Here is a 72,089-nt window from a genome sequence, read left to right as displayed (position 1 = left end):
TTGAATAAACTACAAGCCGGATGAAAAACTTCAACCGCATTCGGAATCTGTTTATAAAACCGATTCGATGTTTCTATCACAATGCGATAAACTTTTTTCTAATCGATCTCGAGAACTTGATTTTCTTAGATGTTGCCTCAAGTCAACATACCGCAGAAGTGACGAAGTCGTACTAAGACGCGAGACTGCGCAGGTGCATGCAAAGTGAGTTTGTGCTTGCCTGTTAAGTCAAAGCTTTGCCAAGACGGAGGGGGGGTCCATAGCTGCTGGCGTCATCGATTGAAAGGTTTCAGAGTTATTCGTCCGATCTTTGGCTATTGCATCAGAGTCACGTAAAATGTCTTCTGGCCGGCTTTTCTGCTACTATTGAGTAAACACTCTTGATTTTATAACTCATTATGAGAGGACAACCAGCAGAATCCCTGCTGGAAAGGACTTGTGTGGCCTGGGGAAAAGATTGGGATGAGATCATGGGGTTTGGGGGAGGGGAAGCTATTTGCAGGAAGGTTGGGAAGGCTGATCATACAGACCGCTTCAAACAATACTAAATTTTAAGTTGATCATAAAGTATTTTTACACCGTACTCAAGAGTATTTCACTGATACGACGGCAGCCAGCATGATGGTGGGAGGAAAGCGGGGAGAGCTCGGGGAAAACCCACGCCCATCCGCAGGTTGCCAGTTCATGTAAGAATGTACTTGAAATAACGGAATAGGATGTTCCATATAAGCCTGGGAATAACTGTGGCGAAATAGGATGTTTTATGTAAGGCAAGGCCTAGGATATTCTAGATGAAATAGGATGTTTTATGTAAGGCAAGGCCTAGGATATTCTAGATGAAATAGGATGTTTTATGCGGTAAGACTACATGTAGTCCTGACATTGACGAAATATTATGTTTAACGATTGATGATATACATGTGTCGACCCAAGGTTGATGATAAACATGTATAGATCTAAGGTCGGTGATATACACGTGTCGACCCAAGGTTGATGATATACATGTGTCGACCCAAGGTTGATGATAAACATGTATAGATCTAAGGTCGGTGATATACACGTGTCGACCCAAGGTTGATGATATACATGTGTCGACCTAAGGTTGATGATATACATGTGTCGACCTAAGGTTGATAATATACATGTATAGACCTAAGGCTGGTGATCTACATGTGTCGACCTAAGGTTGCTGATATACATGTATAGACCTAAGGTTGATGATAAACATGTATAGACCTAAGGTTCATGATATACATGTATAGACCTAAGGTTGATAATGTACATGTATAGATCTAAGGTTCATGATATACATGTATAGATCTAAGGTTCATGATATACATGTATAGATCTAAGGTTGATGATATAAATGTGTCGACCTGGGTTGATGATATACATGTATAGACCTAAGGTTGATGATAAACATGTATAGATCTAAGGTTGATGATATAAATGTGTCGACCTAGGTTAATGATATACATGTGTCGACTTAAGGTTGATGATATATATGTGTCGACCTAAGGTTGATGACATACATGTGTCGACCTAAGGTCGGTGATATACATGTATAGACCTAAGACTGGTGATCTACATGTGTCGACCTAAGGTTGATAATATACATGTATAGACCTAAGGTTGATGATATACATGTATAGACCTAAGGTTGATGATATACATGTATAGATCTAAGGTTGATGATATAAATGCGTCGACCTAAGGTTGATGATATACATGTATTCTGTTTCATGTAAGAATAGACCTTACTTTAAACCTATAGGTTATTTCACACAAGATTAGATAGTTTCTATCAGATAAATCTCCACATTATGATCATACATGCCTTTTGTTCTGTACCCAACAGTTCTTTTATTATTTTTAGCGCTATGGTAAAGGATTTTCGGAAGGCCTGGCCGCAAACTTGCCGTCGTATAAGTGAAATATTCTTGAGTACGGCATAAAACATCAATCAAATAAATAAGAAATTGACGATTTTCACTCGCTCGATGGTGGTCATTTTTATGGGTGAAGGGAACCCGAGAGTCCTGTGTAAACAAGTGTTCGTATCCAATAATTATAACTGGGCCTAATACTCACATATAATGCAGTTGCATAGATTGGTAGATTGGACATAGTGCTTGGGCCATGATATTAGCATGGCTGGGGAATATCAGTTGTGTAGTGTAATGACATTGCCGGGACTGGATAATGATATCATTATGACCGTGTAGCTATGTCAGCATGGCTAGGTTATGGGTTAACCAGGGTTATATAATGATACCAGCAGATCTGGGTATTGATATTAATAAAACTATGTCATGATATTAGTAGGACTACGTACTGATATCTGTAAATTCCAGAAAACAGATGGAAGTAACCATGTATAAAAGTTAATATTTTTAAACTTTTAAAAAATCGACAAATTTAAAGAAGACATGTATATTTTCATCTTATTTCTATGCAGGTAAATATTCTTAAAATTACGAAATGACCCTAGAAAACAGTGTGAGTTTTGTGCAGGCAGGAAAGGATCTGTGATCATGCCACGCTTCATATCTCCTTCTTTTGTTCTAAGTTTAATGAACACAGGATATCTTTGTGACTACCACATCCCAATGCCGTTATTTTTTTCCTCTTGTTTGCCTGTTAAGAAAGCTTAAATGCATTCATAGGAAACTAGCCGTCACTTTTAAAAGCCAAATGCACATAATGGCGTAATAAGCCGCATTTTCGCCATGACACTCCATACATCAGCGATAGGCGGTGTTTAGAGAAGCAGTTGAAGACAAGCGTCCATCACAGTCGTTAGCCGTAATGCTGTTCCAGGCTGAATAAACCCAATATATGTCGTCAAAACAGGCGGCTGTCTTAATAAGCTGTCAACCTAATAGGATGTCGTTAAAGTATAAGCATGATTGACGATCATAATGTACAGGAATAGAACAAAAGAAAGGCAAAACATTTCTGAAAATTGCTAATGAGATTTCATCTTTTTTTTCTAGCCGAAAAGATGACGATAGCCGTGGGGATATGCGGCCATATGCCTGGTGCCACCACGATTTGATAACATAATAATAGATTATAAACATCGTCTTTTCAATCAAAATTTGCCCTGGTATTTGAGCCCGCTTTCTTAGCCGCAACCCCAAAACAATATTTCCCGGAGTGAGTCATCCAGAAAGATAAATTTCCTTTCCAGAGCTGTTTGAGAGTTGTATCTCTCGTCCACGGCAATCCCGTGTAGAAGATTATGTTTGCTTTGCAATCTATGTCTATTAAAGACGTAAATTCAATTTGCAGAGACATTGAAACATGATAGGTTTGTGTTGACATCAAAAGGTGAATCCCGTGCGAAATAATGAATTGTGGGTTACCGGGTATGCCTCCAATTATAGACGTCTTTGGCAATTTCCTACGCTGTAGGCACGTGTAAATCTCTTTTTGGGAATATATTATAATTGATTAACTAGGCAATGTCTTCTAGATAGATGATTGATGGCAATGATTGTTTTCACTTGTCAGCAAAATGATGATCACGTTGATTTATTTCGATTTTGGTGCCATGAATCAAGATTTTGTCATAAATCGTTTTTTTTTTGTTGTTTTCCTCATGCATGCACATTTGTGTAGGTATACATATACTTTTTATAATTTACCACATGTAAACTGATCATATGAAAAAGTCGTTAATTACATCATTAGTTGTAGGTGTTGGTCTACCTTTTAATTTTTCGTACAACGTGCAATGTCTAAAATGAATGAAATGAAATGTTGTTTTCCTCATGCATGCACATTTGTGTAGGTATACATATACTTTTTATAATTTACCACATGTAAACTGATCATATGAAAAAGCCGTTAATTACATCATTAGTTGTAGGTGTTGGTCTACCTTTTAATTTTTCGTACAACGTGCAATGTCTAAAATGAATCTGGTTATATACTGTGAGAGGGATTTCTTTCTTACCTCGACCATTACCAGTGAATAATGCTTTTAAAAACACATACATGTGGATTATTCAAATGATGTCACGTTTCGTTTTTTGTTTTCTCCCTCTTTTAAATAAATTTACTTAAAACCAACCGTTGACGGCTTCGGGCGACCAATACAGAGACTTGGAGTCGTGATGGTAAAGATTTCATAGGCTATTACAGAAACAGTTCAGTAGACTGTATTCTACCCGGATAAACTAAATTGTGTGAAAGTGGACAATTGGACTGATTAGATGCCAGCGGCTTAGCGATTACTTCTACCTAAAAATACACATGGTCGTTTACTTCTTACCGATAAGTGTATACTGTAGATTCCAGACAGACGTTCACTCAGGGAATTTGCTCAAAACGCCTTTGCTGTGAGAGTAATATGAGAGAGGTTTTTTTATTTTAACGCAATCCTCCTGTTTGGCCAACAGTCCAGGATCCAGTGTCCTGGAAAGATATCAAGACAAATGCGCGGTCGAATTAGCGACGGCAAGTAAACCGACATTGCGCTAAAATGTGGAAGGATCTCAAGTCATATGAATGCCCACCACAAAATGAAGAATTGGTCTCCGAGCAATCCGAGAGGAAAGACAGGCCCGAGAATTCAGTCGGCTGTGCTAACGCCGGGTGTTTATTATTCCTGTTCACGATTTAAGCTAACAAAGTGGAAAACTTTGGATCGAACCAAGATTCTTCAAATGGAAAAATCGCAAACGTATATACCCCGCCTGCCATACCTCAGATGGAACAGAAGAAATGTCGTTTTACGCAACTGGAAATAAAAGCGGTAGGAAAGCGCCGTTCTGACTCCAGCAAACACAACATCCTTCATTATCTGGTCTTTACAACGCTAAAATATCAAGGCAACGTTATAAATCGCCATCGATCTTTATTACAGCAAACGTAGCTAATATTTGCCACGGCATGTTTTGTCAATAGAGACATCATTACTGTCATATGAAGGGGAATTTTGTTAAGTACAAAGAAATTTTCCATAATGGAACAATCCACTTTGTGAGAAATCCTTGTCGACAGAGCCCGCCCGCTCCCCGCTGTGTGCATTGGGACGATTAGCAATATGGACGCGGTCTCTGGGGCATGTATTAAACCTCTTATACCCAAGAAAACATATCGCCGGTCGACTTGCTAATTTAATTGTCTCACCTCGAGCCGATGGAATCCATACAACTTGAGAAAACTGGTCGCTGAGTCGACACGACACTCACATTACTTATGGTCGGTGCTAGCCGCATTTATATACCGCCCCGTGTTCCGGCAGGACAGCATACTATGAAACATGTCAATGTACCAACGTGGTTTATAACCATCTTTACACAGTATTGTCGCTGACTATGTTCCACTATCCTAAAACATTTGTAAACATTAATGTCCGATGTAAGAGAGGCTGTAATGGCGGGGTCAGTTAAGATAGTGAACTCACATCGGCGGTAACAAATACCCGGAACTCTCCGGGGATTCGGCCAGTTGTCACACTTTCCCAAGCGGTCTGCAATTTGCAGATTGCAAAGCTACTAATTGGATCGACTTCCCCGCTGTGTTGTCAAGACGTAGGCCGACAACAATATAATTACCCTTTGCGAGTAGCTTGTCTGTCGAATTCTCCCCCCTTGCGAATTGCGACGTGTACATTTTCTAATGGCTCCCACTGTCTACCGTTGAAATCTGGACGCGTTTAACTTAAGTTTATGGATCAGGTTATTGCGACATAATATCCTATTATGGACAACACAATGCTCCGTTACATCAACTAAGTAAAACTCTTGTCATGTATAGCACAATAGGATGAAGCAATGATATAATCTAGTCTGCCCTCGCTCTGAAAATATAGTATTCTATCAATTTCATGTATTAAATATAAAGTGTAAAACAACAGCTTCACATCAACAAATCAGATAAACATCATGTAGAAGACGCAGATTTTGGTCTCTTTCTCAAGTACTTTAAAGGAGTACTGTTGCCAGATTTATTTATTTATTTGATTGGTGTTTTACGCCGTACTCAAGAATACTGATACGACTGGCGGCCAGCATTATGGTGTGAGGAAACCGGGCAGAGCCTGGGGGAAACACACGACCATCTGCAGGTTGTTGCCAGACCTTCCCACCTACGGCCGCTGAGGAAGCCAGCAAGAAAACATCTTCAACCAAATGAAAATAGTTTCCCACGATCCTCATCAGTAAATGACAACACCAATAATAGCAAATAGTTAAAACCAGTTATAAAAGTTATGATCATATTTCGGAAATAACAATCTGATGTATATTCATGAGATGTATGTACAGAGTAGATGACCCCATGTCTCAGTTGATGACGTAGTTTTGGCTGACCAATCTCCAAAATTTATTCCTTTTTAAATAAGACCACAGATTCCTTTCTTAATCCCATCATATTTGCATTATTGAGTTCGATTATAACCCATTAAAGCTTGAACTTGAACTCGACCGCATTGGTGAGAGAATCCTCGGTCACTGCGCTGTGCTAGCGTGCTAGCCAACTGAGCCACGGAGCCCCATGTTGCCTGATAATTCAGAAACTAATAGGTATGTGACCATATCTTTTATGCATATAGTTCAGTACACATGTGGCAAAGAAAGAAAGCTAACTACTTCTCGCAACAAAAGCTTAGCCATGAGTTCTTCGATATGCATATGCAGATAAACCAGTCGACACTAACGTATGTATTTCCGTTACATTTATTCATTTATCATTGGTTTGCTTCAATGGTGTTTCACCCTGCATTCGAGCATGTTTTTTTACATGGAGGAAACGGGAGTGCCCAATGTAAACCTCCGCACTTCCCTATATACCTGATATACAAACCACCTTACTTCAAGCCGCAGCCGAACAAATGCAAGCTTATTATACTAATTAGAGATATAGCCTGATGGGAATTTACTCCAGTTAGGGTTAATTATAAACTTCAACGATGAGCCCCGGTTCCCTTCCATCATAATGTTGGCCGCCGTCGTATAAGTGAAATATTCTTGAGTAGGGCGTAAAAAATCAAATCAAATAAATCAATAAATAAATCAAGCAATCAATCAATTAAATAATCAAAGATGAGCACATAAACAGTTGTGTTCGACGACATGACAAAACCAGTATCCAAAATGCTTTCATTTTTAAAACCTTGAAAAAAATACGCACTTTATCTTGCACCCAGAAAGAAATGCTCAAATAGATGTTTTTTTCTAAACATTTTGCATAAAGGTGACATGTTGACCGTTTCAGCCACTTCACTTTGCCAGAAGCTAATGTGCCCTCGTCAAAGGGTGAGAAGCAAATATCTGATGAACAAAGTATGCATAATTCTCATGGAAAGTAAGTCTATCATTGTATAATAAATATACGTATATAGACGTTGTAATAAAAGCCGGCCATTAGCACAGCCTACTGCTTGTGCTTGCTACACGTGGATGGCGACTGTGTATTGTTGTTTGCTAATTGTATTGCATATCATATATCAATAAATATACTGTATAATTCAGAGAGGCTTTATAAATGATGTGGAATAAATGCCGCAGAATGACAAACGGATGTCGATTATTTATTCATGATTCCTCCCATCGGGCTCCAGGCTGTGAAAACTAGCATCGTAATAAAACAGATGACTTTGACCTCAAGCAGACATTTGCTATAAAGGGGAAACTGTTTGAACAGAAAGTCCATATTTTTTAACTGTGCTTTTCGATAAAGGCTACATCCATTGTTCAAACTTCATAACAGAGGAAACATTAGCTTCATGAATGTGGGCTTCTCTTGTCAAGCCTCAAATCCCCTGTTGTCCACACGCTTTCTGCCTGAGGACGTTCTGCTCTACGCTCTGCCAAGCAGACCTTTTAATTCCAGCTGCGGTGGTGACATTATTTTGATTGCCCATGTGTCATATCAGTGAGCTGTTTGTACTCTATCAGATATCAAGGGACAAACTACCTGAAACGTGATAAAGACAGAGGCAACCCCGTATTTAACAAGAAACGTATTTTCAATGCGAGTTCAACACCAGCTCCTGATGGCATTATCTCTGGTCGACTGTGACAAGGTCTGTTAGAAACCTGCAGGAGGCTGTGGTTTTCCTGGAGCCCGGTTTCTTCCCACTGCAATAATGGTCGCCGTTGTAAAAGTGAAGTGTTTTTAACAAATAAAATAAAATAAATATTACTAAGTTACAATAACCGGGGATCAGATGTCTAGCAAATTCATATAAATAGTTAAAACTGACCTAAAGATTGAAATAGATAAATGCATGTTTACTTGATTGATGTCTAACGCCGAACGTTGTACACCATGACAATATTTGTATATGCAGAGAGAGTCAGATGAAAAACTCCACGCCGCGCCGGGACCAAAATAAGCCTCTCACGTGAGGCAGCTTTGAACCCACGATAGCTGATTAGAGCCCGTAATCTTTCAGGAGGGTAGAGTGCATTGTTCAGACAGCAAGTAAGATTTCCTTTCCTCCATTACTTTCAACAAGATCAGATAATATAAGCTTACGTCATACAGATCACTGGGTTATTTCATCAATAAGCTTCTTACAACATTCCGGTAACTTCGTATCATATCTATACAGGTCTAACAAAAATAAATTTGTGGATGAATTTCAACCCATTTCCGTTTACTTTAGTCGTTGACTGACAGAAGAAATGAAAGAATAATCCAAACCAGAGGGGGACCAAATGAAGGTGGAAATAGTGCCTACTGCTGAGTGACAAACAAGCATTTTTAAACTAGAAAACGAGACCTAAAAGCAATCTCATCTGACACAACTGAATAAGGCTGTTAACAGTCTCACATTTTCTAACTTACCATTTTTGGACTGCTTTCTCTTACCTAAGACGTCCATGTTTGTGTCGCTGTTTGTGGGACTTAAAAACGACAACGTTTGTGTCGCTGTCTGTAGGAATTAAAACGACCATGTTTGTGCAGCTTTCTATAGGACATAAAAACGACCATAGTTATACTTGTCTCTGTAAACCCTAAAAGCGATCATGTTCCTATTGCTTTCCATAGGACATGAAAACGACCATGGTTATGCTTGTCTCTGTAAAACCTAAAAACGATCATGTTCCTACTGCTTTCTATAGGACCTGAAAACGACCATGGTTATGCTTGTCTCTGTAAAACCTAAAAACGATCATGTTTGTGCAGCTTTCTATAGGTCCTGAAAACGACCATGGTTATGCTTGTCTCTGTAAAACCTAAAACGATCATGTTCCTACTGCTTTCTATAGGACCTGAAAACGACCATGGTTATGCTTGTCTCTGTAAAACCTAAAACGATCATGTTCCTACTGCTTTCTATAGGTCCTGAAAACGACCATGGTTATGCTTGTCTCTGTAAAACCTAAAACGATCATGTTCCTACTGCTTTCTATAGGACATGAAAACGATCATGGTTATGCTTGTCTCTGTAAAACCTAAAACGATCATGTTCCTACTGCTTTCTATAGGACCTGAAAACGATCATGGTTATGCTTGTCTCTGTAAAACCTAAAAACGATCATGTTTGTGCAGCTTTCTATAGGACCTGAAAACGATCATGGTTATGCTTGTCTCTGTAAAACCTAAAAACGATCATGTTCCTATTGCTTTCCATAGGACATGAAAACGACCATAGTTATGCTTGTCTCTGTAAAACCTAAAAACGACCATGTTTGTGCAGCTTTCTATAAGACCTGAAAATGACCATGGTTATGCTTGTCACTGTAAACCCTAAAAACAATCATGTTTCTACTGCTTTCTATAGGACCTGAAAACGATCATGGTTATGCTTGTCTCTGTAAAACTTAAGAACGAATATGTTCCTACTGTTTTCTATAGGATCTGAAAACGACCATGGTTATGCTTGTCTCTGTAAAACCTAAAAACGATCATGTTTGTGCAGCTTTCTATAGGACCTGAAAACGATCATGGTTATGCTTGTCTCTGTAAAACCTAAAAACGATCATGTTCCTATTGCTTTCCATAGGACATGAAAACGACCATAGTTATGCTTGTCTCTGTAAAACCTAAAAACGACCATGTTTGTGCAGCTTTCTATAAGACCTGAAAATGACCATGGTTATGCTTGTCACTGTAAACCCTAAAAACAATCATGTTTCTACTGCTTTCTATAGGACCTGAAAACGATCATGGTTATGCTTGTCTCTGTAAAACTTAAGAACGAATATGTTCCTACTGTTTTCTATAGGATCTGAAAACGACCATGGTTATGCTTGTCTCTGTAAAACCTAAAAACGATCATGTTTGTGCAGCTTTCTATAGGACCTGAAAACGACCATGGTTATGCTTGTCTCTGTAAAACTTAAAAACGACCATGTTTGTGCAGCTTTCTATAGGTCCTGAAAACGACCATAGTTATGCTTGTCTCTGTAAAACCTAAAAATGATCATGTTCTTACTACTTTCCAAAGGACCTGAAATCGACCATGGTTATGCTTGTCTCTGTAAAACTTAAGAACGACCATGTTCCTACTGCTTTCTATAGGACCTGAAAACGACCATGGTTATGCTTGTCTCTGTAAAACCTAAAAACTACCATGTTTGTGCAGCTTTCTATAGGACCTGAAAACGATCATGATTATGCTTGTCTCAGTAAAACCTAAAAACTACCATGTTTGTGCAGCTTTCTATAGGACCTGAAAACGACCATGGTTATGCTTGTCTCTGTAAAACCTAAAAACTACCATGTTTGTGCAGCTTTCTATAGGACATGAAAACGACCATGGTTATGCTTGTATCTGTAAAACCTAAAAACGATCATGATCGTGCTGCTTTCTATAGGACATGAAAACGACCATGGTTATGCTTGTATCTGTAAAACCTAAAAACGACCATGTTTGTGCAGCTTTCTATAGGTCCTGAAAACGACCATGGTTATGCTTGTCTCTGTAAAACCTAAAAACGACCATGTTTGTGCAGCTTTCTATAGGACCTGAAAACGATCATATTATGCTTGTCTCTGTAAAACCTAAAACGATCATGTTCGTGCTGCTTTCTTTAGGACTTAAAAGCGATTAAATTTGTGCAGCTTTCTTTAGGGTCTAAGACGACGATGTTGTGAAGTTTTTGTCGGGCAAAAAATCATCATGTTTTGTGCATTTTACCCAGGGCCTAAAAACGACCATTACATCGGGTGAGAATACATCCCGCCGTTTGTATGGCATAGTTTGTGTACAGTACGCGCCAACTGGGCTGTGAACGTTTTATCTACTCACAGTAGAAATACACAATGTTTTGTCTCTATGCAAAGAACAGCCGTCCCGGCTAAAGTAGGGAGCCCATTAAGGAAATTTCAACTACGTAATGGATAGATGATGAGTCTTGGCCACAGACGCTCGTGTGATGTGAAGTGTGTTGTTGTGACATCAAAGCGAAGCATCCTTTGATTTGTCATATCAGAGACGTCCCTAGACAAGATTGAATGTTATACCATGTGTAATCATTTGCAAATATCACAGAGTAGGCATTCAGCGGTAATAAAAAGCAACCTCCATTACACGCACACCAGCGTGAGCTTGGCAACGTCACAAGCCGGAAGTCCGTTTTCCTCTTCTTTAAACGGTCGATTGAAGCGTCACACCCTTGTTCTTGATACAACCGTTTCAGCCAAACAGAAAGTTCCGTTTCAACCAATCCGCAGTTAACTAAATCGAAACTGGAATCACACGTGTCCTTTGTCACGATTTGGTCTATTGTCGATTTACAGCACCGCGCCCAGTTTAAAAGCTTCTCCCCCTCAAGTGTTCTGGAGCATTTGTCTGATCATTTTGTATGACGATTTCAACACAACGGCTATCGGTTTATAGTACTTCTGTTCTGACATATTCAACACAGGCTGTGCACATGTACCAGGCTTTTCTAATTTCCTCTGTTCCGAGAACACCACTAGACCGTGGGTTACTGACATAAAGAGAGGAATTATATGGAAGAGCTATCTATAGATGGTTTGCAATAGCAGCCATCTTTGAGGCAGGTCTGTTTATATTGCCCATTGTGTACCCTTACCAACCCAGTGGGCAATACACAAACTTACCTCAAAGATGGCTGCCATTCCAAACCATCTATAGCAGAAGTGTCGAGGTATCCCGTAATAGCCCATATGCAAACTGACACATTCTTGCTATTCGATACCGTAGTATACATATGTTAATAACGGGAGACTCACGGATGGCTATTCAAAAGGGGCTACTCCAAATAGCAGTAGGGTAATTCATTTTCGTCTGTCACGGTGCCGGGGCCTCCGTGGCTCAGTTGGTTAGCGCGCTAGCGCAGCGTAATGACCCAGGAGCCCCTTACCATTGCGGTCGCTGTGAGTTCAAGTTTCCCCCTGGCTCTGCCCGGTTTCCGCCCACCATCATGCTGGCCGCCGTCGAATAAGTGAAATATTCTTGAGTACGGGGTAAAACACCAATCAAAAAAATAAATAACTGTCACAGTGCCATGCTTGTGTCTTATCTTGTTGTTTTATGAGCACACATGCACCCATAATTGTGACGTACTAAGAGGAAAGAACAAAAGAATCTATGTCTTTCGGACCGCCTTGTCAGTGGCGGGGTGAAGTTTTACAAGATCCCCACTTAGCCAGCCCTTTGATAATTAAGTTCTTTTCATGTATGTAATTAACACCTTGCATTTGATTGTTTAACCTAACAGCATATTTTTTTATAATCTGAACGCCACACGTGAGAATGTTCCTCAGTAACTTGTCACAGATCGGTGGTTTATTCAGGGCACTCAAGTTTTATCTACAAAGAAAACATCATATGCATGTAAGTGAAAAATTATTGAGTATGATGATGAATAGTTATGCAAAATAGATAAATACATCATAGCTCAAGAAGCGATGTGCTACTGCGAGAGGAATGTTTTATACATAAGTGCCATCAAAGAACCAGGTCGGACTCAAACCAGAAATGTATGAAAATAAATACAACCGTTCATACAGATTCCGTGACATTTGAACACCATGAATATGGAAACCCTAGCATAGCGTTAAGAACAAAACAGTATTTTTAGGTAATATCCATTGATCTCAAGCAAACTGTTAAAATTATTTTTTATTAAAAAACATATGGCACTTCTGTACGACCAAATCATAATGTAGTTCAAAAATATAATAAATTCCATGTCAAAAGGCTAGATATGCATATGCTGCGTGAGGAACCTGCGAGTCGTAAACACTGGAAATTGTGGTTTTAATCTTTAGATGAGCAAAGAATCCAAGAAATCATTCTTGTTTAAACATTGTTATTCACACACGAACGATCTAAAATGAAAAGCTTTGTGAACGATTTCTTCGTGTCATAGACTTCGTGTAATTTACTATATGCACGGACATTTCGACAACACGAGGCCTGCACTGGTACACCATCGTTAGACATAACAATGCTCGCTCATCATACATGAGAAATACAAAACATATTTTCGACATGTGCATTTGTCTGTTTGTGAGAGTTTGAGATTTATGACGGAATAATTAAACTACTTATTATGACGATAATGCGTAAAAATAGCAATATTTAAACAAAATTGTGGCGCAATGACATTTAACTGACATTTAACAGAAGTCAGTAAGCTGTTTAAACGGAAACAACCGTATATTCGCAAAAATTCCTCAAAATATTGATGTTGTCTTACTCTCCGGCAGATAAATTTTGACCGACTGACCGACAGACGGGTAGGTCGGCAGGCAGACAGGCAGGCAGACAAATAAACAGACAGACAGGACGATCGACAGACCGATCGACACGCCGACAGGTAGACAGACAAACAGACAGACAGAGAGATTTTTAGAGCTGCTTGTCGCAACAATCCTTCAAAATGTTGATATTGTCTCAGATAGACAGACAACTAATGTTACCGGAGGGAGTGGGGGGGGGAGTTGGGCGCAGGGATAGCAGGAGATTTGCCCCACGTTTCACTTGTCCCACACTGTGCTTGTTTATCATTTATCTCATAATCATCATCTCTCGCAAGACCAATTGCATCGCACAAAAGCTTTTGATTTGCACCATTAGGCAAATGAACAACAACAGTTACATATTGTGCCCGAAGGCCTCTGTGTCAAAAATCAATATATAAAACGGGCCTCAGCGTATCAATAGGGCAGATATACGACGTCAGCAGCTTGCCACGTGAAATGTCAGGAGGCAGCCGTGTGACTCTCATCGGTCACATTGCTATAGTGACCATTCAAACTGGAGGTGCGTTTAAGATGTGGAATGACAGATTAGACGTGTATGATTTAACGGGCTTTGTTTGTCTTACGTGAGAACAATAAGAGAATTATTGTGATTCCCAACTGCTTTGCAATTCCTAAAGAAGAAATTAGTCAGAGTGTGATGTTCATTGTTTAATGCAGCTGCATGTCAATGAACATATGAAATTCTGATTAGTTCCCTCATATGAAATAAGGATGTATATTGTTTCCTTTATTAACACGGTCGCTGTGAGTTCAAGTCCAGCTCATGCTGGCTTTCTCTCCGGCCGTACGTGGGAAAATCAAATCAAATCAATCAATCCATTATTAACAATTTTTGATTATGAACTCACAATTTCTGAGCTACTCAACATATTTCGTTCATTTTACTTCATGCCGAAGACAGCCACAAAGTCCGATATAAATACTACCACCACACAAACCTGTACTTTAACTATCTTTTCATGGTAATACACAAACCATGGAAGAGTCATGAAGACCCGATTTTAAACATAAACGAGTACAGAATTGAGGGTAAAACCGAAGCAGTACTTGACATCAATGTGATAGTTGTTATAAAGGGCTCACGCATATAACAGGTTTTATTACAACTGTTCGTGTAAATAGTAGCGACTTAAGCGCTGTATTGCACCATGGCATAAGCAAAATAGGTAAACATGTAGTGATGTTAAATGTTAATAATTAAAATCTTAGGTATGACCCGTCTCCAGACTGAAACTCCAAAACTCCCACCTTTGAGCCCTGATACTCGGCTTAGGCGTCCTCATAGGTCATAAATATAGTTAGTTGAAGAGAGGGCCATGGACAGTAATTAAGCAAGCGATATTGCTTACGTACTACAATTGCAGATGGCAATCCTGAATTCATAAGTTCATTTCCTTGACATTTGTTAGTTAGCAACAGCCCTCTAACATAGTGGACATTTAATATAGCACAATTTTTCTGCAATAGAACGCATCGGAATGCTGGGAACTGCATGATAAAAGTTTGATTCTGAGAAGTGTTAGCTCACGAATTGTGTTTGCGATATAGTCTTCTGCGAGTAAATATCGGTTGTAATGCATATGATACCATTCGACGCCAATTTTAGTCATGCACTGACTGGATTGAATAATTCTAAAGATGGGAGTTCATAACGACAACGTGAGGTAAAGTGGCTGGAGATCTCTTATTCTGTGTAATATGCCGTTCTTTCCAGATGATGTTCTTTATCTATATTGTAAGAGACAGTCGATTGCGCTTAGTGTAGGACTCAGGCGTCCTCATTTGCAATAAAACTCCCTGAAAGCCGGAGTTTCTTCACTTCCGTTGGCACCGTCTGTGCCTCTCTTCAAATTAACGGTATTCTAGAAGCTGTTAAAATATTAACCGAGATCCGTTTAAGTAGACTGGCCTGTGAACCCCACCTACCGAGTGTCAGGACGGGGTAAACCAGGTTAAGCGGGCCCTACGCCAACACACCGCCAGGGCTCCGTGCCCACCAGACAAGCGTAATAGCCAGATACATGGCTCAAAATTACAGGGAATTGATATCTACACGTCGCTAACTGGCCAGCCCAGGCAACACCATTTGTAAGCAATTATTAGTTACCCGAGCAGCCAGAGACTGTATACTGGGATTTGCGCCTGTTATACCAGAGGTGTATCTCTTAAATTTTCAATAGATATGTAAGCAAAGAGCAAGCGTTCAGGGACATCTTTACGCAACTCGATTACCTGACAACATCCATTCACTGCATGCATTATACCGAAGGCCATGATCTTTTTTTATTATGTAACCTGTGCATCGAAAAACTTAGTCGATTGTTCATCGGCTCATTTGATCGATTTGAAAGAGATATTCACCTTGTTTTGTTTTTGTTTTTGTTACATTTATTTGGAAATACCATAATACGAATGCAAATACCAGTATTAGTCATGGATATATAGAATTTAGTTCTACACGCAAATGCTGTCTATCGATTTCTCCGACTTAGAATACAAATATTTAGGCTTTATTAAGTATATGCATGACAAAATGAGGAAATCTTAGTTCATGTACATGCTGTTATAAATACACATGCATATAAGGTTACTTGTTTCGCCAAAGTTTATACCCCACACTATAGATAATTAAACGTACGTAGACCTGTGTTTTTCCTTATCCATTTTCATTTTTATGAAGTCAACAACGTGTTATTTTGACTCGGTTAAAAGAGCATATTTAGTGCTTCAGTTATGCGCACCAAGATCGATGTAATCTATATTATTATACAAGTGTTAAAGGATAGGCGCCTTCTTTAAAGAAACGCGGTGTGGAAATTGTGCATCAGCGAATAAAAGATCGAAAAAGGTGAGATATACTAAACGCATGGAATGCCAGTTGATAGATCCCAAAATGCTCGATTGCCATCCTTTACAATACAAAGAACATTAACGATGTCTGGTGTTAGTGCAATATAACAACAACTAAGAAAGTCGCGTTGTAAATGGCAACCGACATTGCAGCTGGTCTAATATGGAATCTGACTTCAATTTAACGCCTATGTTCCTAGAATGGTTCCTCCGGGGATAGAGTCTGATTAATGCAAGGAAACCTTAGGAAGGGCGTATGCAATCATTTCAATCCAGCCGGCCACAAAGTTCCGAAATAGAATTCTCCTCTGAAAACGGACCTAGAAAGGTTTCTCCGGTAAAATGCACTTTAGAGGGAAGAGCGTCATGGTCGTTGTGGGACTGGGGCTTCATCGCGACTCTGTACACCCGAGTGCATGGAGAAACGGAGGACCGTGCGGCAGCGGGCTCTCCAGGGGGTCGTTATTCTGTTAGCAATTGGACGTTTTACAACCGGCACAAAGGTAAAAGATCGAAGGTGAGGTGAGATGCTGATACAAGCATAACATATAGGGTGACGTGTTGGAACAATAGGCGAAATCGGCACTGCGCTGTTTCAACAATGTTAGCGGTGGCTCCTTACGGCCAGATCGATGAAAAGAACGGAGTTAGGAGTTTCTCTTGGAAGAACAAAAGCCACCACCTAAAGAAGTACACAGCGGAATACAAACACGCATGGCAAGTAGTTACCATAGTTTGCCCGGACCAGCGACGCTTCGATTGCTTACTTCCTTACGCCAGGTTTCCTCTCTAAAGTTTTCCTTCTTCGCGAGCACTCCGCCGTGAGAGAAATTGATTTTTCGCGTCTGTCGCCGAGGAACTGAGTTAATGAATCTCAATGGTGTTATTGCAGAAGTGGTGGCTAGCTCTCAGCGTCATATATCAAACACACGCACGGATGAGCCCGCCATCAGCTGTATGCTTTTGAAATTCCGTGATTGATATTGCTAACAATCGGCCTGTCCCTTGTTTCCATTGGCCTAGTCGGAGCTGGAGCAGTTAGCGTGTGGGAAGAAGCGGGCAACCGTGTAACGAAACCAATAGCCAAGTCTTCAATCTATAATGATGAAGGGAACGTGTGCCTGACAGCTAGGCCCTTGTTACCACCGTCGCAGCATGGCTGTAACAATCTCTCCGGAACTTCGCAACATAACTGGCAGCACGGCCTTCGTCAGCTTTCTTCGCTGTCCTTGAAACAGCCTAATTAGACATTTTCTACAAGGATATTTATCACACGGATTTCTCAGTAGATCAGGAATTTTAGTCACCTTAATACAAAAACAACAAAAAGCGATCAAATAATTCTTACGAAGTTTTACGGGCATGGTGTGTTGTGCTGGGCTCAGGCAGGTCTGTAAGACACGTGGCTTCAAGTGCAGCCTGACACGCTGGTAAGTGAGGAAACGTTTGTGTGGAGGTGAGAAAACGCGGAGGTTTTACTCTGTACCCTTGTCGGAAAGGTGTGAGACGGAGGAAGAGTTCATGGATTACGTTGTGGATGGTGCGGAAAACTTTGTATAATGGCTAGGAGCGAATATTCGGTGGGCAAGACCTCAGAGCAGACAGTCTACACAGAACCTGACATCTCTAATATGATCGAGGATCTTAAATTTCAAATCCGTTCTCTAAAAGATGCGATTGAAGACCACGAAAAGGACGGAGACAACAGAGTGTACGAGGACATAGACAGCAGTCGGAGTCGCCGACGGCGCCGGGTGGGCACCGCTAACTACTTATTAAAGTACAGTATTGACATGGGATTTCACTGGATGAGGTTCATACTACAGTCCCACGTTGGTGTCATAAGCAGGTAAGGCTATCTTTTCTTACATTTATCCCCAACATTCATCCCTGCACAGGAGTATACAATGATGTCCTTCCGTCTCAATCATGCTAAAAGCCACCTTCGTGTGAGTTCAGCCGTCATTGTGAGCGAGCGAGCTAGTCCAGAAGTTCTCGGCCCGCTTTAATCATCTTAAAAGGCTACATCTTAGAATTATCCAGCGTCTTTATGAATATTTTATGTATTTTAAGCCCAGCAGAATACTAGGAAAGAAAATAAGATTTCGCAAAAACATGTTGTTCTAACAACACTTCTTACAATCTTTTTTTTTAAGCAAAGAAATATTTCATAAAGTTAATGAACATTAATATACCGTCCAAGGTAATTTTCAAAATAAAACTCTTCATTTGGAAAAGTAAGTGCAAATGTTTACCCATTAGGCTCCTTAGGGCGGTGGCATTTAAATTTTCTTGTGTGAAAGGTCTAAATTATGATGTCACAAAACATTGTTTCATCGGAAAACATTTCAACAACTAACGTACAAAAAATGAAATTAAATTTTATACGCATTTTACTTAAAAATTGTAATTTTGTTTCTTTCTTTCTTTGCTGGATTTTTCTTTTTGCTTTTTGTTTTATTTTCCACTCTGCTGGTTACCAAACTCATCTGGACAAAATGTTCAGTACAAGTGTTTAGGTAACGTTTATTCAGTAAAATGGGAGTTCATTTGACTTGTTTTTACATGGGTAAAGCTGTTTATTTAGTATAGCAGTATAGTTTAGTATTGTTATGTAAGTATAAGCCTCTGATGTGTAATGCCCTACGAAATGAAAGCAAACTTGGCAAATTGACTGTAGCATAAATATCTTAAATTTAATACATGTGGAAAGTATGTGGTAGGCTGCGAAGGCGAAATACACATCTGTTGTCGCCAACAGGGTGACAATTGTCGACAGAAACTAGCATTTAGGCATTCCCATCGAGAATGGAGAGCAGAAGGTGTCGCGAGAACTGAGTGGCGTCGGCCTGTTGATGATCAGCAGGCTGGTGTGTATAGTTCGGTTAAAGAGGCCAGTAATTGCTTCTGTGTGCCTACCACTCCCGAAGACAGTGTGTGTGATGGCGTCGAAGCTTAGTTGCTATTTCCCTATGTAGAGGACAATTAGCAGTGCCATTATCTATCCGTGTAACGACAGGCATTCCCCGTGAGCTGGCTGGGCAAACAGAGAACGACTATTAGTCCCTATTATTATCGGAAATCGCAAAGCCTTTGCTCATTTACAATGAAGGATTTACCTCCCGATGTTCGATACTCCTGTTTGTTTTCTCCTGCTTGGCGTAAAGTGGATTCGGCTGTTCGAGGCGTTCTTATCTGTTATACAATACCAGACCTCCTGTGGCGATGCCCACGATCTGATCGCTCCCAGCCCCCATTATTGACTTCCGAAAATACCAAAGGTGTTTCATGTTTTATGAAAGTCGAAGAAATGATAAATTCAACCTTAGCGCTTTCTCTCTTCACAAACACAGATCGTAATCATTGCAAATTAAAATAAATGCTTACTGCAAGAGTTGTGTTTGGAACAATAGAAGAACTACTGAGGATTTCAACGTTGGTATATATAGCTATTTTTTCTTTCTCAAGAAAATCAATTTTTAGAGCTCTGCTTTTATATCTGAAACAGTGTCTAAATGTTATGGTAGTTCAACTAGTTTAGATAAGTCCAGCTTGTTAGTGCTCAGTATTGAAAATGTCCAAACATGACCATATAGAATTTGTGTAGTTTACCTCTACATGGTTTTGTGGTAATTTCTAAAATTTAGAAACTGCTGAGAATTTAGTTTTCAAAATATGGCCATGGCTACAGCTGTCTCATGGAGCAATAAACATAATGGTTATGTCTTTTTATTATTATATCCCTTTATTATCTTTTTATTATATTATAATGCTAATAACACCAGAATCTCACGTTTAGTGAAAGTAAAGCATTATAACATAATAAAAAGATTTACAGCATAGAGGGTAAAATCAGATCAGAGCGTGATAGTTGGGAAAGGATCACACGTAACCATTGATTTATTTATTTATTTGATTGGTGTTTTACGTCGTACTCAAGAATGTTTCACTTATACGACGGCGGCCAGCATTATGGTGGGTGGAAACCGGGCCTAGCCCTGTGGAAACCCACGACCATCCGTCGCCTCCTGACCACGTAATACAGCTATTGAAATACAGCCTCTTGTAAATTTACCTCAGTTAGGGTTTATTCTTACTGTTCATGTAAGAGCTGAAGTAGTGACACAGTGCACGTCCAATAGCTCAGTGGTTTGAGTAGAATTAAGTAAAACTGAATAAGGTGATGTTAATTGCAGTTTATTATACAATAACTGTTGAGAATTAATGCATAATTTATCACAGTTTTTAATTTTTGTTTAGTTCTACTTCTCTAATATACAAAGGCAGTTTTAAACTTGTGGTACTTGTGGCACGTGTAAACTGAATTGTGTGGTTTCGACGTATAATAAGCCAGTGTGTATTTAGTCAGAATGAAATAGAGGAGGGCCCACTTACACGACTGATAATAGAGCAGGAACAGAAATCAGGGCAGAGTTAATAAGTAATATTGTAGACAGAGTGTTAATAGATAAATGTAACAGATTAGACAAACAGTAAAGATATTAAATATATGGGCAACAAAGTAAAATGAAGTAGACAATGGTCTAACATCGTTTGTAATGAATGTGATCCAGGCATCAGGAAGAAAAGCACTATAGATAAAAGACAAAGGTAGATGTTTCATTCATGAAGACACAGTACATGTACGTTTATAGCTAAATCTGCAGGTCACCTATAAGACGCTACAACAGGTTTGTCCATCGGGACAATTTTTTTTCTGAATTTTGTAAATTCCTCATAAAACTTTCTCATGACAGTTCGACATTTACTAAGAACCATGATTACACTAAATTGAAGGCATGACGAAGTTATATTTATGTTCTGTGTCGACATGGGAAGAAATTAATAGGTAAATTATAGCATTGGCCATGATACTGACAGGCACTGATATGTGCAACGGTGATAAACGGTAGGGTATAATTTTTTATCTATATTTTACAACAATATAAAAGTAAAACGCTTGAAAGAAACAAATGCCTTAACATTTCATCACATCAATACGCACGCAGTTTAAATGCATAAATGAAAATGCCTCGAATGGTGTCACAAAAATGACCAAAAAAAAACCCCACGTTCAATGACTATAGCGATTAATATGTATCTTATTCATAAGTTTAAAAAAATAAAAACTTTATTTATTTTACGTTTATAGCTGATCAACCAGTGTTGCAGTAATTGTGTTCAATTCGTTCTAAAGTGACAGCTATTACCTTAACGTTTAGTCTTAATATGTGACGATAAATGCTGGATGACGAAACGAAGGTGATGGTATAGAAAATTCTCATTCCAATTTTTGGGGATGGTCCAGCGTTAACTGTAGATATCCTTACCCGTTTCAGACTATGTATAGTAACACAAAAGATTACTTAGCTCAGTGTGTCGTGGCGTTAGACAAATGATATGTTATGGAGCAATATTTTCTATGCATTTATGACCGACCCTGTTTGGTAATGTTCAGGCATATATATGTAAATCCACCCACGCCATTGTACAGTCAGGGAGATCTGTCTGTTAACATTTGGAAGGCCTGTTCATTTATCAGTTTACATCAAGTTTCGGTTTTTATTGTAAAAAGATTGCCTTCTAAGAATGGAATGAGGGTTCTCCCGAAACGTAGTACCTATAAAAGCAGGGGAACGTATTGCTTTGTAAAGTCCAGCTGTAATTCAGTCTTGTTCTCCCGCGTACTGTAATATAGGGCAGTAGTTCTGTAACTTCACAGAAAATAAGCCATGCATGTGCTGCTTGATGCATTTACTTGGATGACATATTCCAAGTTACAGTGTTGTTTTTGGTTATAGTGTTTCAAGATATATAACCTTGGATTAAGTTTGCGTATGAACAAGTAGAAAGGAAACTCTGAACAAGCAATTCAGGCTGGCAAGCTAAGCTAACATCAAGAATACACAAAAAGAAACATTTTAGATACATACATTTACAGCTGAAGCATACACATGGACAGTTAGAATCAAACCATAACTGGAGAAAATTGACAAGAGGCTGGATTTCTCCGTGTCGCAGCTGTTCTGTTTTCAGTCTCTATGCTGTCGTTTTTATGTCCAACAAACTAAAATGAGAGCCAAGACCAGTGAGCTGACACTTTTAAAAATTCAACAATAGCTATTCGTTTTAAAATCGTAAGTTCATTTGAAATTATAATTGTATGGTTTAATTTGGAAATTTACGATTTAATTGCCACTGAAACACTGTAGTGAATTCAAATTGTTTCCATCGTCCATTATTTTAGCATCTGCAATTTTTCGAAATAATACATGTACACAGAAAGAACTGAAATATGATGAAATTTTAGGAAAAAAATAACATGAACTTGATTTGATTATCTGGGGTAACATAAATGAGTATATGCCTATTTACCTGGCTGCCATGTGCCTTAACAGTCTGTTTACTCCTTGACCAATCGTTTCTGAACATAGTCTATATCTCGTTAAGTACACATGTGACCAGCTTGTAGTCCTGTTCATTTTGTGATCATTTCAGTTTACATTAAATAGTTTTCGCAACAAGGGATCTCTTCGCTTTAAATTTCTGAAATTTTACATTGATCATGAGCACAACACCATTGTTGACATGTATCAGCAGAACGTTCAAACTCTCGGGTGATCTAAGTCACAGTTATGTTTAAGCTCACTTAACCGGGATCTGGATGCACTGTAACATCATCTTGAACATTGTCAAAGTATTTATGACATCTACATGGGGTTTATGGATGTATATTCGTATTGAAACCCAGATCGACACATGGGGCTTCAACTTAAACCTATCATTAATTTTAACCCGCGTGTAATATATGATGGTTCAACTGGTATGAAGGTTTAAGTCTGAGAGAATATGGAATACACTTAAACTGAAGACTTGTTCGCAGGTGTGTGTACGAAAATCGTATTATTCATGAGCTATGTGAGATTTGATTCAGAAGTTGATCTATCTATCTTTCTTTCTTTCTTTTTATTTTGTTTGAGCAAGGTATCAGTGTTCACTTGTGCTTGACGTTATTCTGTACATTAATGGATATAAGGTGTACCTGGTCTATTTGGTGTTCACCTGTGTTTGACATTATTCTGTACATAAATGGATATAAGGTGTACTTGTTTTATTTGGTGTTCCCCTATGCTTGACATTATTCAGTACATTAATGGATATAAGGTGTACCTGGTCTATTTGGTGTTCACCTGTGTTTGACATTATTCTGTACATTAATGGATATCAGGTGTACTTGTTTCATTTGGTGTTCACCTATGCTTGACATTATTCAGTGCATTAATGGATAGAAGGTGTTTTCTTTGGTGTTCACGTTATTCTGTACATTAATGGATATCAGGTGTACTTGTTTCATTTGGTGTTCACCTATGCTTACCGCTATTCTACACATTCATAAAGTGCACTGCTTGATGGCATTCCATACTTTGTAAAGTACCACTTGGCTGTAATTTAATGACTGGTATCATTGAACAAGAAGAAATGACCTACGTGTTATCACTAGTTGGTTTGAAATAACATATTGAAATTATCATTGTCAACAACACATGCGCTCGTCCTCCCATAGGGCCACTTGTTGCAGTTAAAACAGACGACTATTCTTCTCTGGCGGCAGCCATAATTGATGCTGTATATTTCAGAGCTCGTATTTACTTCTGTTCCATAAACGTGTTATGTAACAATCGTCTTGGAAAGATCGTTACTGTGTAGAAAGTTGTATTAAATCGGCAGAAATACTTACCTAAGTATCGACTACAAGTGTGAGATCTTTACTTACTTGTTGACTATGCAAAGAAACACACTGCTTAGCATTTAGACTCCTGTGGGGTTTTCCTTTTACCAGTTTAGATAGACTTTCTAACCAGCGTAATGGCATACCACGAAACAATGAATAAATACTGTTTTTAGGCCACGTTGGTAAGTTGAATGATCATGTTAATGGCATTAGTATGAAAGTCGACGTAAATGATCCAAACGTAAAGGTCTTCAATGTCTGGCTTCATATGGAAATACCTTCTAGCATGCAGGTGATTTTTTGAAGCTTATGCGAAGTCTACAGCTCATGATGCGTAAACAGGAATCAACGAAGGCCGTAAATGGACATGCCCCTAATCAGCGTACAGATGAATCATAACTTTTAACTCATACTAAAGGATTTCAAGCTACATCCGTTGCAAAGAGAATGGTTTTGCTTTGACATTAAAGCCGGAAAGAAAATGTGGAAGTATATGATCGATGTGACTGGGGATTTACTAGCGTGCTGTACCTGGTAATTAAACAGTCCTGCTTCTCAGTTTGATGGCTCCCGTTTGGAATAGCCATTACGTGAGAATATAAACAACAGACATTGGGTAATAGGCACTGTCACAGTTTCTATAATAGCTCGTAAAAGACCATGCAATCGTACAAGTCACGTGCTGAAATCCGCTGGCTGGGGCAGCACACAATTGTATCATAATTCAGCATAGCAATAAATAGCCTTCGTGTCGTTCCACTCTTTGATCACTGGAAATCGCCATTATACCGGCTTGTTTACACAGACTTTTAATTCCATATATTTTTCTATCAAATAGGGAAGGCCTCTGAAGCGAACACGGCAGCTAAGCGTAAATTATTACCAGCAGAGAAAACATTGTTACCACGGAGTCGCGCAAACATTCTCAATACTCTGCGGCAATGTGGGGAATATCCTGGAGAAAATTGCCTGGCCAAAACCATAGATCTGTCATCATGAATTCATGTCGAACACAAAGAGAGTGTGGAACAAACACCACCCCGTTACAGACAGAGGGAGTATTAGGTTTGAAGCCAATTGTCGGTGTGTTAGCGGCGGATAATCCGTCTTTGATTAACAGGTAATAAGGCTTTCGTTACTGACGCGAATTTTCTCGGCTTGCTGGGTGGTAACATCAAACACCGATAGTCTTTGTGCCACTCAAACAGATAATACTCGCAAATACCACTGTTTACTTTGAATTCTATCTCCATTGATCTTAATTTCACCAGCGTTCTTTCACAAAATATATAGTTATGTCGGTATACGATGTCTCCCGACTTCGATGCGGACACTCTAACCATTAGGCCATCGAAGCGGCCTGCAGGTTTGGAAATCTTCAGTTTTTGTGTAACGCGAATAATTTTCGTTTCCCGTTAAGATTTCGTAGCTTATTGCAATATGCTGTATTATGCGCTATATTTCTTAGATATTTTTCCTGAAAATATCAATTCCGTGAAGTGATTACCAGTAAATAAAGCCAATATTAAAGTGTCCAACCATACATAGCTATTGCAATCCCTTGTGCATCTGTATATATGCACAGCACCGTAAGGAATAACCGTTTTGTGTTCAACCAGTTAACCTAACATTAAAGCGACCCATGCAGCATGCACGATTATCGGATTCCATAATAAGTGCATTTCACTCGGGTAATTAAGCCGTGGTGCGATTGTATTGTTGACTTATGTCTGGTGTGTATTTTTATTTTCATCTTTCCACATCATCGTGATTTAATTTGCAAAGCAATATAGCCGCAAGCCATTCACATTGTACAAATCAGACACAGGAAGCTTGGCTTTGTATCCATGGAATGGTCAGTTGACAGAGCGGAACAGGAAATACTCTGATCTAACGACGGCTCAGAACATAAAAAGCACGTGAATGAATTGAAATACATAGCCGAAAGGCAAGACAGAGGTTGTCGTTTGTTTGTATATTGAGGGCAGACGGATTATATATGTTAGTTAAAACTAAATTTTTGTTCGGACTATGCTATGTTAAAGTCAACATTAAATGCGGTCTTCGTATCTTGTTGCAAAAGACGTGTATCTTGCACAAGTGTATATTTCACTCTTGGTATGCAGGACGTGTGAAATACCTATATATCCCCTTAAACACAATCTGTCGGAATTGTTTATCGAACAATGACATCCGCCAAGGTAAAATAATCCGATTCCGCGTTATGCTTGGGATAAACTCTATAATAAATCGGTTTAATTTAGATGTGTTTTATTGGTGAATTGCATGTGGCACGACTATACAGAGTAAATAATAGATGTGTCATGAAACTGAATACAACAAAGATTGCGCCATTATTTATGCATAAGCTACGTTGTGCGGATCTATTGTCCAGAAATGTCCCCGTGGGAAATCCAGCATCCACTTGTGTACAAGCTTAATATTGCATTTTTTTTTCAACACCACTCGACGGTATGTGTTGCATTACAGCTTGATTAACATCGGGAATATCTGCGTGAAATCTGACTTTCTAAACTAGCCTCTTATCTGACATGAAAACGCCATTACCAGTCTGGTACTGTCTACATATATACTGAGAATCAGAGATACACTGGTGATCTGGCACAATCCGTTAGGCAGAGATACTCTTTAACAAAGTAGCACTTTGTGACTAAGTTCCTGTAGCCGATTACTTTCTGATTTCTTTGTTAAGCACGTCTGCTGAGGCACTATGAGATTTCCACTTGTGTGCACATGATTAGTCTCGCTTAATAACTGGGGGTATAGACGAGTAAATTCTATTAGTTCACAAGAGACAAGTTCCCTTCTTAATGTTCAACCAGGCATGGGTAAAGCACTGGATAGCTCCTGGGCCCGAATTTTTAACCAGCTCACGATGGGCATGTTAACGATTACTCAGGGCGATATCTCGCTCATTAGTGTTATGATTCGCTCTAAGGGTGGGATTAATTGGTCCAGCATGAAGATGAGGAGTCATCTACACCTTACAAAAGTTGAGGGTCAATGGGAACATTGCTGTACGCGCACGATAGAAACTTGGACAACACTTGAATGAAGTGAAGCCTGAACAAGTATGACTTAGGCCTGCACGGTGTAAGGACGACATCAGCTTGACAACAGCGGGTTACTCATGTAGTATGATTTACAATGTCGTTGCAACAGGTGTTTAATAGATAGGGCAAACTTACAAAGTGCATTTTATGGAGGCTAAACTGAAATGATTGGATAAGAGCAAATCCCTCGCTGTTATAAAAACATACAAAATCTTTTCTGTTAATTCATGTGTAAAACTCTGCTGGTAATCCTGCCTGAACAGGGAGGAAAGACGAAAATAATGGCCAATAGATCATAAGGTAAAAATCATGTCGTAAGATACTTATAAAATATAAACTCTTTGAAAAAAAAGACTCGTGCAACAGCATAACATATTGCTTAGCACTAACTGTGCACGAGTGCTGATATGGAATTACTCTGCAGCTTCGTCTTACATGCAATATTCATATGGTTCAAGATTCTCATACATTCTCATATGATGTAAACTCACGCTGTACGCGTCCTGTCCTGTACCGGCCCGCATAGCACAGTTTGTAGAACGTCCGCTTCGGGAGCGGTAGATCCAGGATCAATCCTGGGTCGAGTCACACCTAAGACTTTAAAAGAGGAAGTTGTAACTTGCTGTAAAGCATGAAGGTTATTGTGCAACGACTGGTTGACCCGTATCAGCATACTGGCTCGGGCGGGGCGGTAAGTCGTCTCAGTGAAGCAGCACTAGATAAAAGAGCGGTGGAAATCCGTCCTGCGACAAGGAGGTACATTAAATACACACTAAGGATTCCTTCGTCGTCACATGACTGAACAAAAAGGTTAAGTACGACGTTAAACCCCAAGCACTCACTCACTCACTCCTGTCCTCGTCCACTGACTCGGCGTCTGAAACTGTGAGGCTATTACCATGATAAGCAGTTGTGTTCTTCCAGGTTTAGTCTGACAAACAACTTTCCCGTGTTTATATATGATGGATGGACGAATCGCTTGAAGAGAGCGTTATTTTTTTTCCACGCTGACACTTTTCTTGTTGCGTCTTTTTTATCTTTTGTGTAACGGTGCTCACACCTGATGTCAGTAACTTCGAAGTCTTCGCTCACAGACACTGACGTCGTGTGGCTGCTAAGAAGTAATACTGTACACGCTTCCAAGACTGTCAGCTGGTGATATAAAAGGCAACCATCACACAGCATATCAGTTACATTAGGGACGAATATATCGGGCATGTGATTATGGGGACACGGTGATAAGTTATGTCATGCTTCTCATATTGAACAGACACATTTCATGTTACATAATGTGTCAACCCAGGGAGTCTGTAAAAATCTGAAAATATACGAATATTAAATACCGATATGGGCTAGTAATTTGAAATCTTTTTCTACCACGTTACTGTAGCGAACAGGAAGAAAGGATTTTTTGATGGGGTTTCTCTCCAAAAGATATTGGACATGATTTAGTATAATTCAAGATGCATAATGTCGGCAATTATGGGCATAGTTCCCTCCACCGTAGTTATAAATGGCTCACATAGAACGATCTATCATAACGCTAACCTAGAATCAAGGCCTGACTTCTTAGCTGACAAAGACGATACGTCTTCCTGTTGAGATTCCAGAAGAACACCCCGAAGGCAACCGCAAATCCACAATACCCCGAAACCGGCGAATACGCTGTGTGCCGTTCTACAGAGGATGTTGCCAATTTTGAGATAGTGCTCAGAGTGGAGGATATAGGGTGTAATTTAGAGAATCAAAATTCCCATCACAAATTCTGGAGCTGAAGAGTGACGTGTGCGTGCTACGAAGCGCACACAAATACGCCATTTATATGGAAGTCTCCAAATCTTATTACTCGCGTAAATGACAGACCCAGAAGGGCAAAATGTTTTCTTGAAATAGAATTTTTGAAAGCAATAAACTGTCAAACATTTGACGACATCCAGTCACAAGTCTAACTAACCCTCAATATTTGGTGCCTAGAAATTCTTGTTTTTCAAATCAAAAATAGTATCGAATGACTGCAGTAGTTACTTCAAAATGCCATTTAATAACTCAGTGACCACGGTCTACATCTCGTTTCTCACCAGGAATTATTCCTCGTAAAAAAGTCAGCCACTCTTGATGATCGTTTCACTGACAATTTCATTCCATGCTAACTTTAATTATACTGGGCAGAATGACTTTCCGGTATTAAAGGCAGGAGTGTCAATCTCATGTTATCACGTCATATTACCCAAACATCGGAGCTTACTTATTGCCTACATTATAAAAATGTAGTATTATACATACAAATGTTGTTGCAAAATGTATTTTGTGCGAAAGCACTGAGTCATTTTCCATGGAGTCAAGTGCTGGTGGTGTCAGAAGATGTAACTTTCAGTTTCCATGGTGACGCACCTGCTGTTAAGCCGGTTGGGTGTATTGTCGAAGATCCAATAAAGTCCAGTGTAGAATATTTTTTAAAAATGCATGTTGCGTATGTAAATTAGACAATGAATGCTTCAGACAAAACACACATTTTACTTGGCCCCAAAAGATTGACAACTAAACTGTCACTTTGTGAACAAGATTTACAATCAAGCGAACATCCAGGGCAAATATTAGTGTGGTTTTAAATCTTTTGGCTCAATACAAAATCGCCTTCGAAATAATAAATACTGTTTACATCCCATTTTTTGGATTAACATCATGAATAAGGTTTTAAGGAATCACACTGCAATTTCATTCCATCCATTTTCCTCTCGTGTAGTTCTTCCATATCATTGAATTGCTATGTATTTCCATTTATCGTTTGCATAATGTCTGTAAATCCAGACCCCGTCTATGGAATCCAACACCGATGGAAAGAGTACAGACAGCGGAAGGTAAATGTAATATGACTGTTTTGCTGCCTAAAGTAGTTCAGGCCTATAACGCTATACATAGTCTATTATTCATTCCTGATTTGCGATGGGAGTTTTGTAGGCAGTCTGGTAAATAATTTCTCATTTATTACAAGAGAACTATGATCATCCCAGCTTGGACTCGAAACCCCATCGCTACGGGTACAGCTAAACGTTCAGGGCTGTATATGGACAGAGCTATTCTAATCACGGCATGGCGCCTTTGATTGCTCTTCAGTAGATGTATATCGCCCACTGTTCACTTCACTCTCAACATCTAAACGTTGACCTGGCTATGACTCTGCAAAGTCATTCATGTATAGAGAAAATGGCCATTTGCAGATTGAAAACATTATTTGAAAAATATGATTTCCTAATGTCAAGCATCGCTCTCAAAGATTGCAATAGGGCAATTATGCTAAGGTTTAATATTATGAAGTTGCAATTTGTCATTCGAGGCCCTGGGGCCATAATGGAAAACTCTCGTGCTGGAACTGTTTACCCCGGTTGACTTGTCTACGTAACCTACCAAAAACTTGGCCGTCCATTTATATCACAGAGTCAAACTCGGTCTTCATTTCCTGAACGGGATAGTTTTGAAGCAACTGTCAAGCTGAATTTATTATTGATATGGTAGCTAGGATCCTATAAATCCTAAAGTGTCTTCCGTGTAACTGTTGGATTTCCCTCAGCGCTCTCTGATTTCCCGCATGACACTCTGGCGCAATGGAGTCTCTCAACAACGCCACTCCACGCTAGAGAATGGTCATGTTTTCATGAGTTGCCTCGATACGCGTGAGAGTCCGGTGAGCTGCCTCCGGCGCTGCCTCCAGATCGAGGGGACGACTTGGGGCGATTAGCCGACCGGAACTGCACACCACTCAGCGGCCAAACACAGTTTTGCCATCAGAAAGTTTCAGCGAGAATCAATTTGTTAGTTAATCCGGCCCTGCTGACAGACCGATCCCACATTAAAGAGCTGCTAAGCCAGAGCTATGAGCCAGGATAAAGACGTCCGTTGTTCTGCGGTGCAAAACTACACAGTTTTGTATTTTCCTTGATGAAGGCGACTAGTATCGAAATCGAAGAAAATTTCATTAGATAGTAGAGGCTAATACAGCCCATATTTCAGTGACTTTTCCATGGAATCGTAGAACGTCATTAGGACTGCAGACTTTAATATATTCAACTAAAGATTCAACTAAAAGCAGTTAAAGTTTCTGTGTTTCCGAAAGCCTTGAATGTTCGCAAGTTAGATAAAGGGGATATGGTGCCATGTTTTTATACAATCCTTATACCCGCTTCATCCAGTCAAAATTACTTTTAAGCTCAAAATAAAAAAACAAGATTATTTATATTATAAAGAATGTTTCAGCTATCTTAAGAAAACTGTGTGTGATTTGAGTGAATGAGTGCGTGGGGTATAACGGTGAGTGGTTTGAGTCTTCCGTCTCACTGTAGCACAAATCACCATGCACTTGTGAGATCTCCGTGTTTTTGTATGTAATTCATGTGCAAACGAATTCCAGAGCAGTTATATTAGTACCATTACAACGACATAAATTGACCCTGTGCACGTACACACATATTGTGCTGGGCACAGGGTAAGTAGGATGTACACTGTGTTCAGTTACACCAATGACATTCAAAATCCATCATGATACATGCTGTATGGTACATAAACCATGTCATGCAGCGCCATGTTATGCAGTGCTCCTCTGAAGTAAAGAAGAGTTGTGATTGGTACAGCTCGAACTACACACACACTGACACGTATGACCTGAAGGCAAGAAAATGAAAGTAATAAACAACACGCTTTCATAATAAAAAAATCCATTTCTTTGTCTTTTATGGTATGTTTTTGATATTTTCAAGAAACAGTTCAACGTGTGTCAACAAAAAATCGGAACTGCTTATTTAATTCATTAATTTATATAACCTGTAATTATTTTTATATTGTTTCCACCATATTTGACGATAATGCCCGACATACATTTCCATTATCATTGTCTGGGTCACCACAATCGTATAAGTCAAATATTCTTAAGTATAGCGTAAAACATTTAATCAAACGAATAAACACTGCCTGGGTCTGGTGCATGGTTATATTTGGCAGAAGAACTGGATGTGTGTAACATGAGTTTACGTAGCTCAAAGGTACGATATGTCTTCTTTGTCTGCTTCTGTACAATGGGCAGCATCTTGCTGTCACAAGTTATGGATAAAAATTTTCTGGAGGGAATATATGGAAACATTGAGTTTTGCAGCTTCGTTTTGGTTGCAGCTCAAATTGCCCGAGGATTCGTCAGAAAGTTAATGTGGCAAAATAACTAAAAATCGGCTTAATTGGGGTAATTACTCGTAACTTAAGTTGAAGAAGGAGCCTGGAGTCGAATTCTTGGCGGGACGAAATTGGGACAGGCAAACTATTCGCTTAATACACCAATCTAACTAATGAGGTCCATCGGCCACTTAATAACAGGAAATCCCAAATTCGATGCGCAGGGAAAAAACCTCACCAGTAAGGCTTCCTTAGCAACGGAAGTCTGGCGGAAGTGGGTAATGATGGCGGCACAATGGCGGCTGTCAAATGGGCCGAGGATGGGTAATTCGGGGCAGGTGCGAGCGCACATAGTTTTATGAACAATAGCTCCGCCCGGATCGGATGCCATCTGATCGTTAAACCAAGACGACAGCAGATACCTTATAGGTGACACGCAATCAAAGCTCCAGCTAATAGCAACACCCAAGGCCAAAGGGAGAATGGTCCAATTAGCTGGAGAGCGACAGCTGTTTGTCTGATGTTTAAGACTGACCAACTAAGCACTAATTAGACGGGCAAGTATTTACGGTCGAGGCTCTAGCCAAACTAAACGATCGCAGACACATTTCTCACAAGCACAAACGAGCATTGCCTTATAAGGCGAAAGTTTTGCAAGGTCCGCATACATGGTTTTACAGCATCGTAAACACCATTGTCACAATGTATTTAAAATATGTAGACCTATCCAATAAGATAGCCGTACTATTATATTTATTGATTTATTTGGAATAAAATATTCCATCACATGGGAATAGCTATATGTAACTATTTTGGCAAAACGATTTCCCAGAATTATTTTTTGAAGCTACATGTAGATACCTGCATGCCTATATAGGTATCTAGGTAGGAAGTTAGTCGTAATTAGTCCATTTATGTATGTATGCTTTTACGTCGTACTTAACAGTTTGTCAGTCATATGACGACGAGGGGCCATTAGGTGCGTGTACATATAACGTGTTTTCTTTTGGCAGGGCGAGTCCATGGCGCCAAAGTGCTGCCGCCACTGAAGTATCATACCGAACACACCAGAACTGACACCCCACCCAGTCACATAATACTGACACCAGGCCAACCAGTCCTGTTTCCTTGCTCTAACCTCTCAGTGCTGAGCGCCAAGCCGTGCAGCAAAAAGTACCATTTGTAAAATAATTGGTATGACCCGACCCGGGTTTCGATCCCGGTTCTACCGACCTCAAAGTAGTCCATACGGTTCATAGAAAAAGTTAAGTCATGTAAGTTAACATGTATCACCATGATCCAGGTTCAATCCCAATTTATGTCAAAATTAACATGTTCTGCTCGTCATTATACTATAGGCCACTTACAGGCTGACACGGTGTCAGTAAATTATCTTATCACTGGGTAGAGTGTCTTATCTGAAGTCTTTATAATGATGTTCCAGTGAGGCAGCACTTACAATATGGACCAGCTTGCCACAAATAAGATAATGAAAAGAACAAGGCTAAACCCCCAAAAATCAATTAAAAACAATCAAATGACTGACCTTTTGTTCTGTTTCAGACTGACGTGGTTCCTCGTGTTAATTGTGTGCCTGGCCTTGGTTAGTTATCAGATAACAGATAGAGTTATGAAATTCCTCTCCGATGCCACACACACTAATATGGATTTACATTACGTGGAGAGCATGGAGTACCCGACAATAACAATATGCAACTTAAACAAATACAGGTAAGTTGAGGTATGGATGTAGTCTATGAGGAGTTACGCAAAATACCACCATACAGAAGAAAATCACAAGACACACCTCCTTATTTCAAGAAGTGTCCAGATAAAATCCTGTTTACTCATGTGGTATGAAGTCGAAATGAAATGGTGTTGAAATGAGCTATATGATGACATGGCATTGTGGATCTTACATCAGTGCAGTTAAAATATATTTGAAAATCTTTTGGCACATATCATGATGGGAAGTTTCGCTGTAAGATGGAGTACTGTTTTTGTCCAGTACAAACAGGGTTTGCATTGCAAGGAGCATTTAATGCAGGTCCTTTATATGGAAGCAGCTAATCTGTGTTTTATGTTCTGAAATTTGCGTATAGTGGACTCAGCGGACAAATGTAGAATTTCTAATATAAACTACAATCAGGATGTCCGAAATACCTCCTTATATCCCCAACAATTCCAAAAATAAAACTAGGAAAACTTTAAAGGAAATGACAGAACGTCATGTTTCTTAGTTTGGCTTCATATAGCTTGTTCCATGGACCATTCGTGGTTTGCACGGATTGCACTACTGATACATCAAGTTTGAATGGAGAAATGTAACAATCAGAAGAGAATACAGTCTATATGGAAATCCATTATTGTACTAAGTACCTTGGTAGTTGAACTCAAGTATGCGCAAATTCAGATGATAGGTATGCTAAGTTTCACAGAGACAGGTTCAGTATTGTAAGAAGAATTGCATGCACAAAACCTGAATGTATTGAAAAACACTATTTCCCAGTCCTAAATGGGGATAATTCTGAAAATAATTACCCGATTGCCATTAATTGTAAGCATGTGCAAGTTCAGATGATTGATAAGATGTATGATAAGTTTCACCGAAATCTGCGCAGTAGTTTGGGAGAGATGCAAAATCGTGTCTACAAACAGACAGACAGACAGGGGGATTCCAGTAAATAATATGAATGGCATGTTTCATCAAAATCGGCACAGTATTTTGGGAGATATGCTTGGACAAAATCGTGTCTACAGATACACATACAGACTTCCCACCATCATGCTGGCCGCCGTCGTATAAATGAAATATTCTTGACTACGGCTGAAAATACCAATCAAATAAACTACATAGGTTCTTCATTTTCTGGAAGTAATGTGTTATAACCTGTATTAACATGAGGTAAGGTATCACAGGGTCCTATGCAATCTGTGTGCGTACGCTCAAACCAGTTGCGTAGTGAGCAGACGGAATTCTATGTTTTCATTGGTTGATAGGCAAGAGTCTTAATAATATGACGTAACAATTATTGCCTTACAATATGTCCAAACATTCAAAACTTGTTGACATTATAAATGAACTTTCATTGGGTTAGAATTAATTTTATTTTCGAGAAAAACCGTCAAAAATATCAAAATATTCGAGGAGGGGTAGCTTGATGGGTGAAAGACCCCAGCGGTGATTCCTCGACCCCGACCATGGCAAGGGGCCTGGGAAACCCCTGATATATTCATGTATGACTGATCCACCAATCACCCTAGTGCACTTGTAATGGGGCGCTTCATTCACAATGTTGATAAAAATATCACAAAAATATCACATCCACCTGGCCTTCACTTGCAACTATAGCACTCAGAACCATTAGCCGCTCTTTGTATCGACTGGAAATAACAGTTGTATCAGGCCAATCCTATGGCTGCTAGATCAAGATAAAGTTGTCGTTTCAAAATACGCATAAATGAAGTCGACTTCACTTTTTAAAACAGGGAAGTAAGAATGTGAGTGTATAAATAGTAAGCTATAGGCCTTTCGCCTAGCAATCTAATACGCAACTGGTCAGATAGAAAACGAAAACTCGATCTGACTCAGAGAGTGGGTCCATCCATATTCATGTTATCATATATTATTAGTCATTTAAAGTCGCTGTTCTTAACATGCGTGACCTTAGAACGTATGTCTCATGATTCATGTTATTTGTTTTATTCGGTGCCCCATGCAAATTCATACCAAAATGGAGAATTGCCCCAGTGTTAGTAAAACAGTAAATAATTCATTTAAAATCACTACAAGCTGCTTTTTAAAATTTGGCTATTTTCGCTTCTCTTTCCGTCAAAATTGCTAGCTATCATCTGTATCGTTTCTCAAGAGAGAATTCCCATATTTTCTTCTTTGGGTGCAGTTTTACTCTCAGTGACACCAGATAAAGCGAATTCCTAATGATAGTGATCAGCGACGTCGCGCTAATTAGTTCGGTTTGGTCGTCAAACAGACCGACCGTTTTGAAAGAAGTGCCGTTTTCTAAGGATAGCCCCAGCTTCTATAGACTTTCTGTTGATGGACCAATGTTGGTAATTCGCCCCGTCTACTTGATTGTTCTAAAAGCTTCCTGCGTCACAAAAGTCATTATCCGCGGACATCAAACAGATCGGAATGACATGAAAACTAGTGCAGCCACCTTCGCCCGCTATGCCACTGAACGGTCTTGAGATGAGGATCCTTTAACCAAACCAGTCTGCCAGATGTCCTCAGCCGAGATACGGGGTGTAGTGTCCCAGTAAACGAAGTTCATCACCAATCTTTGCCGGTGGGGTCGTCGCTGTCCGCCCTCACTAGAACACTTATCAGGCTTTACTGTAACTTACAAGGCCTTAGTCTTGTTCCCCCTCCCTTCCCCAGTATGCAGGTTCATCGATCGGCAGTTCCCTTCAAAGCCTGCAGACCGAAGCCTCGCCGCAGTTTGCCACAGCATCGTTTGTCTCTGGCATACGTGAAGGATTCTCTAGGCTTTTCGCTTGCAATCTGGACAGCACGCGCTCTGTCGGACCCCCGGTTTAATTTTGACGCACATGAAAGATCTGGTCGGTCTCCCCTAGGCCCAAAGCGATCGGTAGCGACATGCCATAAAGACTGTCCATTACCCAGATTCCAATTCCGATCGGATACGTTATAAGAACCGCCAATATTGATATTGCTCTGCATTTCTCTGTACAGATAAACCTGGCGGTATTCTCTAGATACCGAAATGATCTCACCCCAGCATACAGAGGTAACCCTTGTTCATTATCCGCCCAGAGTTCATGTCAGCCAGTCTAAACCGTGTTTATTAACGGCATAATTAAGTACCCGCCTCGGGACACCTTGTCCTCTGCAGGGCACAAGAGAACTAGCAATCTATGTGACTTTATATGACGATGGCGTGCACTCTAAAATTGTACAGCTGATTCTGAAACGCACAATATCATAATATATATGCATACCCTTTAACTTAGGCTAAAGTCGCCTCTTGTATATGAAGGTTTTCATGAAATTGGTGTGTATGTGTATAGTTGTTGTGCTTCTTTCATTTTTATCACGTAGAGCACACCTTTCTGTAGTTGTCAATGTCATTTCCGCAAAAGACAGACAAATGAATTATCCAATAAACAATTGCTAGTTTATAAGATAACGCTTACAGTTTAACAGGGCTACTTACGTTAAACTATTGCTTGATTCAGGCCTGTCCTGTTTGTTCAATGTCGCGTTTTAAATCACAGCTCTTTAATCAATTAAATTAAACTTGAAAAGTATAAATATTTAAACACAAAGTAAATGTCACAACCTACACGATTAACACTGAATTATTTATGAGACATAAAACAAACAATTCTGTCTGCCATTAAAACTGATTTATACTCATGCTTGAAAAAAGAGAAGCAGATTTTTCTGTATCAAGTGCTAAGTAAGTCACTCATCTAGCATACTAATAGCTTCACGCCATTTCAAGGCCGCCATTTCAAGAACTTGCACCGTAACTGTCCTTGACCATGTACATTAGCCCCGGTTTAGTGGTAGTGTCTGTAGCGGGTTGAATAGTATCGCCACGTTGCAAATATTGCAGGCCGATACAAGCGATAAAGAAATACATAACTTAGTATGGAACACGAAATTTAAGTGCCTACAGCACTCCTTCTCATGCAGCGCCATTGAAAACTGTTCTCTGCATTTTTTCACATGACTCCTAATTTCTTATTTTGTATATTTTCTTCGTTGTTTAGTAGTTTGCGTTGAACATTGCTTTAAAACGTAATTACTGGCGTGGAACATACATCATTATGGTTGACGAGTGGTATTCGAACGACTGATATGCGCCAAGATTGGATAGATTTCTAACTTTGAACTCAAAACTTAGCTGGTTAAATTCTTCAGTTAATCTCTGAGAAAAGTCACAAAAGTATGTTATAGAAAAAATAAAAAACACAATAACATAAGCTAATAATCATATTACAGTGATGGAGAGCGCAAACAATTATGAGAGGCAACCATAATCTGCACTCTGAATTATCACTTGCACAAATATCGCTGAGTAAGATTTACAAGCATGCAAAACGACACTTAACCGAGTATATGTCTGCAGGAAGTGTTTGATTCAGTCCATTCATATAATTACGCACAGAGGTGATATTAATTGATCACCCATGATCCGTATTACCTTTTGCATCGTGATTATAAACATAACCCTGTGTAAGTGGCACCTACCCTACGGCCGATGGTACTTCCGTACACGAAGGGTGTAAAGTATAGATTATACATTGCACAGGATAGACTATGCGCCCGACTGTGTGTTCAGTAGTAGAATCTAAACCTCAAGTTTGACCCTATCGTATGACTCGTAAACTGACCGTGAAGAGGTATTTTAAGTCTATAATAACAACACACTTCCAAACCTCATTCAAAACGAGCATATTCCATTTCATCTAAGCTAGGCCTGCCATGGAACTCAGCTAAATCATGTATTGAAGTATACTCCTTACAGTGCATGCGTCGCTCTCTACTTTCGCTTTACATCACACTCACCACTAGCAAAACTTGTACAGAAATCTTGAACAACGCCGAGGTCACTGGGGTTACGGTGATGAGGCAGGGAAGTGATGTCAGAAAAGACAAAAACTCTGCCTCAACCTTTGTTTCTAATATTACTTTATACACAGGCATTCTCTTTATCTAAAGTATGTACAACATGACTCTAACCAACAGCTGAGACAATTTTATTGATGAATGTTGATAAAATAGTTTAGCACAAGAACGCCAGTGATGGGACAAAGTGTAGACAAGTCTTCGTGCGTCACACAGACTCCCAAGGTCAAATGTGTCTACTGGTTGCAGTGATGTAAAGAGAGGGTAGAGAGCGCCACATGCGCTGTAAGGAGTATGGTAGGCCTATTGATGACCTACGGAGAACAAATCTGTCCTGCATTTTTCATCACTGAACATGGCTTTGATTGAGGCATCGCTAGACTTGTGCTGGGTTAGTCACAGTCTTTGTGAGATTTTCCTGGAGATTTTGGTGACCTAAACGTTCAAACCCTTAAACTTCTGAAAGTAGATTGTTATCACAGACCACAAACTCATAGAAACTTTGCTTGAGGACGAGAAACCTTCGATAATAGAAACAATAAAACTTTTATTTTATTCGATAAATTACCGGTGCTGTCCACATCTATTTGTCAGCTATCACACTGTCGTCGCTTCTCTCTACGCTGTACGTCTTTAATTATAATGTAAAATTATACGATTATGGTTTCAACGAAGGCGATAGGGTCGATGCCATTTTAGGATGTCTACCCTGTTCCCTTAAAAATCATACTGGTTTTAAAGAAACGTAAACTGGTCCAAGGAGAAAAGGATAAAATTCTCATCTCGGCTTTTTAATTTGTCGGGATACACACACCGTTCTACACCAGTGGGTTTATATTGATCAACAATACCGGTGTCCACCACATCAAACCCCGATTTAAAAAGCAGGGAAGGAATCTAAATTGTGACATGCCCTGTCAATCAGCATTATTGTAAGCACATATATCTACGACGCGCCCATGCGTAGTGGTTTGTTCTATTTGTCTATAAAATGCCCTTAATCATTTAATGGACTTTTTTTTCTATTTCCAAAACTTTTTTAAACAAAATCTAACAGAAATATGCATTACATAACACCATCTTGCATATTTGCAATCTGTTGAACATCAAAACGCAATTCCTTATATCCTTTAAAACTGCGTTTCTTAATCAAGCTGCAAACCGGACTAACTATAGTCATTATTATAATAAAACTCTTGGAACGTGACGTTTGCCACAGCCTATATGTAGCTTGTGAGGGTACGGTCTAGTTTCTTGTTATCATTGAGACAGTACCTAATAATGATTTATAATTATAGCCACCAACTTATTGATTTCAATGAAAGCTGTCATAAAATCCTAACCTCATTGGAATCAGATTGTTTGTCGATCCGTTGAAGACAAAACTTCGGCAGTACAACCGCGTAACCTTTCGGTCGCCCATTTTCCAATTTTATCGTTAGCAATACTCCATGTACAAAGACATTTGCTCAACATCTCTCGGCATGTTTTTAAAAATGCGATGCCTAATCCAACAGGAATGAGGCCAAAAACATTGTAAAAAGTGACGAATCGTTCATCAGCTGATTCGATACAAAGCACAGCGCATTACGGCAGCGATGAGTACATGGTATTGTCAGTCAACGAAATCTCACTGACCCACAATTTAGCTTCCCGTCAGAATTGCCCTGGATGTATCCCAGTGGAGTGGGAAACCCCTCTCTAATTGTCCTCTATTGTGCGCCATCACAAAGCTTTTAGAGTATCTTTGGGTGAAAACAGTGGACGCAATCAGCCGAGATTGTCGACCCGGGGAGAGTGTCCCACCACCTAAAGAACTGCCGAGGCCGATTATCCCTTATCAGCCTATCTCTGCAAGTATGCTTCCACTTGCCTCGATTGCGCCTAACTCGCTCCCGAAATCTCTCGCTAACGTACTGGTGCGGCTATTTTTTTCCTGATATCATCTATTCTAACTTGACGAGTTAAAGAGCTTCAACCATGGGCCTAATGATGGCGTAGACTTCCCCTTATGTCCCCAGTTTGAGACGGTAATTGCCTCGTTTGTGATGAGCCTGAAGACAGAAAGCGACTTTGCGTTTGTCTTTGGATTTGACGAATGGCTTTGGAACTTAGTCATCGCTTCTTTTCTCTATTGAGTGGCCTCCATATTTAGTTGATGGGCACTTAGTCCCAGTATATGTAGAGGGAAGGAACGAATTCACCGACCGGATGTCTCACTGAATATCCCAGAATGCAACGGGATGTTTAGCTAATGGATAACGAGGAATGCCAATATGTTCACAAGATACTTGAAGATATTCACTTACTGAGGGTTTTTTCTTGTTGTTCTCACCATTATATTCCATTACAATTATATCTGTGCGCCGTGCCCTTCTAACGCTCCAGCTAAAGGTGAAGACAAAATGCTTTAGCAGGACACTATTTCTACCCACAGAGATAAAAGATGCCCTTATAAAACATTCACGATCCGGTTGTCAGCTGTGCTTCAGATTTAACTTCCAATCTAGAATGGTGTGATAGTTTGAAGCTGACGGAATTGTTTGGCTGTGGTACAAGTAATTCTGCGTTTGAGAAGGAAATCAATATATGGCAATAAAACCGTCTTTGAAATACGACATGTTGGCAATTAGCTATTTAAGGTGATCCCATGATAACGGGAATGTCGGATTCTCACTTAGAACACGACAAGTGAATAAAGGGATGTGGGCGCGCGCGGAGATCGACTCGGCACAACACATTGTCATCATAGACAATAGAACATTTTATCAAGTTTCGGATTATATGAGCGATTGGGAAGTCAATAGTAGCCAGAGGGATGCTCCAGTGGACAGCTTACAGCTAGGACAGGGACTTCAGAATCAACACGCCCTAGTAAAAGCATTATCTTGCACTGAAGTGCCCGTAGGTCTGCATGTCTCACTGTATATGGCCTCTCTTCACGTTTTGTATTGTGCTCAGGAACTGAAAATCTACATCCAACCTTTAGCTTTAGAAATTCTACACAGCTGAGGGTCTTTGGTGACTATAAAACAGAAAAGATGAACAGTGCTTGCCATGTTGGCCCCTCCCCGTGTGAACAGTATAGAATCTTAAAACGACAAGAAGCCATTTTACTCCAGTGCCCGTCTCTTGTCTTTTCTTGGATAGATGGTAGCGCTATTTTTGCAGGGCTGTTGCTCAGGTATTTTTAATGTGCACCTTTCTTTGAACGGTCATCAAGGGAAGTAAGGTTTACACGAACACCTCAAGTTGCCATGGAAACTGGACAAATAAGCCCCAAGAATAGGGCGATCTTATAGGCCACAGAGGCTCTATTCAACCTATTCAACCGCTTCAACATATGTAAACTCAATTGCTGTTTTCACGACTAGCAGTTGTCCAAACAAAGTTGCTGTTGGTGGTGGCCATAACTGCTGACCACTTTTGTTTGTTAAATATAGCACAATGCAAATCGTATCGTGTAAACAAATGCTCCTGGGTATTTTCATCCAAGAAATAATATATATTTTCAGTTATATAACACCTTATTAAATAGAAATAAATTGAAAATTGTGCGACCGCTTTAAAGTTTAGTCTTCACATTCATAGCATTGGGAGTAAAAAAAAGTAGTTCTTAACTTAGTTTTACCGGAATTCTATACTTGACAATAAGTGAGAGACAATAGACCTACTTTGTCCATGCAGACTACTCTACACTGATTCCTCATATCTGATGATATATCTATAGATTCTGTAGGCCAAACATACATGTAGGTTAAGATAAGGAGCTTCATAACACCTCTGAGTTTTGTCTGATCTAAATTTAAAATCTTAAATTATCAACCAAACACACAGTTGTATGGTTGTTATTGTCGCGTCTGCTTTCTATTTTTGTTTTGAAACAGAAAAGGATAGGCTGTCTTCATACACTCAAATACTAAAATTAATTTATTCGATTTAACAGAAATGCTGAGAGTCTAAGTTGTCTGAGTGATGCTGGAATATGTTCTGTCATAATAACAAAATAATGTGTCGCATTTAACATAATATCCTGCTAGCCTAATTGAATGGCTATGTTGAAATAATAAAATATTTGTATTATATTTAACAGAATAATATGCTGCAAATAACAGCATATATTTTATTATCACTCAGATAACAGACTTTCTGTTAAATTAAACAGATTAAATTTTTTTTTGTAGTTTGCTCGGACCACAATAAAACTTGCGTATATGAATAAAATATACAGCAAGTCTGCTCTCTTTATGGAAATGTAAATCATTTTAGCACCGTTGTGGAAATTGCTTGTCTGAATACAGCGTGTTTAATGGTTGGGTCTTGACTGATGCAACGTAGGCGATGGCATGGACGCAACACGCCCATAACAGAATTTCCCAAGTGTTCGCTTATTTTTCAGCCTGTTCTGTTTTCTGTAGAGCTGTAATATACATCCATGTAGAGTTCTACGCTTGGCAGTTACCTTACTGCATAAGAAACAGAGGAAAATTTCTTGTGTATAATGTTGATTAACATTGGTGTTTACCAAGTGGCTAACTTAAAAAGTAAAGTGGAAAGTGAATCAATACTTACTGGGACAATTAATCTCAGCGATTGGCCAGGAATACATCTTTAATGCTTTATTCAAAATGTATGAATGAATTTTATGTTTATATTCGAGATAAATGATTTATTACAGCTGTCAAATGGCTTCATGTAGTTGTACTGGTTGATCGTTATGCCCAAATATGTATAATAAATTATACAGTTATATATCATGCATGTTTTACTCCTTCCGAATGAGGCGATCAGGATTTGCAGAATATCTACGTTTGTAAAATTTCCTATAAACAAATATGGGAATTATTTTTCTTTGCAGAATTACAGAGGCCAATAAAACCGAACTGTATAGTTTTTTACATGATGTTGTGCACGGGAAGAAAGACAGGCGAGGATTAAGTTTTACACAAGCTCTCACAAAAACATCCCCTTTAAACAAATCATACAGTGACTTTATGAGGCAGATGTCTCACAGAAAGGAGTGCTTTGTACATAGGTAAGTGTGATTTTGGGCCTAAATATGTGGAGGGAACTATTTTGAAAAAGTCTCGCAAAAGAGAGTGCCTTATACATAGCTAAGTCAGTTTGGCCCAGAATATGTGGACAGAAATCTTCTGAAGAATATCTAGTACGGAAACGAATGTTTTGTATATATACATACACTTGATACAGAACGTGTATGAGTTTGAAGAGGTCTTATATTGGATTATATATTAGTGCGCACATTTACCATGGTTATCGTTCTAGTGTTTACTTCTTTTTTCAGTTGCACGTGGGCTGGCAGACCTTGTGGAATACAAAATTTTACAGAAATTTTTACAGACTATGGATTGTGTTACAAATTTTCACCAAGTTCAAGAAAAATAAAATCAGGCGGTAAGTTGCATACATATGTGACTGTCTCTGTATTTGCAATAAGTTTTATAGAAAACCTCTTTAGACCTCCTTTGTAAATTATGTTTATGCTAATCGCAGTTTTCACTTTTTATACGGGACATATTCATATTTTAAATGGCTGATGCGAGTTCGCAATATTACAGGGTTTTTTAGTTTTGATTCGTGCTCGACTAATAGGCTCCATATTTTACAAAGCCAGGTGCTTCAAAGATGCGGCATGTCAACGCACGCATAAACACCTCAATTTGGACAAATTTAAGGTGTTTTCACATAACGTCATAGTCGTAGTTGTCATTCCCAGAGGGGACTACTGACTGCCACTTTGGCTAATGAACTTTCTACGCCGGCTTCCCTGCTAACAGTGGAGTGCCATAACTTACCAAGAAACAGCCGTAAATTAGCTGATAACGGTCGTAAAGCTCCCAGGAAGCCAAATGCTGTGATCCAATGGTTGGCCAACACGCACTCTCACATATTAAACCTGGGCAAAGTCGGCAACCCGCCGTCAAAGGCTGGAGATTGCAAAAGACGTTGGATCGTTCCAATCAACAAGAAGGCCAGGGGGGAAACCCGAGCTCAATGCGACCTCAGGGAGGGCGCTACTTGAACCCTGTGTGTAACTTTGTTTTAATGACCCTTGCATCTGTTGTCTAAATCTCTAGTAAGGTGATTTTAAACAGGACAAACGAATTGCACTCCGTCAGTTGGAATTAGAGACGAACACGTTATCACCGGTCTGTGTCAGATATTCCTGGCTGAAGCTAAATTAACATACCCGCCACGCACACCCAAATGGATCAGGAACATTGCTCTCTGTTCTCATGTAAATATTCGGGTATCGTGAGCCCGGAATTTATTGCAAACACACAGACCTAATCAAGGTGGCTTGTCGCCTGTTGACGTGGAGAATAATCACTAATAAAGATTTCGTAGGTACTTAGCGTGGCGGTACATGTCAGACATATAATTCATGTAAACTTAGTTCGATGAACACATAAAATAAGCTTTCCCATAAACTTTGAAAAGTTATATATGAGCGATTTTCACTGCAATGCATATAATGTTATCATATCACGTGAAATCGGTGTTCAGTATGTGTGTCACTGCCTGGGAATCCCGACCACGGAGATTTCTTGTTGACTTGATCAGGAATCGGGTGAAAAGATTTTTTTTGTTTATGTTCGTCTTTGTCAATAGCAACATTGATATCCACGATAATATTCTACATTTAATAATATAGTATGAAAACAGGTCTGACCCATGAACAATTCTTAATGACATCAGCTTGTGTAATTCTTAGATTTACCACTTCGTATAATCATTACGTTAGTAGAACTACATAACTGTAGATTAGTTTTATTTACATTAAACAATTTTTAACCGAACGCAAAGATAATATAATCTTAGTAACAAACCAGGAAGTGGTTTCTCGGAAGTTGTTAAAAGCAGTAGAACAGAAAAAATTTTTGCAACGGGGGCAGTCAGATGCAATCTAGTGCATTTGGATTTGAACGTGACGTTTGCAAATCCAAGATGTGCCCTCAGACTGACCTGTGGGAATCGATTACCAAAGCACGTGACGTGCCAGACGCCAGTGATTGGCGGATAGTCAGCACTGAGGCTGTCATATCGACGCCCAGGCACTATCGTCGATCTATGAGACTTTGATGGGCCGATGAAATCAGAGGTAATAAGCTTCGTTATGTAGCCCGCTTCCTTTGACGGCTATCTTGACGAACATCGGGGACATTTCGCCCCGCAAGGAGACAATCCTCGAGGTTGGGGTATCGGATCAGAATCTATCACTCAGCACCAGTTCGTCATCGTTTTTGATACACGCTGTAGTAAAGTATAGCCTGAAGTGGTAACTGTCACCATTAACACATCATTTAACGAAGCTAATTGACAGTTCTTTCTTTCCTAATTTCTCCACTTTCTCTACTGCCTCGTCCCCAAGGGACTCACTGACGTAGAGACAAGCAATGGCACCTGCTATTTTCTCAACTCCTCTTTATTTCTCTGGAATCTGGCACAGTTGGCCCCAGGCCAGGAATTGAGGACCAGGAATAAAGGCTTTTTGTTCTCCTCTTCCAGTTTGTTTATGTCAATTGGATTGGAACAACTGTCATGGCGGACTTTCCGAGAGAAATATTTAGCCCTTTGGTCATTACGTGCGATTTCCATTTCGACACGCTTGTGCCGTAGGATAATATTGTCTTCCAAGAAGAAAAAAAGGGAAAATAAAAAATAAAGACAGTTGCATTAGACAGAATATAAAGTAGAATGGTTACAAAGTTGTGGCTTCATGCTGTGGCATTTGCTGTTATCAGTAGAATATCGGTAAACTTTATTACACGTTATTCCTTAGATGAATGGCATACACTGCTTCAGTTCTCTGTTCTGATTAAAAAAGCCCTGTACCCGTTTACAAACACTGCACACGTCTAGGTCCGCGATAGAATCATAGGTCCACTACATACAAGGCATTGCATTTTATTTCGTTATAATCAGCGCGCGAGTTAAAACCTCGGATCAAACTCACTTATTGGTTTAAAATGAAGGATAGGCAATTATTGTGAATACTGAAATACTTCATGCCATAAAACATTAATAAGCCGACAGAAAATGTCACAATTTCTACCATTGTAGTTTGCTCAATTCAACATTATTTATCGGACATGGCTTTGCTAGGAATTTGTTTTCATGGCACCATACAGAACGTTAGAAAATTAGCCCTTTTCTCCAGTTATTGGTTGAGCCAACAATATGTCAGAAATCGTATCTTTCACAGAAAGCTTGCAGAGCAAATTGGAATCTACTGGTGTGGATGAGATCTGTTTCTCTGTAATCAATTGCGCCGCGTGTATGGAGAGCAGCTCTCACATTATCAAGTTATGCAAATAATTATTCTTCCGAATCATAGTCTCATTTTCTCCCCAAACAGTCGATTTTTTTTATCATGCCACTTTTCCTCTAGTCGTCAGCTATCGTTGAAAGCAGACCTGCTCTCCCGCCCAACACGAAAACTCTAATTGAGCCCCCTATCGACCAATCAGTGAGCAGGCTCGTCAACAATGCGGGGCTGTTTCGATTTGGAGAGAATCTAGTTCTGTGATCATTAACTTGTCCAGCATCCCGCACAATAGCAAATCCCGTCATGGAGCAAACAAGACAGAACGCCAGTCTTGGAGAGTGAGAGCTGGGACCAAGGGCAGACGTCAAGCAATTACAAGTGGCTGCTTTGCTCGTGTCGATATTTGTATTAGGGGAGCAACGAATGCCCCATGTGTACCTAGAGGTGCTCACCTTGCCTTTGCATAGAAAAATATTCCCACTGATATGCTGACACAGTTGTCATTTTGAGAATTGCCTTATTAATTTGCCCACATGACATCGATGTTCTCTCAATACACCGTGATGAAGGTTTTTTTGCCGTTAGAACCTTCATCACACGATCAAGTAATCTACCATTCTTTTTCTTATTTTTACATTTAACGCATTTGTATAGTTATCCTTCGTATGGGGATATGATACTCGGACATTTTATTCCCAGTCGCCACCAGGGACGTTCTGATCTTGTTAGCGGTCCTTAGGAACTGCCTTCTTGTTCTGTCTGGAGCAACTCGACACTAGTTTTTTCACCACAAGTTATTTGATTAGAACAATGCCATAAGCAGAGTTAAACAATCCCCTATTACATGACCCTGCTGGCGAATAATGGCTTTGCTAATCGGATTAGTGGGCAAGTACTGAGACCAGCTTAAAGTATCACTAGTCATTGTAGAACACATCTAATCTAATAGCAATTGCCAGTTTGCCTTTTAGCGAAATGTTCTTAAAATTGAATCAGGGAAAATCTCTGGGAGATCGACGATCTTAGGCTCAAGCAGTTTGTCTTGTCCCCCCCCCCCCCCCCAGTGACACGCGAGCATTTGTAGAGGGTACATAAATCGATGGGATCAAACTCCGATGTTTCTCGGCACAAACGTTCAATGCATCAGCGCCCACTACAGGAGAAATTCTCAGTTTTGACGAGCGTCGTCTCATTACTAGGCTTCTCATCCCTTTCACAATCCCGCGAAGAGGTTATAAATTCTTTATTTCCTCTTTCCATTTTCTTGCTAATCGGCAAACTAATAGCAATTATCTATTGGCAAATCCGGAGATCATAATATAGCCGAGAAATAATGTGATTTAGACTGGGTATGGAATACTGCATTATTCTTGGCCTGGTGTTCAATCTGTGGCCCAATAAGCTGTTTGTAACGCGAAATCTAAAGACGCAGCTATCGGAACAGCGCTCATACATTTGTTTTCCTGAAAGTTATGCCTGCCTGTTTTAATTTATTCCGCCTCTATAGGACGATTCATTTGATCTCATCGTAATATATCATCCTATGTTCATTTGATATCGAATGAAACGTGTTATTATCAATTCTAGGAAAGAAGCAATCAAAGCCGTTTTGCCTTATGCGTTTTTCAAACACAACTGACCCGAAGGCAATTTCCATCTTACTTTGGTATGATCTCTAATTTGATTTTTATAGTTTTATTAACTTGTATGAATTCTTGATTATTGGCGTTTGAGCCAAGGTATTATGTAAGGCGTTTTACAACATATATATTTCTTGTAAATCTAAAAACATTCCTATATCGCCCATCAGCCATAGTGGACGTCCCAGGTCAATATTTGGTATACAATTTAAGACGTACGACATAGAGCGTAAAACTAGAGCAGCGACGACAGTGTGATAGCTGGCAAATGATTACACGTAACCGGTAAAATACGGCCTCTTGTCAATTTACCCCAGTTATGGTTTCATTCCAGCTGTTCATGAAAATCAGTTTCCAAAACAACCTTCGAAACAAACTATAATATATATATTTTTTTTTAAAGATTAAAGTGTTACGATGTTTTTTCGGGATCATTTTGAACATTTCTGATACTGTATGGGATATATTGAAAGATTTTTTTAGATGTTTTTTGTGCTTATTCAGCCAACTAACTGGCCTATGTTCATGTTATTATTACTTTCTACGGGTATTAATGGTATTCTTGTAAAGCCAGCATCACCATGCTATGTTCACAGGCACCGCTAGTGGGCTATCCGTTGTGTTGAATGTAGAGCAGTATGAATACTTGTTGGGCCCCCGGTCTGCCGTTGGCGTGAAGTTTGCCATCCACGATCCGTCTGATCACCCTCAACTCTCCACCACTGGCTATTTCGCGCCAGTTGGTTCGCACTCATCGGTGTCCATTACTAAAGTTCAGGTAAAGCCACTTACAGGAGATGGAAGCAGAAGTGCGATCCAATTACATCGCCCTGCTATGTTTGACCGGCAGTTATAAGTCGATGACATTACAAGATGGCAATTTCTAAAAGCATATAAAAGAGGCCCTCGATGGCTCGTTGCCATAAAGCGTTGGCCTCCATACCATTGATCGGCTGTCAACAAATGAGGTCCAGTTGTTTCGGCAATGACGTTAAGTCAAGAGGTTTGTCAGATATACTTGGTGAAGGACGGAAGTTTCCTATTTATAGTGAACAGCTCATATAGTGTAATACTGGTAGAGAAGAAAAAAATCCAAAACTGTTCATTATCTTTATATTGCCGAACATTTTGATGAATGACAACATCCATAGTCGAGTCATTTGTGAAATATAAGGCACGTGCTTGTTGTAAATGGATGAGCGAACATTTTGTCACATTATCCGAAAATCTATGAAAGTCGATATTTGTTTCCATAGTCGACTTTCAAATTCCTTTATTGGTGGAATTCGAATGTGTAGACAACAACATGTCATGTTAGTATGTCGTATTGTACCTGGTGATGGAAGGTGATGGGCACTGCGACTTCCGCCACCCATGACGTCATATAAGTGAAAAATTGAGAAGGGTGTTAAACACAAATAAAATAAAATAAATAAAGTATATTTTAGTACGTGTGTATTTTGTTCGGTCTGATTCCAGCACTTTGATAAATCCACGGACGGTGACAGATGGGGATTGTCACAGTTCCACAACCCTCACCCTGAGGCTCGATACGCCAAAGGCTGTCTTCATCGCTGTGAGGCCCAACACTGGGGAAAACGCTGCAAATGTGGGATGCCCTGGATGATCCGATACGGCGGAGGTACTGTAGTCCTTGCTTGACTGATTTGTTAGCCACGGTACGGGTTCCGTCATAGCTGGGATTCCATATTTCGTAGTTTATTGCCGCGGACTGAGAATTGATGCCTATCTAAATCACGACGAGTTATACATCGAGTTTCAGTTTTACATTATTCTTTCACTTTCAAAATTCTCGAAGTTTAACTTCAGAAAAATTCTAATAGATGTTTCAAAAATTTTGGATGATTAAGGCTATGTTCGTTTTGCTTTAACACAGATTATGTTCACATTCATCAGCACTGGCCACAGTGACTTGAAACCCGATGGCCTTTTTTTGATCTGTTACATTTAAAATTTGCTGTATTAATTGTTTTTCTAAGAAAAGATGTGACCATTTTGGGCTACAAGCCTATGTTAAAAGTCAAAAGCATAGTAGGCCTACAGGCCAAAAATGGGATAACCTTATCGTTCTGTATGCTTTTATTATACAGTCCATTGTCACATTTGTTTTGCAGGTAACCTGACAGAGTGTTCAGCTAACGAGTACTTCCGTTGTATTGAGCTTACCACAGGTACGACATTTCAAATCATTTTTACATTCTATACACTGATTTTGCTACAGGCTATAAAACCATCCTGTGACACGTGTTGCAACTTGTCACGACACTCTAATATTGAATTTACACAGAAGTCCATGCCGGATTGTTATTAGTATATCAGTTTGCACAATGTCCACTCGCAGTAAATTCGCCAGCTAAACTCTTTTGAGCTACGGTATATGAAATCTGTCCAATTATTTATTTATTTATTTGATTGGTGTTTTACGCCGTACTCAAGAATATTTCACTTATATGACGGCGGTCAGCATTATGGTGGGTGGAAACCGGGCCCAGCCCGGGGGAAATCCACGACCATCCGCAGGTTGCTGTCAGACCTTCCCACTTAAGGCCGGAGAGGAAGCCAGCATGAGCTGGACTTGAACTCACAGCGACAACATTGGTGAGAGACTCCTTGGTCATTACGCTGCGTTAGCGCGCTAACCAACTGAGCCAAGGAGGCCCCCGGAAATCTGTCCAATAAATGACATGTATACCATGATGATAAAACATAAATGCAGCCAAAATAATGGACACAGAGATTGTATTAAGCTGAAGATAAATAAGAATATCTTATCGATATTACACTGTACGATTATATCAACAGGGCTTTACTATCTTAGTTCTTAGTTTTACCTGATTTTACACACTAGCACGTACACATGCCTCATTCGCATGCGTGGGCATCAATATTTCGGTGTTTGTTGAGGATGGATTACATATTTTAAACCTTAATTAATAGTCCTCGCGTATGTCAATGGAAAATTGTGTTTATTCTTTTGCTCCGTGAAAAACAGAATGACATTCCATCCAAGATGGCATCTTATTTTGCCAACATCCGCGGAGGAGGTTATCCTAGTTAAGACATGGCGCATGGTTGTCTGTTATCGCGTATGAAGTTCGACCAAACTCTCACGTTTCTCCATCCTTACTTAAGATTTCCGGAAATTACACTCCGCCCTTTTAAAGACCCCAGCGGCGTTTGGTCAGCGAACAGATACAAAGCAGTCGTGTTCTCTCCAGAAAGTCGTGCTCCTCGGCGCTGTGGCCAATCAACGTAATGACTCCCTGTGATGCTTAATGGTATTGAATCCTGGGTGCAAACTTTTCGAGAAGCAAAACATAAAGGCTGATTATGTTGACACGTTTTCTTAACTGATAGAAATGAGCCTCAGGGATAAGCTACAGTCATGTCTCTTTCCTTGCAAGCAAAAGACGACATGACCACCATGTTCAGAACATACTACTTTGATATCGTTTTGTGTGACTTTTCAGTCTCCTGCAGAGACTCTCCTCGATACGCCGTATTGGTTTTGTCTCCTGCAAAGATTAGCCACCTTTTTCCCCAACAAGAACGTTGCTGACATCAAACTCTTATCACAGCCCATTCTGTTTGATTTGTGGTATTCAAACACTGCCTTCAAACGATCCATTGTCCTTGCATTTCAGCTCTTTTCCGGCACGTTTTAACATCAACTATTATGTATCATGCTTCCTATTAAAATCTTAAAGCAACAGTAACACAAAGCTAAATGTAAGTCATGACTGAAAGAGCGAATTATATATATTAGGCTGGTATTTAATCATGAAAATTATAACGTATATAAGCTAATATTTTATTCACCAAAAGTTACATGTTTGATACTGTTTCCTACATACATCCTGTCTCCTTAACATATTAGTTCGGTGTTTCAGATTTCCTGAACTGTTCGTGCTCCCCGGACTGTGAGCGTGTGGAGTACGACGTGGGAATCTCCCATTCGGCCATGTCGTCCTACGCCGCCGAGTCTGAAATCAGAACGCTGAGAGACAAGCGCAAACTGCAGCAGGAGTTCCAGAATGCCAGAGACACCTACCACCGGATGGATAAGGACGTGATTAAACACGACAAAACCACCCTCATCAAACTGGCGGGCAATTTTAACCGAAGTGTAAATAAAGTGCGAATATTATCCGACAATGCATCCAAGTATAGAGAACTGTTAACGGCCGATATAAGTAGCATGAATGCCTCTCTTAGAGACCTGAACGACTCTGTCATGTTTACAGCCCAGCTTTTCAATCAGTTCAGTCATCTGTCCTTCTATCATTTTGACAGAAGTATCAAAGCTACAATAAAGGATATTTCTGAAAGCTACTCCTACGATACAATCAGTGCGTCGTCTTCTGTGGCTGAGGCAAACAGCACCTTGAACAACATCATCGAGAAACTGGAAACGCTGATAGTAACCAAGCATTACTCAACTCATACGTCCACCCCACTCATCCCCGAAATTACCAAGGGCATTCAGATTTTCCGAGAGCAGATTGTTAGTGGTTATGGTCAGAAATATAAGGAATTTCGTGAGTCACGTGACAAGTACAATAAAACCACAGAATCCATACTGAAGATTTCCGCACATTTGAAAGGCATACTTACACAGGAGTATAAGGCCCTGAAAAATGTCACCCACGGCAGACATACTGGTACTGAAAGATATTCTGAAGCACTGGCACAGTTTTACCGCACTATTCAGTTGGTGGAAGGGGATGTCATGCAAGAAATGGACAGAGAACTGACCGAACTTCAAGAAGCTTACACAAAAGATAGACAAAAGGTTTTGGCATTTGCCAGAACACTTGTGACTGTTGATGAACAGTTTCAAACCGAGGCCAGAACAATCGAAACGTCTTCGAAACAGCTTTGGAACTCACTGGAATCTCTCCAGATTGAACTGAATACTCTTCAGGGGGAGTTTTCTAAAGTTAAAAAAGAATACACGGAAGGGAAGTTAAACAAGAGTAAATTAGCCCAAAGGCTTGGGTTGCCCATACTGGTGGATTCACGGAGAGCTGCTGAGGTGAGTAATGCAACTACTGAATGGTGAATGAAATATGCAAATTTGTAAGGTACTGTTTTGTAGAAAATCTCCATTGAAACAGAGACAACAAGGAAGGTAAAAGTAGTGTAGACAGGAGTAATGTCTAATTTAATCCTTTGGTACCGGGTGATACACAAAACGTTTGGTTAGACGCTTAAATTAGAAACTTTGATTAAAGCCTTCATGTATTTTCCATTTTTTTTTCATGAAGACAAAACATATTTACTGAAAACAATATCAAGACTGGAAAGGCGTGGCCTTTCAAAGAATGTTTAATTATTCTATCTGGTATGTTTGACTACAGTGTTGTAGAAACAAGCAGATATACGTACATGCGAAATAATGACCATATTAACGTCCTTATAAAGAATCTTGGAATATTATTTTCAAATGCAGATAATTCGAATTGAATTAAACGTTTGGATGTGTGTTCCTTAAGTTTTGACAACTGGCATATTTCCAGTGCGATGTCTTACAAATTTGTCATGTGAATATGAACACTGAATAACAGTGCTATTCAAAATTTATGCAGAAACTCTCTGGGACAAAAAAGGCAAGGCCATCTTCGTTTTTAAAAAATTGCAAGTACGTTGTGTGGGAGATTAGATAAGAGTATTGGCTAATGTTTCAAGCCTACAAACACACCTCCGGTTCAGAACAGATGACGTTAACGTAGTGTGTGAGATGAATGTGGGAATAGTTATCTTGTGGTTAAGTATATTTCCCAGAGTGCGGAACTGCTGCTCAAGATTATTGAGCCTGATACCATACAGCTTCTATTTTAACGTGTGAACTCTCTTGGGTTATAGAGGTTGTAAACTGAGTGGTAGGTGTAAACCTTTAAGTAACATTATTAATTATAATATTAGCAGTGCGCAGGCACAACTGCCATTAAGCACTAATAATAAATACATTTGCTGTAGCAACATGTTATTCCACAAGGAGACACAGCATATGAACACACACCTAATGGCTCCTCGTCGACTTGTAAAGGAAAAATTGTTAAGTACGACATAAAATCCCAAGCACACATATATACACACAACAAACGATAAATTCCATCACATTCAAACTGAACATTCCACACAGATGATAGAAAAGAAAGTGCACAAGGATGTTCTTGGATGCCATATGTTTTTTTTTCTTATGAAAGGAGGAAAGAATCAGGAAGGAATGGCATGTCTCCTAATTAAAGCACGTCCTTCACCATCACATATCCGCTTTTGCGATTTTACTGTAGAACAGCAATTTATAGGCCTGGTTATAATTGTGCCATATTGTATAGCGAGAGTAACGAACACTCATCGCCACAATATGGCTGCAATATAAGTAGAGTTAAGCTATATTCATTCATTCACGAAGAGCCAAAAACGTTGCAGAGCATGGCTTAGTTTGTGTATTCGCGCAGTTTTGTCTGCAATTATTCTTTAAGTGGATGTATAATGGAACTATGTTTTATTCACGACGAAGGTTTTCACGAAAAATGGAACACATGGGCAGTGAGTGAGCAGCTTGGTTTACGGCACCATGCAATGTTCCAGCGTAAATCTCCGCGTGTTGTAGCGCTATTCTGTGGGACTTCAAGTCCGGGAGCAGCTGTTAATTGACGTCCCATCTGATTAAGTGTCAGTAAGTTGTGATTTAGGGACAAACGACAGGTTCCAGCTTTCTTTGCCTCATGCAAACTCAATGTGACACAGACAGGTTTTCTGATCACTCGAGAAAGACCTAGGGCACTTATCCCGAACAAAAATGACCGATTTCTTCGACACATGCAAATACAAGGGATCACCCAGGTATTTATATTACCTGAGAGTGGACCAGGTGTAGTTGTATTCATGACACAAAGACCACCGTATCTAGGCTCGCAAATCTATTCCTAGACCTGAAGCTCTTCGATTTCCCTTCCATTGGACAAAGTGGAAAATTTGATGGGCAAGGGTTTTGTTCTTGATTGGTAATTCGACATCGTCATCTATATATGTGTGTGCCTAGGTGAAGACAAAACGATTACAACGTATACCTGGCTGACTGTATCCCAAAAAAGAGGCTTCATATACAGTGTGTCAGACTATCGTTGTAGTAACCGTCTGCAATATCATGTGCAATCTAAATACCTTGCTTGACATTCTCACGCATGTCACTCGCCCGACAAAGAAAGGTTTTCCATTGTGCCAAAAACAGAAGTTTAAATTCGTAGGTATTGAAAATTGCTGGGTTTTATTTGGGGACAAATGGATGCATCCATCGTATAATAGGATGAAATTATCATCGTGCAATTTTTTGATAAAATCACACTAATCATTGTAAGATCATCTGAGTTGTGCAGGTACATGTGTGAAATGTTGGTTTAAAGATTTCGCGATTCCGGAAATGGAAGGGGGGCTAATTTGGATTCTTACTTTAGAGGGCTATGAGTACCCAGTACAGCAGGTCAACAAGTCTATTGAGGTAGAATACGCCATCTTTGAACCTGTGATTGTAGTAACGTATAAAACACATGTGTCAGCCATAAAACCCAAGTCTGACTATTGAAGAACATGGTTAGTATTTTTTGTGATAATCACGATCTGGCATAAATCCCCCGGTAGTAAATCATGGAGGCAAACACGACAATCTAAGCCACTTTTAAAACCCTTGGCGATATTGATACAGTGTAATATGCGCCCTTATTTGAAGGCGGGAAGCGGCAGGTCGTGTCATTCCCCATTTACACAAGACGAGTTGTATGAGACAGTCCGTGTCTTCGAGAGCTATGGAAACATCCCGCGAGAAACTGTGTGATGTGGCCCGGGGATCCGGCTTCCTGAAGACGCGCTGTTTCCTCAGTGACGCCGAAATGACCGGCTCCGATTGGCTACCATACTTTACCGGGCAACCACGCCATCTCATCCCGTCCGAGACGCCGTGCACGCGATTATTTGCTTGACCACTTATCAAATCTCTGCTTGCCACTGCATGAGAATCGATTTTCAGATTAGTTCTATTTGCTCTTTTCAACTCTCTACGCGCTCTCTCTATATTAGGTTATATTTTGGTTGCGGTCAGAAGCCTACGTTCAGATTAGCGTGTCTTATTGCTTGATTTGTGTTGAAAAAACACTCTACCGGGACTTGGTTAATTTAGTTATAGTCGAAACGCTCGATCGGCAAAGCGGGGCGGAATCGGACAAGCTTCTGTTCTTTGGGTAAAGTCAAAGGTGTCTTCTCCATTATGTGTCAGTAACGATGAAAGGCATGCTGATTATGCAGCTAACAGAGTTTTTGAAGAACCAAACGTGTGGCAGGAAGACAAGTTATACCACAGTAAACATCAGTTATGGCATTATTTTGACTGTCACTCTATGTAAATAGTTAAATTAGCCAATTTAGGGTTTTCGCCAGATTAAACATCTGAAAAATAATAAATGACAGTGCGTTCTGATCAGTGAAACAGATGGTTGAATTGATGGTACATGTGACGCTCAGTTAATACTGGGCTATCCAACAAATTATTTGGTAAAATAAATAATATGGGTATAACTGCTTATTCCTTATCAACACAGGCTTTCATTCGAGTTAAATAGATACTAATTTTTGTTACCAATGAAAGCAGTTTAGGAGAGCCTGATTTAACATGGTATACTGTTTTTCAGATGATATGGATAATTTTCGATTTCGTATCGCATTTCGGCCGTTGATATCCTGTTCACTGTTTAAAAACTATCTTTAAAACTATATTAAACCTCACTGAATAGATCTATTACTTATTTATTTGACTGGGGTTAAACGCCGTTCTCGAAAATATTTCACCTATACAATCAGCTTTATGGTGGAAGCAAAACCGAGGAAAATCCACAACCATCCGCAGGTTGCTGGAAGGCCCATTGTATAGAGAAAGCAGTTTTGCCTCAAAGTGTAAAACTGCAATTGTCCCTGAAAGACAAAAGAAAGTAAATAATAATAAATAAACAATAAATTCTAGTTTTATTTCGTATTTTACTTGGACAGTATTGGTCATATTTTTCTTTTGTTCCCTGTGAAGAGTTCCATTATCCGGCAAGCTGACATTGAAATCCGGGTCAGCTTAAATGCAAGGACAGAAGCTGTTTTGAGTAATGTCCATAGTGGATTCATGTTTGCATTTCATCATACAGATTGCATTATTTTCTTTGGGCTCAAAGCTACTTGTTCCATATGTCCAACTGGTTAATAATGTATAGACGGTAACAAGCGGCATACCAGCATTACGGGGTGTAAATGGAGAAGAAAGTCTGCGTTATCAGGCTCAACATATGGGTTTTCTTAGCCATCGAACAGAGAGTTGACAGCTGCCGGTATCAACAATGCATGGCCATTCATATTGAGGGTAATTAATTGGGAAAAACGAATCAAGCTCGGTTCTTTGAGCGGGCCGTATGAAAAGTAAAAATCATGTATTCTCGCAGTGTTCGTCTCCGTAGCATTGTGTGAGCTCCGACTGCTATTGTGTCCAATATAATCACTCTCATGTATTTCAAGACAATCGTATTCAGAACTGAATTTTACTCCTTTGAAAGACTCCACGGAACCCCGGAATTATTTAATAGCAATGGATTAATAATTCCTGCTCTGTTTTCTTCCCGATACAAGCATTGTTAAAAGAGAATGAAACAATTAAGCTTATTTTCGAATTTCCTATCAGATTGCTATAATGGCCTAACCAACTTAATGTTTGTTGTATGGTAGTAATGATGACTTTTCTTACTAATGATTTATATTTGAACTCTCATGAATATATACTAAATGAAATATACCTGCTTAGTTTTTTATGTGTCACACATGCTAGATGATGTTTCGTATAAAAAGCCTGTTGGGTGTAAATTCTGTCACACTGAATATTTATTTCATTGGTGTTTTATGTCATACTCAAGAATATTTCACTTATACAACGGTCGCCAGCATTATGGTGGGAGAAAACCGAGCAGGGCCCGGGGGAAACCCACGACAATCAGCAGGTTGCTGTCAGACCTTCCCACGTACGGCCGGGGAGGGAGCCAGCATTGTGATGGCAGGGAATCACATTAAATAAGTTAACAATGATGAAGCGATCATAAATATCCAGTAGTTTGTTTCGATGTGTCACCTCGCTGAGTAATGTACATAATGAGGATTAGGGTTATTCAGAATTATTTATTTTCCAAACATTTTGCAAAGGCACAAAACGCTCCTTTACTAGATATATACATATAAGGAATAAAGCGTGACTTTTAAATTCATTTCTTTACACGAATTTCTCCCATCCTGAGTTTAAATAAAGTCTAAGCTATGTCGGTAATATTCGGTGATGATGACTGTCTGTGTACCTCTTACGTAGTTTCCTGCTTTTAACCAGTTGTCGTATTTTGTTGTTGACAGGACCTTACCATGAAAGTCAAGCAGCTCATGGACGATATTGCTCGCGCCGGAACTGCCATGTGGAATCTCATTGAACCAATTAAATTTCGATTTAGCGATTTCCGGTTGTCACAAAAGATCCTTAAATCGCTTGAGACGCCATCTTTAGCTCAGGACACGGACGCAGTGACAAATGATATTCGGAAGTCTCTCAATCACGTGGCCGAGTACGAGACGGAACTGGAGGATTATGTTGAAAGTACAAAGATTAACGGAAAATTTTATCTGTAAGTTTTTGTTGATCAGCACTAACTCTCGACACAATATGGTAGATATTTTGCTGACGTTATGATAACCCTTAAAACTTTTAGACAGTGACTGTTGTGAAATGCGGAACTGAAATATTGCCAATATAAGAATTTCAGTGCATGTCAGTAGGCCCAGACATGTGCTCAACATAGATTGGTTTCATGTAATCGTAATTGTGAAGGACAGACAATGATGATTGTGTACAGGCTTTACCTGTAATACTAAAAGGTAGAACATGGAATCTGGAAATATGTAGTGACTGTTTATTTGCATAGGCCAAATTCAGCCAAATTCAAAAACAATGTGGCAGGCACATGCACACAACAGGCCGAGGAAATGAGACATTGATCTTTAGATACAATACAACCAGGGTTATTACCTCTCTTTTATTATTCTTTTTATTATTATTCTTATTATTATTCTTTTATTTATAAAGTCTAATTTATTTTACACGGTTTGCCGCTTGGATTTGTTTCTTTTGGTATCTTGACAACACGATGTTCCTAAACGAATGACTTATACAATAAATTTTCTGTTGTAGAAACAACTTTTTACAACTGGATATATACTTCGCCGAGCTGACAGAGACTACGATAACACAGCAGACTTCATACGGACTATTTGACTTAGCCTGTAAGTATTTAATCTAAATACTTTACCGCAGATTGGGTCACTTTTTACTTCAAGCATTATATTTCACTTGCTGTATTTCTCTGGGAAATTACAAAAGATTTCAGACAACCATTCCGTTTTCATCCTGTGACTGTTTGATACAAGCTTGTGTTTATATTTCACAGGTGACATTGGTGGATCTTTGGCTCTCTACCTAGGCATCAGCGTTATTGCTTTCTTCGAGGCTCTGGATTTTGCTGGTCAATTAATTAATATCGTGTTCTTCAAAGGGAAGTTAAAGAGGTTCGAACAGCCTGGAGAGTCGACGTGCTGACTAGAGGAAGTGACGCCAGCTATGAACGTTTACGTGGACATGGCTGAACGAGATCTCGCGTTAACCCCTGTGGGATGATGAAGCCCGTGTCGGTGCTGTTCTGTATGATAATAGGTTGATTGTGCGCATGATGTTCTGTTTTAAACTGTAGGGTTTTAGATGGAGACTGGAGACTGATTGTATGGCTCCAATATTACAACATTGACAGAGGAAGCAATCAAGAGGCTTTACTTGACTTCTTGTGGCCATGGAGTTTTCATATCACAAACAAGCTTTTTTCATACTTATTCACTCCATGTTGATGAATTGTTTGTGGAGAAAGAACAAACATAAGGATAGAAACAAAAGTGCTATAACTGTTCTGAACAGTATTTGTGGGCCGGGATGACCTTCAGGAAAGAAAGGTTGTTCAGTTGCCCTAAAACTGTTGGATGAATGGAGTTTCCTGCTTTCTTGTATCTGGTGTCTGAGAACGGTGGGGAACGCTCAGCTTGGTTTCTGATTGATGTTGACGTGAACAGGCGTGGCAATACAGCACATCAAACACCTGACACCTCAGCTGCTCTTCCAGAGCACGTGGCCTCAGGGCAACCAAAAACGTCACCGGGAAAAACCAGGATTAATTGAAATCTCGCGGAAAATCTCGTGCTTGATCACCCCATGCTGTGCTCTCGGGTAGGGACGCGTGAAGTGAACTGACGGCTGATTCAAGCGAGGGGAGAGACTCTCCTGTTTAACCGCCTCGGGATGGAATTGCGCAGCAACATGTCATGGTACACAGATACAGCGGCCAGAGTCTACAATATTATCTAACACTATCGAAATAAAGTCGTGCCATTTCTCTTTGGAACGTTAGAGAGGACTAGTGACAGATTCACATTTTGCGGATTTAGCCGACGGATTCGTACAGTTGTATATTGGTACACATTATGCTCTCTTTATTGCATTACAATGACATGTAATGTGCTGAGCATTATCATGACAGTCCCTTCATGGATTACATCGTACGATTACATATATGGTGTACATATACTGCTGTTAATGAAGGATCTATTGTGCGAAAATAGACATTTCTCATTCAAATGACTCATAAATTTGAGCGTAACATTTCAGCCTGTCAACAATGTTAAAATGCTGGACTAACAGCAGGCTATCATACACCATTCAGTGAAAAATGTAAATCTACAAATTATTGCTTGTTTTTTAAACCGAAACATATTGCCCCATTCTACTTGGTTATTTACCATCATTGTTTATCACAAAGTGTCATTTGTGTTACAACTACAGCAATTCACTAGTGTACATTTGGTTCATGATTTTAATCAGGGGCCTCCTTGGCTCAATTGGTTGGCGCGCTAGCGCAGCGTGATCACCCAGCAGTCTCTCACCAATGCGGTGGCGGTGAGTTCAAGTCCAGCTCATGCTGGCTTCCTCTCCGGCTGTACGTGGGAAGGTCTGCCAGCAACCTGCGGATGGTTATGGTTTTTCCCACGGGCGCTGCCCTGTTTCCACCCAACATAACGCTGGCTGCCGTCGTATAAGTGAAATATTCTTGAGTACGGCGTAAAAACACCAATCAAATGAAATCAAAGAGGATTTTAATCAAATCTGCAAAATATATATTGCTGCTTCAAGGGAAGGGCTGGTTCATCCAAAGAATATTCTTTATATGCCATGGATTGGTTTTGATATTTTAATCTGTATATATTGCCATATGCTGGTGGAAGTATAACATTTTATATCCTCAACAATTATTGATCACAAATCTCCATTGCTTGGCTGAAATTTGTTCTGAATTCAGTCTTCATAGTCGTTTTGTGTTCTTGCGTTTTACCTATTTCTTATAATCCCGTACTTATCCAAAAGAACTGACACAAAAGTGTTTTCGCAATGAATCCGTGGCGTTTTCAGATTTTATTTATATAATTTTGAATGTATATGTCTTGTGAAAGAACATTATTTCTAATTCTTATCTAGTGATCTTCAGACAGAAATTAATTCAATGGCGACTGGTGTCTTGTATAGCAATGCGATGGCAGTTAGCATCTGGGGTTTAATTTTCTTTCATGAACCAGAAGCCAGAAATAAACAATTGTACAGTTAGTCGGTATGCTTGATTTTATCACTGTAATATATATTTCCTAAGTATGTAGATATTATCTAAAATTAATTTTTAAAATTGTATAAATATTTTTCCGACGGCTACAGACATTAGAAAGTCTTTATGAGCCTAATGTTTTCGTCAGAATAAACACAGCGTGTGGATGTTTACCATTTCTGATAAAATGGTGCTTTAAGTGAATAAAAACATACACTTTTACATCTGGTTATTTCTCTCAGTTGGTTAGCGCGCTAGCGCATCGTAATGATCCAGGAGCATCTCACCAATGTGGTCGCTGTGAGTTCAAGTCCAGCTCATGCTGGCTTCCCCTCCGGCCTTAAGTGGGAAGGTCAGACAGCAACCTGCGGATGGTCGTGGGTTTCCCCCGGGGTCGGCCCGGTTTCCACCCTCCATAATGCTGACCGCCGTCGTATAAGTGAAATATTCTTGAGTACCGCGTAAAACAAAAAAAAAGTAAAGTAAAGGTACGTAATGAAGTAAGTTTCATGAGATGGACAAACTGACATATTTTCATTCATGGAGTGTTAAAACTCTTAACAGAATTGAATGCAGCCAAATGGTTGAATCATATCATTGACTTCATGCACCCAATAGCTGGTGTTTTCTACTCTTTCTTAACAGGAGGGGCTTTTTCACTCTAATAAACACGAGTAAAATACAAAATACATAACGTTCACACAATTTCGCTTGTAGTTGAATATAAAGAGACAAAGGTGATGTGACATAGCACCCTGCCACTGCATGGCAGTAGGGTCCTTAGAGCCCACTTTAGCATTCAGGCATAAATACTATTTATGATAGTGATAGTTTCTTGACTATATTTGTATTTCGGTAGTTTGAATTACAAATCTCTATTTTCTTTACAAAATCCCATCTATCCTGAAAACTATATGCATTTTTTAAACCATTAATACTGTTGTTGGACAACATTCTATCGGTTAAGTAATGTACTGCATGCCTTCTATAACACTGTAATGTGATTGCGCAAATTGATGGAATGTGGTTGTTCCGTTTGCTTAAGACTTGACAGTAACCAGCGTGTAAGTGAAATATCCGTAAGTGCGGCCTAAAACACCAATCAAATAAGTCCTAAATACCAGGAACAACGGTTACCTTTACGAACGGCCACCAACAGCCAACGAAGGTCTTTGCGCATATAACACAAAAACCTGTAGGCAAATATCATATGTTTTTTCCCCACAAATTTAGAGACATCCAGGCATGAGAAATAGCCAGCCTTGTCACTACTTTACGGATGGATGGAGATGGAAACAGGGTATTTACTTTTCACTTACTTGCATGTATTAAAAGTTATCCTTTTAGAAAAGCACTTGTTTTTTATCGATGTTTTGATGTGAACGTAATAGTTTATTAGATCTAAGGAATCTTCATGATTCCTTCAGTATGAAACAGTACGTACTAGTATAATATTTCATCTGTCACATTTGGAAAATGCTAGCACAAATATAAATAGTTAAACTAATATTCACATTTGGCGTATTAACAAGCGTAACTCCTCTCTCATATTCTGTCTATCCTTTACAGAAGAAAATAAAATCTTTTTATAGCGGAATTTAACGAGACCCAGGAAAATTTTGAATATCGAATTTAAATTTTATGCTGGTCATTTTCTGTAATATTTACTGAAACAAAAAAAATACCTTGAACAGCATCAGTCTGAGAAAGGTAAAAATTCTGAAATGTAAAATAAGCCTACATGTTTCATATTATTTTTCATTATTATTATTATTATTAGATCCAATCGTTAATTGCGTAGTTTGCTGAATCATATTCACTTTACAAACTTGATTTTCTTGTCATTCCTTCCGTAGCCAACGACGAATTGTTTACGATATCCGTATTCCCTACATATTGCTACAAATTAATAGCCTTTCTCCGTGGATATTAAACATAAAAACAGATGAGTAGAGTACATATAAAGTAAATGAATAAGGCAGAAGTGCCGTTTGTCACGTGGATTATGCACAAGAACAGCCCATGCTGCTCGCTCAACCCTGGCATTGCTCCTCTAAATGGTCGTCAAACATGCTAGTTGTTTGATTTGTTTCCTAGATCCATTTACACAGAATGAGCACAGCAAAGGCTCCAGATGTCCGGTTCTCATTGAAACAAATTCCTGTCATTTTAACCCTTTGAAGTTCCCGAAATCAATGCAGCTTTAAGTTGGCATGTGAGGCATTTTCTGTGGCACCAGACTATACTTCAGGTTGACATTAATGCTCTCTCGATATAGCTATGGTTAAATCCACGAGGTATGGCTGCTTTCTTTTTGCTATGGTGCTGAATGACTGAAGATTATGATTAAAGACGTACGGCATAGAGAGCAAAACCAGAGGAGCGACGACAGTGTGATAGCTGACAAATGGTCAGACGTAATAGGTGAAACACGGATTCTTGTCAATTTACCTCAAAGACCGAGGGCGCGAATGAATCAGTCGCAATATGAATCTAGATGTCACAATATAAATCTTTATTTTAATATCTGACTTTGATATCTGACTTACACTTTTCATCTTTATACTTATCTGGATGTGACACTGCTAGGCGGTACCAGCTATAGCTTTGACGTCGTGTCACATATTAATGAAGGCCCACCTGACAAGATGTTAGATGCCATAGATCGGCGTGTCAGCTAGATTCGTAACGTGTATACATACGTGCATGCGCCTTATTTACATATCTGCGACACATCTTCATTGTGCACTAAGACATGATGTAAAGCGATAAATATAACAATGAACTGTCTCATGGTGAACTTCACAGTATAAAAGCAGACCAACTTACTGAAAACCATTTAGCACAGGGAAATATTTAGCATAGGGAAACTAATATAGTCATTATACGTGAGAAAAGAAATAGTCGGCAATTTTCAACAATGTATAGAGAGAGACCTGATACATTACATGGCGAATACTCCTCTATATCACTGATGTGAGACCTGATACGATACATGGCGAATACTCCTCTGTATCACTGATGTGAGACCTGATACGATACATGGCGAATACTCCTCTGTATCACTGATGTGAGACCTGATACGATACATGGCGAATACTCCTCTGTATCACTGATGTGAGACCTGATACGATACATGGCGAATACTCCTCTGTATCACTGATGTGAGACCTGATACGATACATGACGAATACTCCTCTGTATCACTGATGTGAGACCTGATACGATACATGGCGAATACTCCTCTGTATCACTGATGTAAGACCTGATACGATACATGGCGAATACTCCTCTATATCACTGATGTGAGACCTGATACGATACATGGCGAATACTCCTCTGTATCACTGATGTGTCTACGTCACATGGCAAATACTCCTCTGTATCACTGATGTGAGACCTGATACGATACATAGCAAATACTCCTCTGTATCACTGATGTGAGACCTGATACGATACATGGCAAATACTCCTCTGTATCACTGATGTGAGACCTGATACGATACATGGCAAATACTCCTCTGTATCACTGATGTGAGTCCTGATACGATACATGGCAAATACTCCTCTGTATCACTGATGTGAGACCTGATACGATACATGGCGAATACTCCTCTGTATCACTGATGTGAGTCCTGATACGATACATGGCGAATACTCCTCTGTATCACTGATGTGAGACCTGATACGATACATGGCAAATACTCCTCTGTATCACTGATGTGAGTCCTGATACGATACATGGCGAATACTCCTCTGTATCACTGATGTGAGACCTGATACGATACATGGCGAATACTCCTCTGTATCACTGATGTGTCTACGTCACATGGCAAATACTCCTTTGTATCACTGATGTGAGACCTGATACGATACATGGCGAATACTCCTCTATATCACTGATGTGAGACCTGATACGATACATGGCGAGTACTCCTCTGTATCACTGATGTGAGACCTGATACGATACATGGCGAATACTCCTCTGTATCACTGATGTGAGACCTGATACGATACATGGCGAATACTCCTCTGTATCACTTATGTGAGACCTGATACGATACATGGCGAATACTCCTCTATATCACTGATGTGAGACCTGATACGATACATGGCGAGTACTCCTCTGTATCACTGATGTGAGACCTGATACGATACATGGCGAATACTCCTCTGTATCACTGATGTGAGACCTGATACGATACATGGCGAATACTCCTCTGTATCACTGATGTGAGACCTGATACGATACATGGCGAGTACTCCTCTGTATCACTGATGTGAGACCTGATACGATACATGGCGAATACTCCTCTGTATCACTGATGTAAGACCTGATACGATACATGGCGAATACTCCTCTGTATCACTGATGTGAGACCTGATACGATACATGGCGAATACTCCTCTGTATCACTGATGTGTCTACGATACATGGCAAATACTCCTCTGTATCACTGATGTGAGACCTGATACGATACATAGCAAATACTCCTCTGTATCACTGATGTGAGACTGATACGATACATGGCGAATACTCCTCTGTATCACTGATGTGAGACCTGATACGATACATGGCGAATACTCCTCTGTATCACTGATGTGAGGCCTGATACGATACATGGCGAATACTCCTCTGTATCACTGATGTGAGACCTGATACGATACATGGCAAATACTCCCCTGTATCACTGATGTGAGACCTGATACGATACATGGCGAATACTCCTCTGTATCACTGATGTGAGACCTGATACGATACATGGCGAGTACTCCTCTGTATCACTGATGTGAGACCTGATACGATACATGGCGAATACTCCTCTGTATCACTGATGTAAGACCTGATACGATACATGGCGAATACTCCTCTGTATCACTGATGTGAGACCTGATACGATACATGGCGAATACTCCTCTGTATCACTGATGTGTCTACGATACATGGCAAATACTCCTCTGTATCACTGATGTGAGACCTGATACGATACATGGCAAATACTCCTCTGTATCACTGATGTGAGACCTGATACGATACATGGCAAATACTCCTCTGTATCACTGATGTGAGACCTGATACGATACATGGCGAATACTCCTCTGTATCACTGATGTGAGTCCTGATACGATACATGGCGAATACTCCTCTGTATCACTGATGTGAGACCTGATACGATACATGGCAAATACTCCTCTGTATCACTGATGTGAGTCCTGATACGATACATGGCGAATACTCCTCTGTATCACTGATGTGAGACCTGATACGATACATGGCGAATACTCCTCTGTATCACTGATGTGTCTACGTCACATGGCAAATACTCCTTTGTATCACTGATGTGAGACCTGATACGATACATGGCGAATACTCCTCTATATCACTGATGTGAGACCTGATACGATACATGGCGAGTACTCCTCTGTATCACTGATGTGAGACCTGATACGATACATGGCGAATACTCCTCTGTATCACTGATGTGAGACCTGATACGATACATGGCGAATACTCCTCTGTATCACTTATGTGAGACCTGATACGATACATGGCGAATACTCCTCTATATCACTGATGTGAGACCTGATACGATACATGGCGAGTACTCCTCTGTATCACTGATGTGAGACCTGATACGATACATGGCGAATACTCCTCTGTATCACTGATGTGAGACCTGATACGATACATGGCGAATACTCCTCTGTATCACTGATGTGAGACCTGATACGATACATGGCGAGTACTCCTCTGTATCACTGATGTGAGACCTGATACGATACATGGCGAATACTCCTCTGTATCACTGATGTAAGACCTGATACGATACATGGCGAATACTCCTCTGTATCACTGATGTGAGACCTGATACGATACATGGCGAATACTCCTCTGTATCACTGATGTGTCTACGATACATGGCAAATACTCCTCTGTATCACTGATGTGAGACCTGATACGATACATAGCAAATACTCCTCTGTATCACTGATGTGAGACTGATACGATACATGGCGAATACTCCTCTGTATCACTGATGTGAGACCTGATACGATACATGGCGAATACTCCTCTGTATCACTGATGTGAGGCCTGATACGATACATGGCGAATACTCCTCTGTATCACTGATGTGAGACCTGATACGATACATGGCAAATACTCCCCTGTATCACTGATGTGAGACCTGATACGATACATGGCGAATACTCCTCTGTATCACTGATGTGAGACCTGATACGATACATGGCGAGTACTCCTCTGTATCACTGATGTGAGACCTGATACGATACATGGCGAATACTCCTCTGTATCACTGATGTAAGACCTGATACGATACATGGCGAATACTCCTCTGTATCACTGATGTGAGACCTGATACGATACATGGCGAATACTCCTCTGTATCACTGATGTGTCTACGATACATGGCAAATACTCCTCTGTATCACTGATGTGAGACCTGATACGATACATAGCAAATACTCCTCTGTATCACTGATGTGAGACCTGATACGATACATGGCAAATACTCCTCTGTATCACTGATGTGAGACCTGATACGATACATGGCGAATACTCCTCTGTATCACTGATGTGAGACCTGATACGATACATGGCAAATACTCCTCTGTATCACTGATGTGAGACCTGATACGATACATGGCGAATACTCCTCTGTATCACTGATGTGAGTCCTGATACGATACATGGCGAATACTCCTCTGTATCACTGATGTGTCTACGTCACATGGCAAATGGCATATATATATATATATATATATATATATATATATATATATATATATATATATATATATATATATATATATATATATATATATATATATATATATATATATATATATATATATATATATATATAGCACTGTATAAACGACCGAATATAACCGTATAAGCGTCATGTCCGACATTCGTATTCCATTTGTAGTCCGTAAAGGGCGTTCCAAGTCGATAATCGCAAGATCCATTTCCAAAACAACGTTTGACAAACGTATGTAAGAAATTATACAAATAGGAAATAAAGCCTGTAACACCCAAGAGAGAAGCGGTCATCAGTTTTCAATGAATGACAGACAGTGCAAAACAGCTGACAAGTAGTATTACAGCTAGATGTAACAGTTAGGCTACATTAAATCATACCGGTTGAATGAAGCGATGTTCAGCCCTGTTTCCTGTTTTACTATTTATATATTGTTTCTTACATATCGTTTTGGGAACTTCTGTTTTATGTTGCTTTTGGAATTTGGCCTCACGATTATACTTGGAGCATCCCTTAAGTTGATGGCTTAAACCAGAGCGGGGGCCTCCGTGTTTCAGCTGGTCAGCGCGCTAACGCAGCGTAATGACCCAGGAGTCTCTCACCAGTGCGGTCGCTGTGAGTTCAAGTCCAGCTCATGCTGGCTTCCTCTCCGGCAGTACGTTGGAAGGTCTGCCAGCAACCTGCGGATGGTCGTGGGTTTCCCCCGGGCTCTGCCCGGTTTCCACCCACCATAATGCTGACCGCCGTCGCACAAGTGAAATATTTTTGAGTACGGCGTAAAACACCAATCAAATAAATAAACCAGAGAGGTATACGAATGTTGAACTTTTAATGTTTACATTAAAACCACCAGTCAGGATGAAATCAGTGTTGCACTGTTTTTAATCAGATGCACCATAACTTTTGCGAAAATAAATTATGCTAGGTTGCTGAGGATTTTTTTTTCTTTCATTTTTTGTCAGTTAGTTTTTTTTTTATCTTATTTGTCAGCTGTCTGATGAGAGTGAATGTATGCAATAAAGCAGTCACCTGGTATGACCTTTAGCACAGGCAACAGTCGAAATACTGCACGTTGCAAAGGTCATCAGAGCCGATGATCAACGACAGTAGAAAATGGTTAAAGTCATAAACGGTTCACAAATGACCTTTGACTTACAACAGATAAGCCGTAGAGGTCTTGGGGGAAATCGATCAGGGGAATGGATCATTGCGTTAATAATGGTAAATGTAGATGGCTGTCAATACTCATGCATTGTGAATATCTCATCAAGCGTAGGATACATGTCATGATACATAACGAAAAGCTTGGACGAGGACAGAGCGGGTGTTGGGCAAGGGGAGACTGTTCGAACAACTGACCCTAATTTAATGCTCAGAGTAGTCTCCCTTATTTAACAATTTTACACGGTTTTGCACGTATCATTTGCATGCATTACTGTATTCGCATCATAAGTTCCATTGTTTGGGGTATTATTCCAAGGCAGATTCGACAGGATTCTGTGAACATGATCAGTTAGGGGGCATGCGATGTGCTACTATTCAAACATTTACATGAACAGTTAGAATCAAACCATAACTGAGGTAAATCAACGAGACCGTATTTCACGTTTGACCATTTGCCAATTTTCACGCTGTTGTCTCCGCTTTGGCTTTACTCTCTATGCTGTAAGTATTTTGTAATATTATGTTGTAATATTTATACTCACTCAACTAACTGCCAATGTGTCTAATTTAATGGAATAAACGACACTTATACAGCCATTTTCCCAGGATGGGATGTGGTATATGTAAATATAATATCTTGTCGGCATTATAGGGAAACACCAAGTTGTCCACTGTGAGATAAAATTAAGGTCATGCTGGCTTCCCCCGCGGTCGGAGATTTCAAAACTTACGTATTAGCACCTTGTTGGTGACTCTACTGGCCCGGTAAGGAAAAAAACAAAGGCCGGGAAAGTTAGCTATTTACTCGACAATAAAATACAAAGATTACAGCATGTAGAATAGAGATGGAGCAGTAACGACAATGTGATTGTTGGTAAATGTTCACTTGTAACCGATGAAATGCGGCCTCTTGTCAGTTTACCTCAGTTTGGAGTCTTATTCTAACTGTTTAGACAAATGCTTGAATAGTAGCAACTTAAACAACCCCGTAGAACAATGGCTTAACAAAACCACAAACAATAAGCAATCATATAAGCAGGGTTGGACCACTTTTGACATTAAAAGCGTGATTTTTAATAACAAGTTTTTCAGTCAGTTCTCTCTTTGTACAACACCACGACCCTTGGCTAACAGAAATATATGTCTTGGAAATAGAAATATATGGATGCGGATTGTTCTCTTTGTCAGTGCTTAACTAGAGGACTACTTTGACAAGTTTGCTCTATTTACTACCAAGAAGATGAAAATGGCTCTACTAAAGTAGAACATAGACCAGATCGCCATTTAGACTCG

At 39.7% G+C, this 72,089-nt stretch overlaps 2 protein-coding genes across 2 annotated transcripts; both read left to right on the top strand.

Annotated features, from left to right (window-relative positions):
• Positions 1-18,113: 18,113 nt before the first annotated feature.
• LOC135473392 (acid-sensing ion channel 5-like) lies at positions 18,114-52,353 on the top strand. The gene is made up of 8 exons (XM_064753243.1): positions 18,114-18,403; positions 34,081-34,248; positions 43,992-44,168; positions 44,439-44,548; positions 49,660-49,841; positions 50,543-50,705; positions 51,199-51,255; positions 52,217-52,353. Exons 1-8 carry the CDS (start codon positions 18,114-18,116, stop codon positions 52,351-52,353), a joined length of 1,284 nt encoding a protein of 427 aa, XP_064609313.1.
• A 760-nt stretch (positions 52,354-53,113) lies between these two features.
• Positions 53,114-62,037, top strand: LOC135473875 (uncharacterized). The gene is made up of 4 exons (XM_064753800.1): positions 53,114-54,119; positions 59,516-59,781; positions 60,345-60,436; positions 60,601-62,037. The coding sequence occupies exons 1-4, from the start codon at positions 53,142-53,144 to the stop codon at positions 60,747-60,749; spliced, it is 1,485 nt and encodes a 494-aa protein (XP_064609870.1). The 5' UTR covers positions 53,114-53,141; the 3' UTR covers positions 60,750-62,037.
• The last annotated feature ends 10,052 nt before the right edge of the window (positions 62,038-72,089 follow it).

This window comes from Liolophura sinensis, chromosome 8, assembly GCF_032854445.1.
Source record: "Liolophura sinensis isolate JHLJ2023 chromosome 8, CUHK_Ljap_v2, whole genome shotgun sequence".
Lineage (NCBI taxonomy): Eukaryota > Metazoa > Mollusca > Polyplacophora > Chitonida > Chitonidae > Liolophura > Liolophura sinensis.
Note: the sequence above shows the minus strand (reverse complement) of the source record. Positions and strands in the feature narration are given on the sequence as shown.

Bases quoted from the DNA above. Each gene is read 5' to 3' on its own strand.
- LOC135473392 (XM_064753243.1), top strand. From the start codon at position 18,114: ATGGCTAGGAGCGAATATTCGGTGGGCAAGACCTCAGAGCAGACAGTC. The intron at 18,404-34,080 runs GTAAGGCTATCT...GTTCTGTTTCAG, and splicing joins CACGTTGGTGTCATAAGCAG to ACTGACGTGGTTCCTCGTGT. The intron at 44,169-44,438 runs GTAAGTGTGATT...TTCTTTTTTCAG, and splicing joins AAGGAGTGCTTTGTACATAG to TTGCACGTGGGCTGGCAGAC.
- LOC135473875 (XM_064753800.1), top strand. From the start codon at position 53,142: ATGGATAAGGACGTGATTAAACACGACAAAACCACCCTCATCAAACTG. The intron at 59,782-60,344 runs GTAAGTTTTTGT...TTTCTGTTGTAG, and splicing joins ATTAACGGAAAATTTTATCT to AAACAACTTTTTACAACTGG. The intron at 60,437-60,600 runs GTAAGTATTTAA...TATATTTCACAG, and splicing joins CGGACTATTTGACTTAGCCT to GTGACATTGGTGGATCTTTG.